The sequence below is a fragment of the Arachis ipaensis genome, chromosome B10 (genome assembly GCF_059453495.1).
Source record: "Arachis ipaensis isolate K30076 ecotype BB chromosome B10, ASM5945349v1, whole genome shotgun sequence".
Lineage (NCBI taxonomy): Eukaryota > Viridiplantae > Streptophyta > Magnoliopsida > Fabales > Fabaceae > Arachis > Arachis ipaensis.
This window is the reverse complement of record NC_142435.1, coordinates 10,009,950-10,073,976: the sequence shown is the minus strand read 5'-3', so window position 1 is coordinate 10,073,976 and position 64,027 is coordinate 10,009,950. Positions and strand designations below refer to the sequence as shown.

The following is a 64,027-nucleotide window of genomic DNA, read 5'->3' as shown; positions in this document are numbered from 1 at the left end:
CGGACTCCATTTCTCACTTTGGATGGATTTCAAATTTAATTTAATGCATTGGAAACATAAGAAAGAGAGAGGAGATTGATTTGATGGCTATTATGACTATGCACGCCTCTCAGCAAAGGGGAGTAGGAAACATGAGTGCACTTTTATTCTTTCTCTTTGCCACATTAATTATTTGATCAAAAACCATTAATATCTTATTCTCTCTCATCTCTTTCTTGCTTCTTCTTCGGTCCTTGTCCAAGAAACAATGGAAGCAATGTTCATCAACCAAGAAAAAGAAGAAGTTGCATGCATCAAGACCATCAAGCTAATGATGGCAAGAAAACATACTAAAATAAAAATGAGCTGTGGCTGAGATTTTCACCAAATGTGGTTAGATTTGGTGAAGTAATCTTGAGCTCTTCATGCTCAAAAATGGACGATGAAGATTCGGCCAGCAAGGGAGATTCTTGAAGCATGGCTTGTCTTTGATTATGCTCAACCACCACAGGAAGTAGCTAGAGTGGCGAAGTGATGGTTGAGGCAGAGATTGAAGCAGATGAAGTCATTTTCATCATGAAGCATCAAGGGCCAGAAATCCATCTTGGAGAGCAAGCCAAGGATGGAGAGCTCGGATTGATGAAGGGTGATGATCAAGAAAGGACTAGAGGTAATTGCATGTTGGGTTTTGCATGGTTATCTCTTCTCTCTGTATGTGGCCGAACCGGTTCTGTTTGTTGAAGGAGGAAGAAGTTAGTTTGGGTGTTGGCTTCAAGTGTGGAGGCTTCCCTCTTCTTTAAAAAAAGAGAACAGCCACTGTTTGGAGCAAGGAAAAAAATTTTGAGAGTGCAAGGCACAGTGTTCTCAGAGCTACCTGAGCTAACAGTTTTCTCTTCTCCTTCAATGTATTATGTTTAGTATTTTTCTGTTTAATTTTGTCATGTCTTGAGTCTCATGAAAAAAGGCAAACAGTGAGGTTTGTATGTAAAAGCCATAGAGCGGAAAAAGGCAGAGAGTGCAAAATTAAAAGAAAAAGCTATAGATGTCTTAGAGTTCCTTTGTTCATCTATGTTGTGTTTCATGATTCTGTGGGAATCCCCTTGTAAGTTGGGTTAGCACTTTACAGTTTGTAATCAAGTTGATTATAGTGAAATTTCATCATTGTTGTGATGGAGACTGGATGTAGGCTGCACTGCACTTAGCAGCTGAACCAGGATATATCTGGGTGTAATCTTTCTTCTCTCCTACTCCATTTCTATTTTCTACTGCACAGGAGCAAAAACTAAAAATATCTCATGCCAAGTGACGAGACAACAAAAAGTCTCGTGGCTAGGGACGAGATAAAAGAAAAAGTCTCGTGTCCAGAGACGAGCCAAAATAGAAAAGTTTCCTCTGAGTTCAGCAAGTGTTAGCAACCAAAAAAGGGGGCTAAGATTCAACCCCCCCTTCTCTTAGCCACTGAAACCATCAATTGGTATCAGAGCTTGGTCTCAAAGAGATCAAGCTTTGCAGCTTGGAGTAAAGATCCTTATGGCGGAAAACAGTGGCGCAAATGTGGTGTCCTATAATCTGACTGAAGGTCAATCAAGCAATAGACCCCCTCTTTTCAATGGGAAAAATTATACCTATTGGAAGAAGAGGATGAAGATATTTGTGCAAGCAGTGGATTACAGACTATGGAAAATTATCTTGGAAGGGCCTCAATATCCAACTGTTACAAGTGCCGAAGGAGTTGTTTCTCTCAAACCTGAAGTAAGCTGGACCGAGGAAGATAGGAAGAAGGTGGAGTTAAATGCCAAGGCAGTAAACCTACTCAATTGTGCTATCAGCTTCGAGGAGTACCGACGGGTATCAAGATGCACAACGGCAAAGGAAATCTGAGACAAATTGCAAATCACCCATGAAGGAACCACCATTGTAAAGAAGACTCGGACAGACATGTTGAATAGAGAGTATGAAATGTTTGCAATGAAGGAAGGAGAGTCCATTGATGAAATGTTCGAACGGTTCAATGCCATCATTGTTGGCTTAGATGCTCTGGGAATTACACACTCTGAATCTGTGCTAGTGAGAAGAGTGTTGAGATGTCTCACAAAAGAGTGGGAAACTAAAGCTTTAATTATTTCTGAGAGCAGTAGCTTAGATTCCATGACAGTTGATGATTTGAGAGGAAATCTTCTTGCTTTTGAAAACACCTATTTGAAAAAATATTCAAAAAAGAAAGGAATTGCTTTTTCTTCTATGACTAACCCTCTGGATGAAGAATCCAGTGATAACTCCTCTGAACATGAATTTGTGTTGTTTACAAAAAAATTCAGGAAAATGATAAAGCTTAAAGGCAAAGGCAGCAGCTCAAGGAGAGTGAAGAAAGACCTTAGCAAAGTAACTTGTTACAACTGCAAGAAAATGGGACATTTCAAATCTGATTGTCCCAAGTTAAAGAAGGAGGAGAAGCCGAAAAGAGGAAAGAAGAAAGGACTGATGGCCTCATTGGAAGACTTGGAGAATGACTCCGATGATGATGATGAAGAAACCGAGACCAAGTCACAAACATGTCTCATGGCAGACCACATAGATCAAGTAGTCTTTCATAACCCTAATACTGAAGATCTTCATCTTATGATAGACCACCTTTCTAAAAAAATAAGATGTTTTCTGCTGGAAAATCAAGAACTTGAACAACAAATTACCATTCTTAAGGCTGAAAATAGTTTTCTAAAAGAAAAAGTAAGAGAGGCCGAAACTGCTTGTGATCTTATTGAAGAAAATAAGCAGTTAAGAGCCCAAGTTAGAAGCTGTGAAAGTAACCATTCTGTTCTTGCATATGTAGATTGTTTTAAGCAAAATGAAGAGTTGCTTAAAGAGGTTAAAAGACTTAAGGAAGACTTAGCCAAGTTCACCCAAAGTTCCGAAAATCTGAATCACATCTTGGCTAGTCAAAAACCTCTTTATGATAAGGCTGGGTTGGGGTTCTATAAATCTGAAAAATCACATTTTGAAAATATTGCTTCATCTTCTAATGATACAAGATTTCAAGATCCCACTTACTTTAACAAAATAGCGACTCCAAGGTTTTGTAGACTATGCAATCGGAATGGACACCTTCCCATTCAATGCTTTTTTGGTGAAAGAATGGTCGGTGATAAGGTTTATAAAATTGTTTTTGATTACAATGGCTTAGGACATAGAAGATGGTTTAACGTAAAAGGATCCAAAAAGATTTGGATACCTAAGGTTACTTAAGCTTGTTTTTGTAGGTGTGCCTAGCATCCAAAAGGAATGAAAATATGTGGTATATGGATAGCGGATGCTCTAGGCATATGACCGGAAAGACAACCTTCTTCATAAAGCTTGATGAATATGATGGAGGGCTTGTCACTTTCGGTGATGATGCAAAAGGAAAAATTGTGGCTGTTGGGAAAGTGGGTAAAAATTTCTCATCTTGTATAAATGATGTTCTCCTTGTACATGGCTTGAAACATAATTTACTTAGTGTTAGTCAACTTTGTGATTTGGGTTTTGAAGTTATTTTTAAGAAGTTTGTTTGTTTAGTTGTTTGTGAGAAAACTGGGAATGTTCTTCTTGAAGCTAAAAGATGCAACAATGTGTATGGATTAACTCTTGAGGATTTAAAGGAACAAAATATAACATGCTTTACATCTTTTGAATCTGAAAAATGGCTTTGGCATAGAAAGTTGGGACATGCTAGCATGTATCAAATTTCTAAGCTAGTCAAAAGAAATTTGATTAGAGGAATTCCAAACATCAAGTTTGATAAGGATCTTACTTGTGACGCTTGTCAATTGGGCAAACAAGTAAAATCCTCTTTTAAATCAAAAGATGGAATCTCAACCAAAAGGCCATTGAAAATGTTACATATTGATCTTTTTGGTCCTACTAGAACTCAAAGTTTAGGAGGTAAACACTATGGTCTTGTGGTGGTAGATGATTACTCTAGATTTGGTTGGGTACTTTTCCTTGCTCATAAGAATGATGCCTTTCATGCTTTTTCCACCCTTTGTAAGAAAATTCAAAATGAAAAGGATTTGAAAATTGCCCATTTGAGAAGTGATCATGGAAGAGAATTTGAAAATCAAGATTTTGAAAAATTCTGTGATGACTTAGGGATTTCTCATAACTTTTCATGTCCTAGAACCCCCCAACAAAATGGGGTGGTTGAAAGAAGGAATAGAAGTCTTCAAGAAATGACTAGGGCTATGTTATGTGAGAGTGAAATTCCTAAATTCTTATGGGCCGAAGCTGTGAACACAGCATGTTATATTTTGAATAGAATAATCATTAGAAAAGGGTTAAAGAAAACACCTTATGAGCTATGGAAAGGAACCCCTCCAAATCTTAAGTATTTTCATGTTTTTGGATGCAAATGCTTTGTGCTAAAAAATAAGGAAAACCTTGGAAAATTTGATCCAAAATCATATGAAGGAATATTTGTTGGATATTCCACCACAAGCAAGGCCTATAGAGTTTATCTCAAGGAGCATAGGACAATAGAGGAATCCATACATGTTACTTTTTGTGATTCTAACTTAATTCCCAGTATTGTGAAGGATATTGATTCAGATTGTGAAGAGGCTGGAACAAATAAAGAAAATCCCAAATTTGTGCAAAATGAAGAATCTGTCAGCACAGTTTCGTCTCGTCAAATTGGAGGAGACACTTCTATTTTGTCTCCTGAGCTGGCACGAGCAAATGAAACAGAAAGACCACCAGAAGTTCATCAAAGCTCTACACCTGTTCGAAAGCCTAGAGAATGGAAGTCTATGAAGGGTTATCCTCATGACCTCATCATTGGTGATCCCTCTCATGGAGTAACAACAAGATCCTCCACCAAAAGGCAAACCGAACCTAGCAACTTCGCTCTCTTGTCACAAATGGAGCCCAACAATGTCAAACAAGCTCTTGAAGATCCATCATGGGTCAAGGCCATGCAAGAGGAGCTTGCTCAATTTGACAAGAATGAGGTTTGGACATTAGTACCTCATCCAGATGGTAAGAAGGTAACGGGTACTAAGTGGGTATTTAAAAATAAACTTGGTGAGGATGGACAAGTTGTTCGTAATAAGGCTAGATTAGTGGCCCAAGGTTACAATCAAGAAGAGGGTATAGATTTTGATGAGTCTTTTGCTCCGGTAGCTAGAATGGAAGCAATTCGGTTGCTTCTTGCCTATGCCGCCCATAAAGGTTTCAAAATGTTTCAAATGGATGTTAAATGTGCTTTCCTTAATGGCTTTATTGATAGAGAAGTGTATGTGGCACAACCCCCCGGTTTTGAACATAAAGAATTTCCAAATCATGTTTTCAAACTAACTAAGGCTCTTTATGGTCTTAGACAAGCTCCAAGAGCTTGGTATGAAAGGCTTACCGCCTTCTTGTTGGAAAATCAATTTTAAAGGGGTACCACCGACACTACTTTATTTATTAAAGCATCTAATGATGACATACTCCTTGTTCAAGTTTATGTTGATGACATTGTATTTGGATCGGCCAACATTTCCTTGTGTGAAGAGTTTGGAAAACTCATGACTAGTGAGTTTGAGATGAGTTTAATGGGAGAGCTTACATTCTTTCTTGGCCTCTAAATTAAACAAACTCCTAGTGGTACTTTTATTTACCAAGGAAAATATGCAAAATAACTTATTAAAAAGTTTGGCCTAGAAAATTCCAAAGCAATGGGTACACCAATGCATCCCAACACAAAACTTGAAAAGGATGATGATGGTCAAGATGTGGATGAAACAAGGTATAGGGGAATGATAGGTTCACTCATGTACCTTACCTCCTCTAGACCGGACATTGTCCAAAGTGTGGGTGTATGTTCAAGGTTCCAATCTCACCCAAAAGAATCCCATCTCACGGCTGTTAAGTGCATCATTAGATATATTAAGGGAACTTGTGATTATGGATTATGGTATCCTAAATCTGATGACTTTTGTGCAGTAGGGTTTTGTGATACAGATTATGCGGGAGATAGAGTGGATAGAAGAAGCACGTCCGGCATGTGTTGCTTCCTTGGAAGCTCACTCAACATGTGGTCAAGCAAGAAACAAGCCACAGTGGCTTTATCCACCGCTGAAGCAGAATACATTTCCGCATCTGCATGTTGCACTCAATTAATTTGATTAAAAACACAATTAGAAGATTACAAATTAAAAATCAATAGTATACCCTTATTTTGTGATAATATGAGTGCTATAAACATTTCAAAAAATCCTGTTTTGCACTCAAGAACAAAGCACATTGAGATAAAATATCACTTTATTAGGGAACATGTACAAAAGGGAACTATTGATATTCAATTTGTAAAATCTGAAGACCAAATTGCTGATATTTTTACAAAACCCCTCTGTGAAGACAGATTCTATAGCTTAAGAAAAAGTTTGGGAATGTTTGATTTAAGTTTCATTGAAAATTTGTGAATTTTTTAACTCTGACCAGTTTTGTCTCGTAGGTTTGGACGAGATAAAATACAAGGATGATGAAGGAGCTGTGGTCAAGGGGGAGGCAACGCAGAGTTCAAAATTTTATGGGCCCCACCAAAATTCCTTGACCCCACCTTAACAGTTTTGTTAGTTATCTCTCTATGCAAATAAGAATCTTCTTCCTTGTGTCATCATATCCTATTAGAAGTGGTTATTGTCAAATCAAATCCCTCTCTCCATCTAATCCCTTGATTTAAGGCAACAACTTTTCAGTTTTAGATTTCAAAAATTAAAAAGGGAAATAATTTTTTGGGTAATAACCTCTCCATAATGGTCATTAACCGCCCACTAATGGTCATTACTTCCACCAAATTCTCTTTCCAGTCCTCATTTAATGTGTCTCTCACCTTCCTTCTTCCCCACTCATTCGGTTACCTCACCAACCTTTCATATTCGGTTTTCTTCCATCACCATGAAAAAGAAAACCACGCCAAGAAAAAGTGAAAGGCTCCTATTCTCTCAAAAACAGTCTACTCCACAATCTCACACACACATTCACATCCATTCTACATCATCTTCATCACCCTCACCTCCTTCAAAGCGCACAGACACAATGAGAAGAAAGGTCATTGCCACAAAAACTTCCTCAAGGAAGAAGAAAAGTGTTCCCGTGGCAGAAGAAGAAGAGTCTCATACTTCTCCCATCCCTTCCTCTCCACAATCACCACCAAAGAGATCAACTCCTCATGCATCCGGGAAGAGTACTCAAAAGACTAAGGGTTTTGCTCTTCACGACACAACCGAACCTCTAAATTTGGAATCCCTGGAATTCAGAAACAAGTATGGCAAGACTCACTCCCACTTTGATCCTAGCAGATTCAACTCTTGTACTTCTTTTGAGTTTCACAATGAGGTTATGGAAAAACGTCATCTATGTACAACCTACCTTGTGAATCTCGACACTCTCACTAACAAGGGCATCAACATCTCCTCTCTGTTTGAACTCCTCAACTGGAAGCCCCTTCTTCTCATTCAGAAACCAGTCTATCCTGGCCTAGTCCGAGAGTTCTACGCCAATATGCGACTCATTGACGGCACTCTTCATTCCTATGTCAAAAGGGTTCAAATAGCCCTTGATTCTGAAACCATTGGAGCGGCCCTGGGCTTCAAGGATGAAGGACCACGAGCGTATATGGTAGACAAATGGGATACACAAGTCGGCGTTTCATACAAAGCAGTTCTTCAGCACATTTGCGAGAATCTTTCTGGCTTGCATGGAACGATTCCAACCCACAAAGCTCTAGGACCAGTCAACTCTTTGCTTCACCGAATCATCACCCATATTTTGACTCCCCAAAGTGGCTCACACAACCGAGTAATATTTTCTGACTGTCTCATATTATTTGCTTTGGTTACCTCTACTCCTATATCTTTTGGCTATATTATGATTAGGCATATGTGGGATTCTGTTAGAAGCACCAAAAAAGCTAATCTGCCTTATGGTATATTTTTAACAAGAATTTTTGAATACTTTAAAGTTGATCTGTTGAATGAGGCAGTGGAAAACAAAGTATCCTCAATTCGAGGAGGAGGAGCGACTAAGGGAACCAAAGGGGGCAAATTTGTGGCCTCGGATAGTGACAATGAGACTCAGCCAGAGTCTTCCAAAACAGTCAAATCCATCAAAGAAATTTTGGGTGAATTCTCAAACATGGCAGACATGATGATTCAATCTCACAAAGAGGCTCGCAAGCAAGCCTCTGAGAGCGAGAAAGCTTGGAAAAATTGCAAAGAAAGGGTCGGCCTGATGTTAGCAACTCTTAAGGAGGATCTGGGCGATAACAGTGAAGAAGGCGCTGAGGACTCTGCTTTTCATCTATCAGATGATTGATGACTGTTGTTTTATGTTATTTGATATTGGCATGATTAGGCTCAATCTTTCTTTTGTAATAGCATAACTTGATACTCACTGCTTCTTGACACTTTGACTTATTTGGCATCTTATGAGTATTTTGTTATATTGCCAATGCTTTCTTGCTACAGGTACATAATGCCCCTTTGATGACAAAAGGGGGAGAAAAGCTGAAAATTGAAATATGAAAAATAGGGGATGAAATTTTCTGTTGAAAATTCATGATCACCCTTGTTATATTTGGTGCTTGATGATAATATTAAAACTGCATTGTGTTTGCTGATATTGTTAAATAATGAGTTGACAATGCATCTGTTTTATGAAGAATGGTTGAAAATTAACCGTGATGAATGTATATGCATGATTAAAAATCTGTTTCATCTTGGTTAATATGCTTAATTTTTTGGCAATTCCTTTAAACTATGGAAAGCATAAAAACTGCCATGTTTTGACCATATGTGCTTCAAATATTTTTCTTACCATAATAATGCTCTGATATCTTGTTTAGAAAAATATTTGAATAAACTTTCTTGCTGATTGATGTGTGTAAAAGGTTTGAGCAGTAAATCAGTTTATGATATTAAATGAGTTTTGATTATCAATTTAAAACTGCTCATAAATCAAGCATTTAGCATCATATAATATGCTAAATAACATTGTTTTTAAAGCTTGATTAAAATGTTACAGGTAGTGCTTCCCTTGGTAAAACAAGCATACATCAAGGGGGAGCCATGTGACACTTAGAAAGGGGGAGAAATTCAAATTCAAAGGGAGTATTCTTTACTCAATCTTTAAATTTCTTTCCATTTCAATTTTAATAATGTTTGTCATCAAGGGAGAGAATGATAAGTTTAGAAAACTCTTATTTAATTTTGATGATGAACAAACATTATTGAAATATTTAATTACAAAATTATTAATTTGATCTTAATTCATATTTGCTTAATTAATAATTTTGTTATGCAGATTTTATGTTGGGCCGAAAAATGAATTTCTGGTTTAAGCCCAATAATCAGCCTTGCTACATGTTTTCTATTATGTGGCTGAATGGTTATATTAAAAGGCCAAGCTCAACGTTGCTGCAACCAAGCCCATATTTAATTTTGATGAAAGTTTCCTATGCTTGATCCGAAATCAAATTCATCAGGAAAGCAAATGTTACTAATTGGGCCAGATTAAATTCCAATGTTACAAAGCCCAATATTATTTTGGTGAATGTTTCCAAGCTTGGTCCGAAACCAAGTTTAAAGAAAAGCAAGTGTTACTACTTGCCTCCAACGGACTCCATTTCTCACTTTGGATGGATTTCAAATTTAATTTAATGCATTGGAAACATAAGAAAGAGAGAGGAGATTGATTTGATGGCTATTATGACTATACACGCCTCTCAGCAAAGGGGAGTAGGAAACATGAGTGCACTTTTATTCTTTCTCTTTGCCACATTAATTATTTGATAAAAAACTATTAAATATCTTATTCTCTCTCATCTCTTTCTTGCTTCTTCTTCGGTCCTTGTCCAGGAAACAATGGAAGCAATGTTCATCAACCAAGAAAAAGAAGAAGTTGCATGCATCAAGACCATCAAGCTAATGATGGCAAGAAAACATACTAAAATAAAAATGAGCTGTGGCTGAGATTTTCACCAAATGTGGTTAGATTTGGTAAAGTAATCTTGAGCTCTTCATGCTCAAAAATGGACGATGAAGATTCGGCCAGCAAGGGAGATTCTTGAAGCATGGCTTGTCTTTGATTCTGCTCAACCACCACAGGAAGTAGCTAGAGTGGCGAAGTGATGGTTGAGGCAGAGATTGAAGCAGATGAAGTCATTTTCATCATGAAGCATCAAGGGCCAAAAATTCATCTTGGAGAGCAAGCCAAGGATGGAGAGCTCGGATTGATGAAGGGTGATGATCAAGAAAGGACTAGAGATAATTGCATGTTGGGTTTTGCATGGTTATCTCTTCTCTCTCTATGTGGCCGAACCAGTTCTGTTTGTTGAAGGAGGAAGAAGTTGGTTTGGGTGTTGGCCTCAAGTGTGGAGGCTTCCCTCTTCTTTAAAAAGAGAGAACAGCCACTGTTTGGAGCAAGGAGAAAATTTTGAGAGTGTAAGGCACAGTGTTCTCAGAGCTACCTGAGCTAACAGTTTTCTCTTCTCCTTCAATGTATTATGTTTAGTATTTTTCTGTTTAATTTTGTCATGTCTTGAGTCTCATGGAAAAAGGCAAACAGTGAGGTTTGTATGTAAAATCCATAGAGCGGAAAAAGACAGAGAGTGCAAAATTAAAAGAAAAAGCCATAGATGTCTTAAAGTTCCTTTGTTCATCTATGTTGTATTTCATGATTCTGTGGGAATCCCCTTGTAAGTTGGGTTAGCACTTTACAGTTTGTAATCAAGTTGATTATAGTGAAATTCCATCATTGTTGTGATGGAGACTGGATGTAGGCTGCACTGCACTTAGCAGTTGAACCAGGATATATCTGGGTGTAATCTTTCTTCTCTCCTACTCCATTTCTGTTTTCTACTGCACAGGAGCAAAAACTAAAAATGTCTCGTGCCAAGTGACGAGACAAAAAAAAGTCTCGTGGCTAGGGACGAGATAAAAGAAAAAGTCTCGTGTCCAGAGACGAGCCAAAACAGAAAAGTCTCCTCTGAGTTCAGCAAGTGTTAGCAACCAAAAAAGGGGGCTAAGATTCAACCCCCCTTCTCTTAGCCACTGAAACCATCAATAACTCTTATAAAAGTTATCTCAATCAATTGATAAGAATTTATTTTATCTCTTCATAATTCCGTTATTACCATTATTATCCTACGAAACGCACCGATTTATGCTCGAAAAAGCGTGAAAATCCCATGACCGACCTAAGTGGTCGGCAAGATAAAACGACGAGGTACAAGTCAGTGTAAAGAGGTTATGAAAGACGATCATGATAACTCAGAAACGATATCACTAGCGACTCACACGTCGGATAGCCCGAGAAAAAGAAAAAATGCATCACAAAAATAACCTAAGTTATGAAAACAATTCGATAAGCAAAAAGTGAATGTGTAAGTTTGAATTAATGAAAAATAAAAGAGATACAAAAATCCCTTGAAGACAGGAGCGAAGGCTTCTCAAGTTTTTAAGAGTTGTTGACAATAAATAAAATTGTCTAAGACAAAACAGCCCACATGACGAAGAAATTTTTCGACAAAAAATCGAAGTGGTTTTTCGTAAAAACCTTATAAAGATAAAAGCAGAAAAATGTCTACAAGGGTGTAATCTAAATTATTTTGTTAAAAAGACTCTTCTCCAAAAAAGGGCCAATACAAATAACCTTTTTTGTTAATGACTGTAAAAAGGTCAAAGTGTCAAGAAACCACCACACCAACAAACATATAAAATTGTTCAAAGAGGGCCCACAAGCTGGGCCCTAATAGCTAAAATTACTTGGAAGGAAGGTCGGAGTCATCAATAGGAAGGGAGCTCGGATCTGCTGTGGGAGTAGGAGGGGTCGGAGCGGCCTCTTCGGTGACGGAAGTCGGAGCCTCAGAAGAACTCGGCAGGAATCCCTCCTGTTGCTCCTCGCGAGGAGGAGACTCAACAATCTATTGCCCATGAGTCTTCAGCTCAGAATCAGTCTCAGGGCGAGGAGGAGAGACAATCACCCCATCAATGACCACCTTATCAGGATGGAGAGGTGAAAGGTCCAAGTCGGGAGCAATAACTCCGACTTGTTCCTTAAACACCCTGAAAGCCTCTTCCAAGCTCTCGACGATTGAATCCTTCAGCTCCTGATAAGGCTTTTCGATTCAACTTCAGCTGCCTTTGAAGATCAATATTTTCATAAAAAAGCCTAACATAGTTTTGCTCCGCCTTCTCCTTTAAACCCACAGCCATGGCACACTGACCCATCAGCTTATTCTCCCTCTCCTGGAGTTGGGCCAGCTCCCCCTTCAATCAGGCATTCTCCCCCTGCAGCCTCTTCTCCTCCTATTGATATAGGACAATCCTCCCCTGAAGGTTCTCCACAGTCTTTTGAAAAGAGCTCAAGGGAGTTTTGTCCAGAATATCAAGAAGGGCAGTGCAAACTAATGCGTGAGCATCTTTCCTATCTTTTTCTAGTGAATTTGCATTTAATTTGTTAAGTTTTATCAAGAGTTTATTATCTTTCAGCCACTATGGATGCTACTTTGAGTCTTGTGCAATTTTGTTTATTTTAGGTAGCATTCGGATGAATTTGATGGAGTTTCTGCAGAGAAAGAGAAGAAACCAAGGAGCTGACCAGCGAGGAGCGACGCGTGCACATGCCTGATGCGTACAGGTGAAAAGCAAAGTTGCTCAGCGACGCGTGCGCTTACTTGACGCATACGCGTGACACGCGAAAAAAGACATCGACGCGTACGCGTGACAAGCGCGAAGTGCAGAGAACGCTTATTTGAAATTCTGATTTAAACTTTTATTTTAAAATAGGAAAATATATTATTTTAGTTTTAGAAGATAGATTTTAAATTTATTAGGATTAGATATAAAAAGGGAACATTAGTTAACTTTTCATTCCAGCTCAGCCTAAAGGACAACATTATTCCATTCCAATTTACAATCCTTATTTTTCTCTGAACCATGAGCAACTAAACCTCCATTGTTAAGGTTAGGAGCTCTGTCTATTTGTATGGATTGATTTTATTACTTTTTCTATTTTAATTCATGTATGAATTTATAATTTAAGAATTATTTTCGCTCTTTATCTTATGAATTTGGGTGGAACGGAAGTATGACCCTCTTTCTATTTGAGTTCTTGTATAACTTGGAAAAGCTCTTTACTTGATCAACAGCTTGAAAACATATTCTCCTAAATTTTAATTATCTGGATTTAACGGGATACGTGACATATAATCCTTTTATTTTTGGGTAATTAGAGTTTTTGTGGCATATAAACTGGAATTTGATCATCACCCTCTAATTGGAATTAATTGACCAAGGAATTGGCTGTTGATGAATTTTAGAAGAGACTAGAAAGGTCTAAGGAATTAGGGTCTAGTCACATATAGTTTGCCATAAATTAAATCCTACATGACTAAAATAGTTGGTAAGAAAAGTTAATCCGGAAAATTAGATAACTCTGAAACCTTAACTGCTTTCTCCATATTTTATCCCTAACCCATTTACTTTACTATTTTAATTTCTGCACGATTGTTTAATGCTCTTTGAATATTCAGCTACTATTTTTTGTTTGTCTAACTAAGCCAATCAATCAATCATTATTTCTTGGTCCATCAATTCTCGTGGGATCGACCCTCACTCACCTGAGGTATTACTTGGTACGACCCGGTGCACTTACCGGTTAGTCTTATTTTAAGTTTGGTGTTTCCTAGTTAGTCTTATTTTAATTTTTCTTATTTAAAATTTGCTTTCTTCTTTGCTTTCCTATTTACCACATGGTGCGTTTAATTCTTTTTGGTGTTTTGTGCTAAGAAAAATAATGGAGAGAGATCACATGGGTTACTACTCACACCTAAGGAGTGATTCATATTCTTATGAATGGGGAAACTACCCAAATTTTGGTTGGCAAAGTCAAAACCAAAGTGCTCCATGTTCCAACTATCAAGAACCACCATCTCCATATTCATACCAAGAACCACCACCTCTCTACCCATATCAAGAACCATCATCTTTCTACCCATATCAAGAGCCACTATCTCCCTATTCATACCAAGAACCATCATCTCTTTACTCTTATCAAGAATCATCATCTCCTTCTTATTCATATCAAGATCCACCATCTCCTCATTCATATCAAATACCATCAGATCTTGAGATTCTCATGAAAAAATTCCTACATGATATGAAGACGAGTGTCAAAAATGTAGAGAAACATGTGCAGTCGATTATCAAGTCCCAGGAAGAGGAACAAGCAAATTCCTTCCCAAGAGATATAACGCAAGATCCCATAGAAGAAAGTAAGGAAATCAATCAAAGGAGTTTATACTCCAATAAATTAGAGAACTTTCCACCCTCACACATGGAATAAGAGGAAGATGCAAAAACAAAGGAGGAAGATGCACAAACAAAGGAGGTTGTAAGGGATGAAAACAATGATGGGAATCTACACTCCACTGAAGTAGAGACTGGCATAGATAGTGAGTTTATTGAACCACCAATTCAAGAAGTTCTTGATGAAGGGTACACTCTAACAATCACACAACACCCAAATTTTGAAGTCAAAGAAGTGAAGGAAACCAAGGAAAGCACTGAAAAGGGGATTGTGACCAAGAAGCCGAAGAAAATATCCATGAAAAAGAGAAGGTCAGAAAAAAACAATCCAACTTCTACACCAACAAGCAAGGTGGATCAAGTTAATCACAATAAAAGAAGCTTGTTCGGAGGAAATTATATTAGGGGGCACTAATTTTTACCTCTCACCCCTTGGAGACATTTCTTTTAACCAATTGGAAGAAGAGGAAGAAGAGTCAACAATCAAGTGTCAAGCTAGTGACGTTAAAGAAGTGCTTGTCGGGAGACAACCCGATAATTTCGTATCCTTAGTTATTTTCGTAATAGTAGTTTTCTTACTTGCTTGATTTTTTTATTATTGAGTTTTTACTGTTTTTCTGATCATGCAGCTATTTTATAACAGGAACCGAACACTTTAGGTGACACACACACAAAAAAAAGAAAAAAAAATGAGCACACGATGCGCAGGCGTCGCTGACGCGTACGCGTCATGTGTGTGTGAGTGAAAAATAAAATTAGCCAGAGAGTTGAGCAGGAGTGGGGCTGGAACCATGCTGGGCGCATAAGTCGCATCACGCGTACGCGTCTCTGATGTGTGCGCGTCGTTTGCGCAAATGGCCACCCACGCGTGCGCGTCTCTGACGCGGACGCCTGACCCTGAAAATCGGCGTCAATGAGTATTTGGGCAGAAAGTTGTGATGGCTTGGGGCTGGAAGTGTGCTAGAGGCACAAATTTGATCACGCGTACACGTCCTTGACGCGTGCACGTCCTTTTCCCAAATGGCCATCCACGCGTGCGCGTGCATGACACGCACGCGTCATATGAAAATCTTGATTCCCATACCATGCGAGCAGAGAGTTGTGCATGCGTGCGGCCGCTTTCGCGCGATTCGCACAAAACCAAGTCCACGCGTACGCGTCCCTGACGCGTACGCATCATCTGAACTTAACGTGATACAAGCGTACGCATGCCTTACGCGTACGCGTCGCATGCGATGCCCAAATTAAACCCCTCAGCGCCTGAATTCAAATTATCTACCCCCAATCCTAATTCTCTCTCATTCTTTTATCCTTTTATTATTCTTTCATCTTACTATTTTTTAATCTTATTTTCAGTTCTTCTTTGCTTGAGGACAAGCAAACATTTAAGTTTGGTGTTATCGCTTCGCTGATATTTTTCTTAAAGCACAAAAGGGAGATGAATGCTCTTCATGGAGGAATGAGATGGCCACTAACATAACTGAGGTGGTTGAGTTCCTTTCATTCTATTTCTCTTCCATTCCTATTTTGTTGTTTTCTGTTTTCTGTTGTTTTGCCTGCATGATCATTAGTACTTTCAGTTATTAGAATTAGTTTTATTCTGTTATTTGTCTCATGTACCGCTCACTGAACTTAAACCTAAAAAGAAAAAGAAAAAGAAGTGACATATTGCATGAGAAATTGAGTTTATATTGAAGAGTAGTCTTATTCACTTACATGTGGTGGTATTTTCTGTAACTCTGAATGCATGACATGAACAGTGCATAATTAAATTTGAATCAAAGAATGTTGATGTACTAGGAACAGGGATTTAGAGAATTATTATGACTTCTCTGAAATACGTAAAAGTTTAATCCTTGAAGCAAAAAAAACAGCAAAAAAAAAAAGAAGCCAGGTCCAAGGCTCTGAGCATCAATGACTAGGGAGGTCAGACATGATTAAAAGCTCAAAGAGTTGTTTCCCTAGTTATATGCTTGTGGTGTTTCTGTGTTAAGTAATCCTTGAGACAAAATATTTAGAGTCGAGATCAATTGCAATCAACAAGAGTATGCCAAAGGCTTTGAGTACCACTGTTTGGGAGTAACTGAAAGAAAATTCAAAACTTCAAAAGAGTTCCCCAGTTAAGTACTTGTGGTGTTTCTGTGTCAAGTAAAACTTGAGACAAAACATTTAAAGTCACGGCTAGGCTCAAGGTGCAAAGCACCAAAGAAAAGAAAAAAAAATTGCTGTGTTCAAGGGTTAAATTGAGTTACAAAAGATCAGAGAATTCATAATATTATCCGGATTCTAATTCCGAATGACAGTAACATTCTTCTGATTCAAAGGAGAGTGAGATGCCAAAACTATTCAGGATTGCAGTTGTAAACCCACTATAATAAGAGACATGAGCTTAATCGAACTCTCATTCTCATGCAAATTCACATTCTAAGCCTATATTATTTTGGTTGCTTGAGGACAAGCAACAATTCAAGTTTGGTGTTGTGATACGTGAGCATCTTTCCTATCTTTTCCTAGTGAATTTGCATTTAATTTGTTAAGTTTTATCAAGATTTTATTATCTTTTAGCCACTATGGATGCTACTTTGAGTCTTGTGCAATTTTATTTATTTTAGGTAGCATTCGTATGAATTTGATGGTGTTTCTGCAGAGAAAGAAAAGAAACCAAGGAGCTGACCAGCGAGGAGCGATGCGTGCGTGTGCCTGACGCGTACGCGTGAAAAGCGAAGTTACTCAGCGACGCGTGCGCTTACTTGACGCGTACGCGTGACAAGCGCGAAGTGCAGAGAATGCTTATTTGAAATTCTGATTTAAACTTTTATTTTAAAATAGGAAAATATATTATTTTAGTTTTAGAAGATAGATTTTAAATTTATTAGGATTAGATATAAAAAGGGAACATTAGTTAACTTTTCATTCCAGCTCAGCCTAAAGGACAACATTATTCCATTCCAATTTACAATCCTTATTTTTCTCTTAACCATGAGCAACTAAACCTCCATTGTTAAGGTTAGGAGTTCTGTCATTTGTATAGATTGATTTTATTACTTTTTCTATTTTAATTCATGTATGGATTTATAATTTAAGAATTGTTTTCGCTCTTTATCTTATGAATTTGAGTGGAACGGAAGTATGACCCTCTTTCTATTTGATTTCTTGTATAACTTGGAAAAGCTCTTTACTTGAACAACAGCTTGAAAACATATTCTCCTAAATTTTAATTATCTGGATTTAACGGGATACGTGACATATAATCCTTTTATTTTTGGGTAATTAGAGTTTTTGTGGCATATAAACTGGAATTTGATCATCACCCTCTAATTGGAATTAATTGACCAAGGAATTGGCTGTTGATGAATTTTAGAGGAGACTAGAAAGGTCTAAGGAATTAGGGTCTAGTCACATATAATTTGCCATAAATTAAATCCTACATGATTAAAATAGTTGGTAAGAAAAGTTAATCCGGAAAATTAGATAACTCTGAAACTTTAACTGATTTCTCCATATTTTATCCCCAACCCATTTACTTTACTATTTTAATTTCTGCACGATTGTTTAATGCTCTTTGAATATTCAACCACTCTTTTCCGTTTGTCTAACTAAGCCAATCAATCAATCATTGTTTCTTGGTCCATCAATTCTCGTGGGATCGACCCTCACTCACCTGAGGTATTACTTGGTACGACCCGGTGCACTTGCCGGTTAGTTTGTGGTTATAAAATCCGTACCACAAACACCAGCAGTCTGAACTCCCCCCTGAACCAAAATTTGATGATGATTTCAAAGGGAAGCATCATCCATAGCGATTTGGCTATGAAGAAAGATGTGCTTCCGAACGAACTTCGAACCATCAAAGTTGGCCTTCCTAGAAGGGAAAGAACCAGTCTCTGAGGTCTTACGTTTCTTCTTTCAGGTTTGGAAGGTGGCCGAACTGAGGGGACAGGGGCAGGAGGTGGAAGAGAAGAAGCAGAAACAGGATTTACCAAAATCGGGCGAGAAGAGGACTCCGAGTTGTGAGGGGGAGCGCTAGAAGCTCCGACCTTAGCAGCGTCCGCTCGGGCACGAGCCTTCCTCTTAGCCTCCTGGACCTTTTGATAAGCAGCGCTAGACCCGCTTTTCACTATTTCTGAAAATATATAAAAGGGCAATCAACTTACAAATCGGAGGAAAACACATTACGAATCAGAACTTATTAAAAATAGCTAGAAAGAAGACCCAAACTACCTAGCTCGGACTGGATGAAACTCGGAGAGCTAAGAAGAAATTTTTTAGTGTCCAGATTCGGAGCTCTCCCCCAGGCCTCTCGAGAAAACCCAACAATGGCCTCCTCCACCTTATCCAAGCTATATTTTTCAATAGGGGAGGCCTCCGACCAGTACAGAGGAAATCAGGGATGGCTATTTTCATCTAAGAAAAAAGGATGGTGGCCCTCTACAGCTTGGACCTTGAGGAAAAAGTTTTTAAAGTTGTGGAAGGATTCGTCAAAAATGGAAAACACCTTCCGACCCTGAATAGCTCGGAAAGATACCCATTGCTGTGTGTTTTGCTTACTGAAAGGTTGGGTAAGGTGAAGAGATAGAAAAAGATTTTTAGAGAAGTCGAAAAATCAAGCTCTTGGCTGACAAGTTGGTAGATCCTCATGAAACCCCAAGAATTGGGATGAAGCTGGGTAGGGACAACTCGGCAATGGGACAAAACATCCATTTCAAAATCAAAAAAGGGAAAAGAAACCCCCAAACGGGTGAAAAGGCAGTCGTACATAAAGAAAAAGTGAGAGTCAGAATCAGCAACCCTCCCACAACAAACCCGGTCCGTAGGATCCGGGGCCCCTAATTCATACTTAGGCTCGTCAGCCTCAAAGCTACAAATCCTATGATGGGTGCAAAGCTCGGTGATGAAGTCAGTATCTACTAAAGGTCTCTCAATAAGCACAGAATCATCTACCCATTTTAAAAGGGTCTCAGGAATATGGGAAGACATTTTTTCGGCAATTAAGAAGTATGTATAAAAGCAATAAGACCTAAAAAGAAAAATAAACCATCAAAAAAATAGAGTTCCCAAAGACAAGGCAGTTTCTTCCGAAAGAAAATAAGAAAAAGAATCACCAGGCCGCAACAACGATTTCTAATAAACATGCAAAAATCCTAAAGCTACGCATTGCAAATAAAGGAGCGGTAAAAGCATGAAATTTTCCTCAAACACGCAAGGGCACCAGGCAGAAATACGGAAAGCACTACACAAATGGCAAAGAACTAACCTTTTTTTCATAAAATCAAAAGAGAAGCAGTTGCAACGACAGAAAGCAATGAACCACCCGAGAACAGAAGGCCAAAGGGAGTTTTTAGTGAAAAAGCGAAAGAGCAGGGAAAAACTTCGAAGAGAAGACGAAAAAAAATAAAGAAAGAAGAGGAAAAAGTATTTATAATAGACCAGGGGCATAACAGTAAAATAATGCAGTCATTAAAGTAATGTGCCGTTACCAATGTAACTGCCCCCATGTGTAAATGCAAAATTCCCAAACGGATGCGACGTTTGATTAGATGTGACGATTGGGACATTCAAAATCACGTCGGTTTCAAACGAAAAACCACGTCGATTTCCGACTTGAATGGACCCGAGTTCAATTTATACTCGAATCCAACTCACAGCTAAGAGATCGGACTCGAGTAGGGGCACTGTTCATACTCTTGCCCAATACTATGGTCCAGGTCCAAGTAAGCCAAAAAGGTCCAACCCAAAGGTTGGCCTTCACCACTTACCCGACCTCTATGAAAGAGGTCGGGCTCGACATAAGCTCCTCCTCAAAGAGGTCAGGCTCGACATGAGCTGGCAGATAACGCTTATTCAAGTAAGTAACTGCCCCCTAAAATCTCTCATCCACTTTCAGAAGCAATATCTCAACAACCCTAAGATAAAGGGACAGTTATCCACATTCAGAAGTGGAACTACTCCAACGGTACACTGACACACTCAGGTAAAACTAAGTTCCAATACTCTCAAAACCTGCTTACCCCCTTGCTAACTTAGGTATCGGAGTGTCTTTGCAGAAATCACCCCCCATTCTTCAAAACAGATAACTCAGACGGCGGCTTCCGAACGCGAATAAGTCGGAGACCACCTTCCATTGACATTTGGGCCGATCCTTCAAGGCCAATCCACCTATCTCAAGTTATCCACGTAACAGTATTATTATATTTTGTTGAGTAATAAACTAAAAAAAATTATAAAAATCTATTTATTCTCATTTTTCTATACAAAAAATATTTAAAAATATAATTATGAGAATTTGATAAAAATAATAAAAAATAAAAAATAAATTATATTTTTTGTTAATATCTTTTTTATTAAAAAATATAAAATATACTAATTCAATTGTTATATAATTTTGTATTTTTGTATTTTTATTTTAATATTCTGTGACTAAAAACAAACACAACATTAATGATCACATTAGAAAAATAACTCATTCTCAAATTTATTGTTTAAAAAATAAAAAAACATAATTGAATAATAAGAGAGAATTGGCAAAGGCGATAACAGCAAGAGTCATGAAAATGCTAAAAATAAGGGAACCAGCGTCAGAGTCTGGTAAAAGTAAAAAAACGGAAACACTGCACTCACGCCATGAAATTTCTAAACATAGATTTCAAGTTTCAACTCACACACCTCATCTTTCTCAGCCTCACACCCTTCATTTCAATTCAACAACTTTCCCTTTCCATTAAATTTTTCATTCTTCTCTCTTTCCCTTTCTCGCTCGCAAAAACTTCAATCATTTTCGTCTTCTCTAATCTCGTTCCTCGTGTGCGCCACGTGTTCTCAGATGACAGCAACTTGCTTAACCACACCACCGATCTGAGCGGAGCCAATGGAGGTCCAGAGGATCATGCTCTTGTTGCTCCTCTGCTGCAGAATTCTAAGCAATCGTGTAACTCTCGTGGGTGGAAACCACACCGCTGCCAGGTTCTGCACTCGCTAGAAACTACAAAGTTCCCACCTTTAATTTCTTAATTTGGGAATTTCAGAATTTCTTTCTTCCTTTCTTGTTTTCACAATCACATTCCTTTTTTCTGCGTCTGAATGGAGCTCGGTAAGGTGTGTAAGGGTAAGAGGAAAGGGAGCAGGATGGGGATGCATTTTCATGGTGGAACTATTGCTTTCAATCCCGATGCTGTTCTTGTCATTAGGATCCCAGAGGCTCAGGTTTTGCGCATTTTGTCACGATCCTTGTTTTTAGCTATTGTTATTGTGTCTTTGCCTTTCTTGGGAACCATTCTTACGGGATTCCCTTCTTCGAGTTCGAGTTCAAGCTCGTTGTTTTCTGTATCCGGTACCAGAACCTATTCTGGTTATCTCAATGCGGGGCTGCTGAATTCGGTTGTTCATGATTTGGCTGAAGAAGGTCTATTCAAGAAGGATGATAAGGCTCTGCTTTTGAGCTCTTTCCATGGCGGATTTGGATTTGGAGGTGTTGCTATCCTCAATAACAATGAGGTTGATGTGGTCATGGACTCTGATTTGGAAATGAAGAAAGGCTTGTTCCCTGATGAGTCCTATGACTTTGTGTTCACTTCTTCCGAAGACGCCGAGTTTGTCGATAGAATTCTGAAAGTTGGTGGCATTGTGGCTCTTCCATTGGCTGCTCAACCGTTGAATGCAGCTTTCAGAGAACAATCCAATTATAGAATTGTGTACCTTAGGAGATATGATTCCATCATTGTTGCATTGAGGAAGACCAGCTCGGCCACTATTAAGTTGGCTGATGATTCATCTTCTTCCAAAAAGAGGAAGCTTTGCAAATTTGGAAATGAAGAAAAGAAAATGGTGTTGGAAGGTCTTGAAGATGTGCTCCTTGAGCCACCTAGAGAGGTTGACACCAAATTGGAGTATAGAAAGAGTTTCAAGTACCTACCTAACTTGTCGGGTGATTCTCTTGAAGGCTATAGTAGAAGACTATTCATTGAAGTAGGCTTGGCTGAGGAAAACAAGGGTGTAATACAATGGTTTGAACATAACTACCCCAAGAAGAACACAGAATTCGAGACTCGTAGTATCAATGCTGATGATGCTTCTGCTTGGTTGTCTAAGCATGTGAAGGAGGAAGAGTATGTTGTGATGAAGGCAGAAGCAGAGGTGGTGGAGGAGATGATAAAGAAAAGGACAGTGTGCTTGGTGGATGAACTCTTCTTGGAGTGTAAGAATGAGTGGTGGCAGAAGGGGAAGAGAAAGAGTAGTCGAAGACGAAGAGCATATTGGGAGTGCTTAGCCTTGTATGGAAGGCTGAGAGATGAGGGTGTTGCAGTTCACCAATGGTGGGGTTGAATTTGAATTGAATTGAATGGAGAACCTAGTTATTAAGGTGCATAGTCTTTTGTGTTTCGCTGAATGGTCACCACTCTCCAGTGTTATATTATGATTTGATGATTGTCCTCTTTCTAGTTTCTTTCTGTATTTTGGAATTTGTCAATAAGGAATGCCAAGAATGGTGCATGTTGTACTCTGTCATTGTGATGTGATCGTACTATAAATAAAGAATAAAGGCTTGTTTTCCTTGATTCTTTTGTTGTTCTGTTCAATGGAGCTGTAGTAAGCTTGTGATGCCATTATATAATTGCCTTGGTTTAGCAGAAAGGCTAAGAAGATTATTTTTTTTTTTAATTTGATTAATATGCTAGTATACAATGCAGATCTCTAGTGATATATATGTCAAAATTTTCATTCCTAAAACGTTTAAAAAGTATTAGGATGAACTAGAAATTATTTATATATTTTTTTTAACAATGTCCAGCATTTTCACTTTGAGATTTTGTTGACAGCAGAAACTGCACCGGTGGCCAAAAAGTGGAATTGAGAAGAACTTATTTTGTTCTTGTCAAGCCAGAGAGGAATTCAAAACGATTCCAGGTTTATAGGGCAAAACTTTGAAGTTGTGTATGGTTCAAAAATAAGTTAAATTAGTATTTGGGGTCCCCTCAACATATATAACTTCAGGATTTGTTTCCCTCTAACTTTTGCAAAAAACGTTCCTTAAGAAATCAACAATCATCCATGCTAGACAAGATTTATTGATAGTATAGACCAGAGTGCCAGACCAAGGTATTTAAAACACAACACAAATATTTATTCATACAAAATAACATAGTAAAATGCAAGTAAATAATAATAATAATCACTTAGGAAAACCCCATCCACCACCACCAGGAGTTAAAATCTGAATGATGTCCCCTGCTTGTGCTTGAACTGTGTTCTTTCCACCAATATAAATCTTTCTATTATCTTTCCTGATAAGAAAATTGGCCCCACGAGCTCCATTTTTCCCACCTTTCAATCCTCTTGGTGCATGAACACGCCTCTCAGAGAGAATGCTCAATGTAACTGGACACTTGAACTCTATTTCTCTAACAATTCCATTACCTCCTTTGTGGTATCCATCTCCACCACTATTCTCTCTTATTCCAAATTTGTGCACAATCACAGCATACCTTTGCTCAAGAATCTCCACATCAGTGATTTGAGAGTTTGTCATGTGAACATGAACACCACTGGTTCCATCCCATGTTGGACCAGCCCCGGCACCGCCTCCAATTGTTTCATAGTAACCAAAAGTATCATCACCAAAAGTGAGGTTACTCATGCAGCCTTGTGAACACGCACATGCTTGAAATGCAGTTAGTATAACATCAGTTAGCCGCTGTGATGTTAGAACATTGCCAGAAACCACTGCAGCCTTGTCACTCGGAGAGAGGAATGATCCTGGTGGAATGTGAATCTTCACTGGTGCTAGACAACCTTGGTTGAGAGGAATATCGGCATCCACCAAGCAGCGGAGGCTATATATTACGGCTGCAGCTGCCACAGCTTTTGGAGCATTCCAGTTGCCATAAACTTCCTCACTTGTTCCACTAAAATCAAAAACTGCTTCTCCTTTATCAGAATCAATGGTAAGTTTCAAATGAATAACAGAACCATCATCCATGTAGTCCTCTTCTTCAACTGTCAGAATATTACTATTCTCACCACCAGGTATGGCTGTCTGAGACTTAATTCTAGGGACAATTGACTTGAGCATTTCCCTCACTGCCTCTTCTGCATTGAGTCTTACATAATTCATGTAATCTTGAACAGTCTCAAGACCATACTGCTCAATAAGCTCGCCAACAAGGTTTATTCCTCTTTGGTTTGCAGCTATCTGCGCTCTTAGATCGGATAAGTTGTCTTGAATCCTGCGAGTTCCAGGGATCTTATATGGCGCTTCATCAGCCGACGGGAACTGGAGTAGCTTAACAATTCCTTCTTCTTGGAAAATTCCTTTTTCCACAAGCTTGAATGCGAAGATTGTAGCACCTTCTTCCCATATAAACTTTGACAAAGGAGGCATGCTGCCAGGAGTGATGCCCCCAATTTCTGCATGATGCCCTCTATTCGCCACAAAGAACACAAGCTTCCCATTGTGGAAAATAGGTGTGATCACAGTCATGTCAGGGAGATGGCTACCTCCAGCACAGGGATGGTTGGTCAGCAACACGTCTCCTTCATTCAAATTTTCGCCCCAGTACTTTAGATGCCAACTAACTGTTGTGGACATAGCTCCGAGATGTGCAGGTATATGAGGAGCATTGGCAACTAGTCCTCCATCAGGTCCAAAAAGGGCACAAGAGAAATCCAATCTTTCCTTTATATTTGTTGATATGGAAGTTCTTTGCAGTGTTCTTCCCATCTGCTCAGCTATTCCCATGAATCTATGATTGAAAATTGAGAGTTGAACTACATCTGCAGCTTTCTCTGCCACTTTTGCAGTGCTTAGAGGGGCTTCAATTTCAATTTTGATGTTACCATATTTGGTAATTGTAGCTCTGCAGTTTGGTTCTACTATGACTGTACTATTTCCATTCATGATGATTGCAGGTCCTAGAATAACATGTCCATAGCCAAGATTTTCAAGTTTGTAGAGAGGTGAATCATGCCAGCTTCCAAAGTAAACCGGGTAATTACCTTCAATTTCAGGATTTCCAGAAGCAGGTGCCTGAGGCTGTGGCTTCAATATGTTAGTAACTCCTATCCCGCGGACTCTAACATCAGAGATGAGGATATTCCTGTTCTGTAGATCAAATCCATACTCGTGCCTGAACTGCTTCGAAAATTCTGCAGCATAGTCACTTGCATTTCCACCTTCAAATTCTTGTTTAACCATGATTGAGGTGTCTGTCCCTTCGTACCTCAAATTCAAATATGTTTGTGTCACTATGTTATCCTCCTTGAATCCTTGTTCTTTCAACTTCTGCTTTACCTCTTTTATCAGCAAGGATTCTCTTTGGGACACTTCAAGGAGAGAATCAGAACCATATACAGCAGAATATGGCTCTTGTACCTCTTCAACAACATCAGCTAGTCCCATTCCATATGCACTTAAGATCCCACAAAACTTGTGAATAAGTATCTCATTCATGCCCAGTGCCCTGGCAATGGCACAAGCATGCTGGGGTCCAGCACCACCGAAGCAAGCAAGAGCATGGTTCCTTGTCTCATGGCCTTTCATCTCAGTCAATTGCCGTATTGGACGACACATTGTTTCATTCGCAACGTCCACAAATCCTTGTGCAATCTCTTCAATAGTCATGTCTGTTGCATCTGGATCCTGGTTTCTTCTGTAGGAATTTACTTGTTTGGCAAGCTTCCGAAATTCCTCTCTAGTTGTATTGATGTCTAGAGGCTGATCCTCTTTTGGACCAAAAATGCAAGGAAAATGATCAGGGATAATATATCCTAAGATCAAATTGGCATCTGTAACTGCCAATTCTCCACCCTTCCTATAGCAAACAGGACCAGGTTGAGCACCAACGGATTCTGGCCCTACGCGAAAAGTACCAAACTGAAACTTCAACTTAGATCCACCACCAGCAGCGACAGTGTTTATGTCAAGTTGAGTTGCTTGTATTATAACTCCAGCAATCTGAGTTTCAAGAACCTGTTCATATTGTCCAGCGTAACGGCTCACATCAGTAGAAGTGCCTCCCATATCAAATCCAATCAAGGGCTTGCTTGTTTCAATCCCAAAAAGTGTTTGGGAGTAACCAACAACGCCACCCGCAGGGCCAGATAGAACTGCTTTGTGACCAGAGAATCGATTTTCTGGTGCTAGCCCTCCATCTGATTGCATAAACAGAACATTCACCTTCCCATGAGTCTCATCAAATTTAGTTATGAACCCTGACAAGTACTCTTTAATGACTGGACTCAAATAAGCATCCACAGTAGCTGTTAGGCCTCTAGGAACTGCTCGAACCATCGGACTCAAAGCCGATGACAAAGAAACATGTCTGAATCCGAGGCTCTCAGCCAGCTTACCAACAATCACTTCATGTTGAGGATAAGTGTAGGAATGCATAAACACAACAGCCAAACTGTTTATCCCTTTCTCCAACAAGCCTTTCAACAAAGGTTTCAGTTCTTCTTCCTTAGGCTGATTCACAACTCTAACAAGATCACCTGAAATTCCCTTAACTAAATTTGCAGAATAAGACTGCTTTGTGTATTCTTCCTCCTTCTCATGGATCAGCTCAATTCTTTCATCTATCTCTACCACCTCCTCATAAAGATTTGATGGTTTTGTGACAGTAAGGTCGAATATGTTAGGACGAGTCTGCTTGCCAATGTAAAGAAGGTCGCGAAAGCCACGAGTCACACACAGAGCAATTCTTTCTCCTTTTCTCTCTAAAAGTGCATTTGTTGCCACAGTTGTCCCCATCCGAATCCACTCTATCTTATCAGTAGGAATTTTCAAGTTTCGAGGAATTCTTTCCCCGGTGTATTCTTCAAGGATCCTCCTAATTCCTTCAACCGGAGCATCATCATAGTTGGCTGGATCAACTGAGAGAAGTTTTAGCACTTTGCCATTGGCTTGTCCAGGAATTTCAGCATAAATATCAGTGAAGGTGCCACCTCTGTCAATGCAGAACCTTATTTTTCCCTCATTGCAACTTCCCATTTCTTGTCACAAAGTTGCAAGAAAATAGTTCTGGTACAGAGCCTGAAAAACAAGATAAGAGATATCTATCTCACTATAACAATCCATAACTACAAGAACTAGCCAAAGTTGCAAAACTTGGAAAAACACAGTGGATCAATAAGAACTCAGAATTTTAATCACATGACAAACTCAGACAATATGTTAGTCAGCACTATATCAAATTCTAGGACCCAAACATACAAGAAAATGCAGTATAATGAGCAATGAATTAGTAATGAACTATTTTGTTAAGACAAAATACCTGAAAAGAATCACAGCAGGTGAAAAATCCAAATCCCCCTTGTAAGCTAGAAAATCATAAAGACTTCAAAAGGTCATCATCAAGCCACAATAGCTGAAAAGAGAATCACTTTGGATCAGTTTAGATTGTCTCTCTACTCAATCATGATAAAGTTTTTCTAGAGAAAAACAAAGGAGCTAATTTGGAAAAGAAACTAAACTAGAATGTTACTTAATACTGGATAAGGACAACAAACTGAGAGAGGAAAAGAAATAAGTCCTTACGTGAAATATAATAAAATAAGATAATACATGCAGACAAAGTGACACGTACATATATAATTATGATTAGTTTAAGACCCTTGGCCAAAATGATTTATTATGCTCCAATTATTGAACCAAAACAAAACATTGGTGTCCCACTCCAATCACAGTCACCACTCTCTATCTTATCCTTGAATGTCGTTTCTAGTTTCTACAATGTTTGCACTTCAGTAATAAAATAAAAAAATCAGATATGAGAGAGCAGTAAATACTAAATAAAATAAGATTATACTTTTAATTATTGAAAAACGTCACACAAAGTGGCTGTAGTTTAGTGGTAAGAATTCCACGTTGTGGCCGTGGAGACCTGGGCTCGAATCCCAGCAGCCACAGATTTTTGTTTTTAATCGTAACGTCTTGAAATGAAAACGACGGCGTTTAACAACTCGCCTTGTTTTTAATTGTTTCCTACCAAACTCCGATCCTAAATTTACAAAACAAAGCATCTCAACTGCACTGCTTCACCGTCACAAGAAGGTCAAAATTCTCATCTTTTCTATTTTAATTTCGTTATTCCTGTGTTTCGGTATTGAATTTTTCGTCGTTTATCCCTCAATTGAAGTGCTGATTTTTCCCCTTTAGAAAAAGCATCGCAGGAACGAGATTTCATTTTGGTTCGTTGTGATTGTCAACGATATGTGATTTTGAAATCTTTTTATTTTTATGTTTATTTTTCCCCCTTCTGTTTAGTTTCAGTCGCCTTACGCTTTGAATGCTCTGTTTGGATTTAACATCCAACGACCCATATTTATTTTCATACATGATTAAAAATTTAGCTGATGCATTGGATTGTATATTTAAAAGCAATGTGAATGTGAAAATGGTGTCATGGGTAGGTGATAGCTATAATAGTGAGGCAAGGTTTTTGAGATTTGAATTTGGTAGTGTTGGAATATTGGGGCAAACTTGTTAGTGTTATGACTTGTATATCATAGTTAAATGGAGTTGTAAGCTGTTTGAATCATATTTACAGAGAGTTCAATTATGTTAATTTTATCACTTTTGGTGTTTAGTTTCTTGGCCAATGGGGAATTATATTTGTTTGTGGATTTAATTCAATAATGATATTTGAGATTGTGTTAATCATCTGTATTTGATGATGTGCTTATCTCCTTTTAATGTTACTTGTGTACCTCAGGAAGACGAAGTTAGAGATGATTGATGATGAAGTCTTGGGATTCCTTGCCAACTTTCTTGGCATTTTCATTTTTGCTTTGGTTATAGCATATCACTTGGTCGTGGCCGACCCCAAATATGAAGCTAGCTAGAATACTTTGAATTTTCTGATGTGTTTGAGACAAAAGGTTTTGATTGATTTGGTTCTGTAAGGTCAGCTTATATGACTTAATATTGGTGAAACCAGAATTTTGTGGCTTATGCCAATTACATTTTTCAATATTTAAAAGCATGCTTGAATCTTATTGTGTCCCTCTGTTTACTGGTCGAGAAATTGCTCCATCATTCTTGGTCTATAGTGCATGGAATGGTAGTTGTTGTCTGATTAACCGATGAATATGCCAGCGTAAAGTGCTTATTAACTATGGAGTTGTTTAGATAACTAAGAGTCTGAATTATTGATTGACTGAATTTGTTTACCATAGTCCCCCCAAGTCTGAAGCTTGTAACAGCAGAGTATAAACATAAACTACTCAATAGTAATAGAGTTTTCCATACATATGAGACACATGCTCTATAAAAGAGGGAATCATATGATAGTATGATACACTACCTAAGAAGGCCATTAATGGGCATGGGGGCAAATAAACATAGTTAGAAGACTTGGAGTTTAACCTTTATTTTACTGCATATATTTGCTATGCAGCCTATATTATGCTACATTCTTTGCTGTGGAGCATACAGGTGCTGGATTATTCTGAAGGAAGTGTGGTAATTCGAGGCAACCTTTACTCTGGCCACTCTGTTTCTTGGTGGTGGTGGTGGGGGGGGGGGGGGGGCAAAAGGTAGAAAATCCAGGGCAGGAATGTTTACAAAGTCAGGCAATGTTGATGCCAAAATTTTCCCGCTTGCCTGGACATTGCCAATCCTCAAAAGTGACATGCCAATGAAGAAATCTAAGAGAACTAAATGGGAACAGGTCATTGCTGGAGTGTATGATTGTAGTAAATTAGTATGAAAAGGTGGACAGTGTCAAGGATTATTTTGAAAAGGTCAAGGGGATTTGCAGTTTAGTCAAGGTCTTAGTTCATAGAGTTATACCTAATCGAAATTGGTTTTAAATGGCATCAAATGTTGGTGACTGTGTTAATTGAGCCATCGATATGTCTGCTATAGATGCAGAAGTGACAAGATTCATGCCTCTTGATCAACCTCATGGTTCGTTATATTTCCCTTCTAGCTTATTTACCTTAATGGCTGTCAGTGACCAAAATTAGGCTAGCTAAAGAGACGGCCTTAATGATGAATCAGCAGTTTAGAGTACTAAAATGCATTGTAGCTAAAGAGATTAATATGTGGTGGATATTCATGTCTTCTTCTCAAGAATTAATCGTTGGATTTAACATCTATGGACTGTACCTTTCTCATTAGTTGAAAGCATAGATTTAAGCTCGAATTATCATGACACCTTTTGAATCCCATAAATTCCAACTTTGACTGGTCAATTTTGTTGCTGATTAATGGTGATATATAGTTTTCATTTGAAATGTACACTTCAATTTTTGGTAAAATATTAGTTATTTTGTTATCATTTGATGGGTCACGGCTCTAAATTCTAATACATATGATTATATGAATAAGTCATTGACGCAATAATAAATTACAAACAGCACTGAAGTTTAAAAGGAGAAGACATCATAATAGTATAATAAGTCACAATCTATAAATAATGTATGAAAAAGGTACAAGCAATACCAATAAATTCATGAACTGGAAAATAAATAGTACAATGTTCTCACACCAAACTACAAAGAAGAAATAATGATAACATCAATCATAAAACTCTCTCACACACACAAGCGAACGTATATGAAATCAAGCTAACATAATATCCATTGCATGCATAATAAACCACCAAGAGAAAGCTTTTAATTGCCAGAGGGTGAAGGTGGAGGGGAGAAGAAAGGAATGGAGGGCATAGTTGTTGGGATTGAGGGAAAGTTTGGAAGTGAAGTGGCCGGCAATGGGGGAAGGTTCATCTGTGGGACGGTTGGGATCTTAGGGATGCTTATGCTTGGAAGTGGAGGCAGGGTAGTTGATGGTTGTGGAAGAGTTGGAATAGTTGGCAATGGTGGAACATTATTGCCCTGAATTGAAGGCAATGTTGGAATTGTAGGCAATGGTGGCAATGCTGTTGGTTTTGGCAGATTGGGAATGTTTCCAGGCAAATTTGGAACACTTGTTTGCAAAAGATTGCGAGCTGCTAGGCTCATGCTCATGCTTGACATGGTGATCACAGCAACAAGCAATGCTGTCATCAAAGATCTTCTTGCTGATGATGCCATGGCTGATGAAATGAGAGAAGAGAAGAGAATATATGGTAAATTGATTTGCTTTGAGGTTGGATGAGAAGCCAAAATATGGTGCTTGTTCTTATATAGAACTAGCTAGAGTGTGTGATTTCAATTACTCAACTCAAAGTTTGGAGAACTAACTAGAGACTCTTGGTCTTGTTAGTTCACCTTCCTGTTTTGATTTGAATAAATCATTTTTATTTATCTTAGACTACTGATGAGGTGGAATGGTTGTTTCTTGTTTGGTTATTGTAACTTGTGTAAACTGATTATAATTTATGAACACAAATATTCAAATGTAGGAGTAGAATGGCCAACACTAGTTTTGTTATTTCTTGCCTAATTTACAAGAATATTACATTGTTTGTTGTGTGTTAGTAAAGTTGGTTGATCTAATGGAGTTCAGCATATAGCGTTTCATCACTTTCAAAGTTAGCTCAATTTGACCAACAAAAAAGGCATTTTATATTAATTTTTTTATTTCCTACAGAAATATGTTGATGCAGGGTTTGTACTTTGAAGTAGTTGGAAAATTTTCTTATGATAAATAGTAAAATAACTATTATAGTAAAATAACTTGATACTAATAAACTTAGTTTTTTAAAGTAAGCCGCTCCAATTTGATTAATTATTTTCATGTTCTCATTATTGAAAATAAATTGTAAACGATTTTGTTAGGGGGACAACAAAAATCAATAAAAAATAATTGGTCAATAAAAATTCTTATATCCAAAATTAAGATTGACTGCTTTTAAGTTAACTTTTTTATTACTTCTCAAGATTTATTTAATTATATAATAATCAAATCCAAATCGATAACTCTCGGAGTAATTGAGTATCTCAAATTTAAATGTAATTATTTATCCTTTTCAATTTGTTTTTTCAATGAGTATTTTAAAATATCATCGAAATTTTATTATACAATAAAGTTTTATATATATATAAATAAATCGATATCAATTCATCCACCATATTAAGAGTTAATTGTAATTACTTACGGTGTTAAAAGAAGGGTGTAAACATTTTATGATTTTAACCTTTTCACCATATTCATGCTGTTTATCAGGGATGCATAAATCCAACATGAATACAAGGTATATTTAATAAAATTATTAAATATAAATTAATTTTAACTCCTATTAGTACATTGAATTAAAAATAACATATAAAAATGTACTTGTATTTATTAAATTTTAATAACATATAAAAATTAATGATTTTTTAAATATTTTTTTTATAATAGGAGTACATTTTTATATACTTTAAATACTTTGTATAAAAATGTACTTGTATTTATCATACAAAAATAAAGTGTTGTGCCAATATAATAACATTATAACATTTTAAATTAATTTTTTTTCTAGGATTTTAGATTAAAAGCAGCACATGAAAAAGTATTATTGGTATTTTAAAGCTAACTTAATTAAGAAAGATAGAACTGTATTTTTTAGGATTTTATGTACATAATTAGGCTAATTTTTTTTAATATTGATCAAAGATGTGTGTTACACTATATTATTTGGTTTCAAGTAAGTTTTACTCTACTATATTTTTTTTTTTACTTTTCAAAAGATACAAATCTAAAAAATTTTATAAATTAATTTTTAAAAAAATATCATTGACGTTTTATAAAATTTTGTAGATTTGTGTCTTTTGAATTATAAAATTTTATAAAACGTCAATGATATTTTCTTTTAAATTAATTTATAAAATTTTTTAGATTTGTGTCTTTTGAAAAGTAAAAAAAACATATAGTAGAGTAAAACTTACTTGAAACCAAATAATATAGTGTAACACACATCTTTGATCAATATTAAAAAAAATTAGCCTAATTATGTACATAAAATCCTAAAAAATACAGTTCTATCTTTTTTAATTAAATTAGCTTTAAAATACCAATAATGCTTTTTCATGTGCTGCTTTTAATATAAAATCCTAGAAAAAAATTGATTTAAAATGTTATAATGTTATTATATTGGCACAACACTTTATTTTTGTATGATAAATACAAGTACATTTTTATACAAAGTATTTAAAGTATATAAAAATGTACTCCTATTATAAAAAAATATTTAAAAAGTCATTAATTTTTATATGTTATTAAAATTTAATAAATACAAGTACATTTTTATATGTTATTTTTAATTCAATGTACTAATAGGAGTTAAAATTAATTTATATTTAATAATTTTATACTAGAGTTAATTTACTATAATCTTATTTTATACTTCTTTTAGTATATATTTTTTATATTATATAGTATTTTTTCTGGTATCTTATTATACAATGTGTAATTAGCCATTTGATTCGAAATGTGAGTAATTCGAATCAATTTGATTCGAACTACCTTAGGCCACGTGCTCCAAGTAATTCGAGTTAATATAACTCGAACTATGCATGCAAAATTCGATACAATTTGATTCGAACTACGTTCGAATATTGCTTGGGAGTAATTCGATGTGATTCAATTCGAATTACGTGTAAATATAATTTGAATTTTATTGATTCGAATTATATAAAAGTCATATTTGGTGGAATGGTGTATCAGAATTCATTTTGGCTGAATTGCGTAAATTGTTTCCTCCCATGGCTTAATAACGTTTTTTATCCCTAAAATATGTTTCTTGATAATATATATATATATATATATATATGTTCAGTGAAATTAATAATAGATGTTATGTTTTTATATTTTAATTAATATTTTTATGTTATATAATACTTTTTTTTGTTTCATAATAATTTATTTTGGTGTAAATATAATATAATATTTTTAAAATTTAATTTTTAAGTGTAAGATTTTATTAGTTTGTTATATATAATTTGCAAAATAATGTATTAAACACGCTAACGAGTTATAACCCAAATGATACTGTCTCTCTATATTCATTTAGTAGTCGTGGATTCAAGTTTCACATCTAACTTTGAAAAAAAAAAAAAGAGTGTTAAACACAAGATGAATAATATTTATTATAAAGGATGATATATTCTAAACAATAGGTCTCCAAATACAATAATCCATATGTGCATACAACAGAAAAGACTCAAGAAAATTAAACAAATAAAGTGAAAGGTAAAAATGACATAAAATGACGAGTACAATAACTCATTAAGTAGTGAACAATGCAACTAATAAGAACATGAGAAGGTATATATAATATAGCCCTTATAATAATCATCATATTCATATTTTCAACTTTCAAGGGGTGGTGGTAGAAGGTGGTGGGGAGAAGAAGGGGAAAGTGATTGGAATAGTCGTTGGGATTGGGAAAGAAGGAATGTTGGGCAGTGTTGGCTTTGGAAGTGGAAGCTGTGGCAATGGTGGAAATGGTGGCAATGTTATTGGCTTTGGAAGTGTAGGCACACTTGTTGCTTGCATAAGATGCCGTGCTCCTACGCCACTCTTCATGCCTGAGAATGAAACAATAGCAACCAAAATTGCCATCATGAACCAACTCTGGTAAGAGCCCATTATTGCAGATCCTTTAATTGGATGCAAAATTTAACAAGCTTTCAATTTGGTTTTGATAGATATTATTATCATCAATTGGGACCTTTTTATAGATAAGGCTTTTTAATTAATTTGTGGGAAACATGTTTAGAGATTTGGTTTTGTTAGTTAACCTTCCTTGGACTTGGATAGTGTAGCGTTGCAAATTCTAAATTAGGACAACCAACCTCTTTTTGCTGCAAAAAAAAATACATGGAACGCCGTTGCCGGGGATCGAACCCGGGTCACCCGCGTGACAGGCGGGAATACTCACCACTATACTACAACGACTTTGGTGTTAAAATGACTATGAATTTATAATTAATTTCTAGTCCAGAACTAATGTTTTCTTCCTATTAGCAGCAAGTAGTAACAACTTGTAGAGGCCTGGTATTTTTATTATTTTTATTTTGTATATTTTTAAAAAAATAAAGATACATAAAAGAAAATGTATACATTGAAGTGATTTGCATCATGATTTTGTGGGGTTATAGTTGAATCTTGATAAGTTGACAAGGCATTATATACCTTGTACACGAAATGTATTGCTTCTGTAATATCTCAGCAAAGGCCGATTACTCAAATAATTGAACCATCAAACTCCATACGAGGTATAATGTCATATTTGGAGACGAATTTACTGAGAGAGAGGGTGCTCTATGTAACCACTAGAACTAGATAAGGTAAGTTTTGTCCCTTTATGGCCAACTAGTACAAAAAATATAGAGTAAATTATTGTTTTTGTCCTAACGTTTGGGGTAAATCTATTTGTGTCTCTAACGTTTAAATCGTCCTATTTGTATCCCTAACGTTTTTAAAAGTGATTCAATGTTATCCTGCCGTCAATTACACATCATGAGCGCTATAGTTTGAGTTTTAAAAATCTCTTCTTGAAGTTAGAATATAAATGTCTGGGATAGAATCAATGATCTACTCCAAAAAGTAGCTCATCAAATGTTGAAACTAATTCCTACAACATTTACATAATTCACTTTTCTATGGACATAATTGAATCTAAATACAAATAGTGGGTATAATATTAAAATCGAATACATCCAAGTGAGATCTAATTGAGAATCATTGAAAAATATAATCTAATTTATTAGTATAATTGATAGTAGGATAACATTGAATCACTTTTATAAACGTTAAGGATACAAGTAGGACGATTTAAACGTTAGGGACACAAATAGGACTTACCCCAAACGTTGGAGACAAAAACGATACTTTACTCAAAAATATATGTGGCTCTTGATTTCTAAAGGGTTAAAGTAGGTATAGGTCAAAAATTTTTTCATGCCCAACCTTTTATTGCATACAAAATCCTCCCTAAGCTTTAAAACCAAGTTTTAAAATTGTCCTTTTTACTTAAATCTTAAAATTTTGAATCTAATTACCTATAACAAAAAAAATTATAAAATAAAAAAAATAATAAGAAAAAGAGTGTTTTTGCTCCTACAAAAGGAAAAGAGAAGAATAGGAAGGGGGAAGGAAAGAAGAAAAAGAAGTTGTCCACGATCCACTTCTGTCTCTGCTTTCGCCGCCAGTTCCGTACGATTTTGGTCCCTAAGGTAAGAACAATTTAAAAACCAAGTTAAATAATTTGAATTGTCTTGTTTATATATGTCACAAAAGATTTCATGCCTTGAAATAATTGTTGAATTAATAAATTTAACGAAACTTATAATATTCACTCATGCAAATTGGCTTCCTAATTTTTTTTGAGATATAAAATATTCATCATCCAACTATATAAAAAGGTAATAAACTACTAAGTTGGGTTTGGTTTATTGGTACTTTAAACTTGAGTAACAATGGATGAGGATATAGATATGGAGTAAAGTAAACAATACCATGTAGTATCTAAGAATTCAATAACATGCTAAAAAATGAAGATAACTTGTTATTTAAGGACACACACAGTTACAAAAGGAATCCACAAGAGAGGCACGTAGAGTTACACACAAACAATATTATAAACAATACATAGATAGTACATGCAGTGGAAGAGTAGAAAGCAGAACCCAAATTTAGATGCAGGAAACTTAACCACTAAGTTACAAGTTCAAGAGCAAAGAATACAAGTTTTAGTTCTTTCATGGAGTAGTGGTTGGAATGGCCTTAGGAATTGCAGGAATAGGCACAGGCAGTGAAGGGAGACTAGGCAGTGAAGGAAGAAGAACAGCAGGCACAGGTGGAATTGGCAGTTCCGGAATTGGCACACCTGAAACTGGCACATCAAGCTTTGGGAGCGGAGGCAGCAGTGATGGCACCACCGGCAGAGGCGGCAGCTCCGGCAGAGGCGGCAGCTCGAGTTTCTTAGTGCCATGCACTTTGGGAGCATTACGTGCCTCTGCAATGTCAGTGATCATTAGTGAGAAAGAAAGGAGCAGAATTGGTAGAAGGAGTGATGAGAAAGTGAAAGAAGCCATGTTTCTAGTCTATTCAAATGGTTGTTATGGAATATATGCTTTTGTAGCAGTAATGTTTTTGTGAATTGGGATGTTATAGCATGGCCTTTATATAGACAGGTTGTGAAACTTGTGACCCATGTGGACAGCTTGCTACTCAGGATAAGTTGCTACTGTCACTAATTCAGCTGCTTAATAATGATAATGATATATGTCATAAGGGAATTTTTTCTTAGCACTAGATATTTCAGGTGGAGATATAAGAGATGGATTAACAGTCGTAAGAGAGAAGTAGCGCCTATTTTTGAAAAGATGGTAGAATCTCGTCTCAGATAGTTTGAAAATGTAAAAAAAAAGAACAAGAAAGCATCCAGTTAGGAAGGTAGGCAAAAGACAAAAGATAGAAAAAGACCTAAGAAAACCATATATGAAATGGTCAAAAGAAATCTATATGTAAACAGTCTCACTGTAGACATGATACATAATAGGATTCAATATCATCGTTTGAATTATGTAATCTGTTCTGCATAGGTTAAAGTTTTGTTGTTGTAGTTATTTCAGTCATTTATATCTATTGTTTTAGAAAATTTAAAACATTTAAGCACTTTCTTAATTTTAATGCACGATCTTAAAGGACTAATATTGTAGAATGGATATAGTATATATCAATTATGATTCAACATAAGTCTAATGAGATGCTGAATCTGCTGGAAAATTCAACTTGCAGTGATTCTAGGACTAATTTTCCTTGTGCATGGCTTCTTCTGATGCTAGATGTAGCAAATTCCTACTAATATTTTCCAAGGGTTCTAGTATTTGGTTATTGCAGGATATCAATAATTGATTAATGCAATCATTATATGATAAAATCATTCAACAAAACAATTCCAGTAGAGCTCTTAGCTGTCTGACACTGGTTTTTGTTTTTACTATTGGTGATGAGATGAAATATTGTCTTGTTTAAGGCCCAAATCCACAGAATCCGTCTGGTATGGAACAAACCACATGAACATGGTAAGGCTAGTTGTCCTGTTATGGGGACAAGTGTAAAACAATATGTGGTTTATGAAAAAAGTTATCTTGATAGACATTTTAAACCTTTGTAGAGCCACTTGTAAATCAGCCTATTAGCTTTTTCTCTGGCATACTGAGGATTATGTTCATCAACTACGTATATATTTTATGGAATTTCATTCATAATTGGTGAAACCAATAATCAAGGTGTAGTAGTAGTTCATATAAATGTCATTCCTGTTCATCTGCTTATTGCAACTTGAATGTCATATTAAATTATTTGAATACTTGGAAGAATGGAACCATGAAAGGAGAAATGTTATTTTTTGTAAGTAACTTTTACATAAAAACTATAGCCACATACTGCCATCCACCATCATGTGGATGAGGTATTTTTAAATAACATTGCACATTTTTTTTTTAACAACAAATATAAGCATATAACTTCTTAGGAATTTAGCTTCAACAGACAGCAATGTGTGAATAAGAAAAATTCCATCACTGCTTCACATGGCCAAGGCTGATAATGACTTTATTTAGAATGCACAGATAAACTTTCACGTGATTTGCAATGGTCCATGGGTCTCTTATAAGTTCTAACTACTTAAAATACAATATTTTATGAATTGTAATCAAATGCATAGCCTATGCTTTTAAATTGCTAATAATACAAACTCAAGACAATAAATAAGAATACATTCCACAGGGAAAATAGGTGTAAAATCTCAGCACCACAATACTTTGTGTTTAGCAGCAATTCTGCCATCTTCCTCCAGTTTGGTTCCCTGGTAATCCAATGTCCATTTCTCAAATGAACATTTAATGAAGTCATAATAGCCACCATGAACATAAAGTTTTCCATTGGCCACCTTTTCTTCTATCCATGGATAAGTTAGTAGGTTCACTAAGGAGTGATTAATTGATTCCTGTACAAAAATCACTTAAAACATTAAAATTTGAAGTCACTCAATATAATCAATTTGTAAATAGATTTAACATTTCATCAATCCTATATGTAATTGGGATCAAATGAAACATGAAAGGACAGTATTGGACACATTCAATTTGAAAAGCAAGAAGACAATATAAAATTATAAATAGAAACACTCATTCTGTGTTGTGAAATGCAGTTTCATTTTCATGGAGATAAAATCTGATAGGTGTCTCATTTCATGACATGCCTCCAAGTTAGCAACTCCCCAATACCCCCAATTTTCCATTTAAATTCGAAAGACAAAAGAATACATCAAAACTTGTATATTCAAAATCATATTAAGAAAGTTACAGATAAGGCCTCAAGATTATTTTTCTCTAAATACAATAGGCACTCCCTTCTCAGTGCAACATACTATTTTAGAACCATTCAAATTATTCAACATTTTGAAATCTCAACAGCCAAATGGGACAACAAAAAATATCACCTTTTCACAATGCCTGCACTTGTCATCAAAGCTGAGGGTGGAAGCTGCAGCCTCAGTTTTCTTTCTTGCATTCTTCCCAACAATAACCCAATTGTGTATAAAGCTAATAGAAAAATAAAGAATGTTGAACTTAGTAATGTATAGTACATTTTAATCAAAAGAAGTAATATATGAGAGCCAACAACTAAAATCAAGCAATCCAACCTTCCATTGGCATCGTCTTCCATACTCATAAGAGCTCGTATACCTCCACAGCAGCTGTGGCCAATGACTAAGATGTTTTCAACCTGCAATAATGAAAATTATTCTGCTCAACTCTTAATCTTTCCAATAAAAGTTGCAATTATCATAAGATCAAGATCAACCATTATTTTAATCAAAATGATTTTCAACTTTAGATACATGAATACTTGCCCAAACTAAAAAGTGAATAAGATTAGGAATTCCTAGAGTAGGGAACAAAATGATGCTTACTTGAAGAGTGTTTACAGCAAACTCTAATGCAGCATTTACTTCTGAGGGTCCACTCTGCACAAGGGAAAAGGAATTAGAGAGGCAAGTATGTTATCTCTTTTCATTCTTTCAACTATAAGTCTATAACAAAATGGTAAATGAACACACCCAAATATATTGAACAGAGTGTGATAGTAGATACCTCAAAGGTGGGAACCAAATTAGCAACATTGCGAATCACGAATGCTTCTCCTGGTTGAAATCCCAAAATATTCGAGGGGCAAACCCTGGAATCTGCACAGGCAATAACCATGAACTGTTCCGGAAATTGTTAGTCAAGAATACTTATGTTTAGCTAAGGCTTTAGTGTTGGGAGAGGAGAGAAATGCTGTAAAAGGAATAAGAAACAAACTCGGCAAAATGAAAGATAGACAAGGGAAGAACAATTACCTTTGGTGCTTGAGCCTTAGCAAGATTTTCAAACTGTTCAACATTTTCACTGACAGAAAACAGAAATCAACATTAAGTAAGTTTCTTCCTTTTGTTAGGCATCAGAAACGAACATGACTGAGTTAGAGTGTGGCCTTTTTCTGATACTTACATATATTTACTCTTAAAACTTAAAAATCTATTTTTCAGAATATCAAATATATCACATCTGTCTTCAGCTTTAGATAAGGTCTCTAGCTTGCTTTTATTAAGTTGTTGTGTAAATCCTGGAGACCCCATAGAAGCCTTTAAAGCAAAACCTTGACTTCTCCTGCAAACATTAGAGCAAGACGTATGAAATCACATGGAAAAAAGGAAGACAAAACAAAGTTTCATTGGCTTTCATGACAATAACATTGACTTAGTAAGTATGTTGTTCTTAGTTCAAATAAGTAGCTACAAAAACACAGCAAATCAGTCTAGTATAGATTTAACTACCATAACTGTGATTCCCAAATATCAAATATCAGCCTATAGAATAGTGTGATTAGATAAGTTATGAAACAAGAAAAGATTGAAATATTCAACCAACCAAAATGAAATGGCCAGAGATTAGAATACTAGTATAGATTTAGCTACCATGACTGCGATTGCCAATGATCAAATATCAGCCTATAGAATAGTGTGGTTAGATAATTTATGAAACAAGAAAAGATTGAAATATTCAAGTAACCAAAATGAAATGGCCAGAGATTAGAATACTTGTATGTTCAATGTTCAGGGGAGAGTCAAACCGCATAACCATATCCATACTTTTTTTTTCCTTTGAATCAATCAAGACCTAAATACTTCTATGATAAAACTTGGATGTAAATTCTTTTTCCTTTTTGGTTTAGAAGAAAACTAGAAATCCAAACAATAAAAAATGCTCAACCGAATGATCCTAAATGAGTCCTTCATTTCCTAACATGTTCTTCAAGTAATTATTTGTCATACTATATAACATGAAAATTTTCACAAGACTAGAAAATAAAGTAAGCAAATCTAACATAGGTAAAAACAGAGGTTAGTTAATGATCACTAACCTTAAAGCTGGCAAAATTCTCAAATGTGGCTGCTCAAAAATTTTCCCTGTTTTGCGAGCACCGCCAAAGATCTGCTACATCAGATTCACTGAACAATGATTAGCTGATTCACAAGTACAACAACAAAACTAATAGACATGTGCAAGAAAAGAGAATAGTACCGGTGACGTGGCAGGCTCAACACAGCAATTGGAAGAAGAAGAAGGAGGAGGAGCTGCCATTGAAGAAAGAGAGAACAAAAACAAATAGAAATATGAAAAATCAAAATAATTAGGAATGGGAAACTGAATAAAACAGTCACTGGTTGGAAGTTAGGACCGTACTTACTATTATTAAAAATGAGTAGGTAAAGTTGGTTACATGTTTTCTCCAACAAAGACGGAGAAACCAAGGTTCTTAAGTAACCATAACAAAATACTTTTTATTTTTATTTTTTTTGTATTATTTTAATTATATGCACAGTTGCCTGTGAAGTGTGCACCACCACTTCTCCATGATTCCTTCCAATGAAAAAGTTGTAAACTTTTTTTGACTTTCTTTATTCCCCCAAAACCCTCCTTTTTGTTCATTTGGCGTTTTCCGCTTTTGCATGCGCCAGTAAAACTATGGAAACTTCTGGATACTCAAATGGATTCAACTATAAAATATTTTAACTAAAATAGAAAATTCATGTTAAAAATACTTACAATTAAGTTTTTCAAAATATATATATAAAGAGTTTCAAAAATTTCTATTTAAAGTAATTTTAACAAGTACTAATTGCTACGGAAGATTCTATTTTATTTGGCGAAAATGTACACTACATAAAAGGAATTAAAACCTGGTGGCAGATCTGAGGCCAAATACGTGTAAAGGAAAAAAGGAAAGGCAGTAATAAAGCATTTTGTACACGCTTCATTTTGAAATATGCTATGGGATCTACAACTGTACTCTTTGAAATTAGCTATAATCATGGTGTTGTTGACCACCTTTAAATTTAAATTATTATTTGAATGTTTTTAATCAGAGCATCATTAATTCATTACATTATATTTGTTCTTTGATTCTTCCCCTTTTTTCGTTTTTTTCTCTAGCACAAAAAAATAGTCTAATTTCTTTTTCTAACAGAACCCAAATTCTTGAGGTTATAGTTTGCGTTAACAACTATACCAACATCATCGTTGTTACTGAAAACAAGTTTATGATTGTGTACAAAATGTACTATAAAAAGGAATGCTTGAATATGTTGTTAATCCCTAATTCCATATAAATATAAACCATTTCAAATTTTAATTCTTCTTTTTCACATAATCGAAAAAGTTGAATTTCATTAATGAAAAGTTTTGTTTGCGAAGAAGCTAAATTTCATTAATCAAAGTTTTGTACAAGAGAGTAATTTCAACAATATAACAATGCACTACAGATTAAAATTTATGAAGCAAGCATGCTCGTAGAATGGTCATGTTTTGTTAGAAATTATGTATAGACTCAATACCAAAAAGAAAACTATGGACTAAAAACATTGGACCACGCTCACCCAAAAACTAGTACCCTATCATACACCCGGGAAACATCTTAATGGGCCCAATTTAAGTAAAAAAATGTTCTCGATCCAATGGGCCCAATTTAAGTAAAAAATGTTCTCGATCCAAGAGCTCAATCCAAACTTGGCAGGTTAGGTTGAGTGAAAAAGAGAAGGTAGACCCACAGCAGGGAAGTCAAACCCAAAAAAGAAAATAAAAGCAACAGACAATGGTTAATTTTGTGGTTTAATTCCTCTATTAATCCATGTAATTTCACTAAATTTTTAGTCAGTTACTTATGCTTTGTTTCTTTTAATTAGATCTCTACATTTTTTTTAGTTTTATAATTAAATTTTTTTTAGTATAAAAAATATTAAAATTAACTGAATATTTCTTCAAACAAATTGAAAATATTCATACTTAAAAATCTAAATAAATCTTTAATCACATATACTTTGAAAAAAATATTCTATTAATTTTAACATTTTTGATACAAATAAGACCTAATTACAAAATTACAAACAATATAAAGACTCAATTAAAAAAAATAAAAACCTAATTAAAAAATTAATAAAACTATAACTATAAAAACTAATAAAATAATTAAATTAATTTTTATATTTTTTAAAATTATAAAAGAAACTAAAATCGAAGGGTCTAATTATTGTACCTAAGATTTTTTTTTTTTTTATTTTGTTCGAAACAGAAATTGGAAAGCCTGGTTTCTGTACCTTAAATTTTAAATAGTGCCAAAATTGAAATTAAAAATCAGAATTTTAAAAAACATCATTGTCAACCCAATTATAAAAATAGGTGGTGACATGTAGCAGCACATGACATTTGACATATGTAGAATTCTTCGCAATTTATCAGTATCACAACTTCACATGATCAAAAATCAAAACAGGAAAGACAATACACAGTAGCACTTGGCAGAGCTTAATATATAAACCAATATCATCTTCATCGAAACGTAGATACTATAAACAATTCTTATGAGGTTGTGAGAGGTACTAACCAAAACCAACCTGGTGGGATGTAAAAAATTAACCTGACAGAAAACCTATATGTACAGGACCAGATACTACAAAGATTTACAAGAGAGGTGTAATCAAGCCTATTTGTGAAGGAGAATACAATAACAGTCAAAAGGAGAATACAAGCAGCTAGCAGCCCCTTATGAAAGATGAAAGACTCCACCAGTATAAACACGTAAACATTAATATAACTCCACCAAACACATATCTTAATGGACCCATTGGCTAGCTAGAGAGAAAATAAAAAATTACAGACAAATTAGGATGAAATGAAAGAAGACTAAACACAAATCAATTTTCACGATGTGATTAACATGATAATCAAGTTTCGAGAGAGAACAACGAGTTTCTCTCTATGTTGTAGGATGGACAACTTGAAAGAATAAAGCTCAAACACCAAATGAAACACTTAGATACATTAAGGATTCGTGTTGCTCACAGCCATGGTTAGTACTTAGTATGCCAACATACCAGAAATTATTGTCATGTATAAAGCTTAAATTCAACTCCAAACTTTCATGGATATGTGAGGAGTGTGAGAATAAACTAAAATCCAATGAGCATTATATGCTTCCCAAAAAAACATGCAGAATCTACACAAAATTAAGTCATCCTCCTCAAACAGGTCAAAACAAAAATAAGGAGGTATTGCTGAAGTTATTATAAGACTAACATAACCAGAATTCACAAAAGTTCAGCATGAGTACCAACCATACCAAAAGTCTACAATAATAACTAAACAAAAAAAAAGTCACTGAAAGACTAATGACCCTTAACCTTATCATCTGCAACAGCATTGAGAATAGGCAAGCTGCTCAAGAACTCATCAAGCCCTTCAAAAAACCCAATCCCTTCAATGTTATCCTCCGCATTACCCGTCCCACCTGCATTCGCCCTATCGCGTACTCCATGGCCAGTCTCCTCCACATCATTACTAAACTCCACATTCAGATCCAACTTCCCCAAATTACCAGCACCCCTCCTCCTCAAACTTGCCAATGCAGCTTTCTTGCCAGATTCTAGCCTAGCTGCAATGGGCACTGCTGCAGAGCCAGCACCAACAGCCTCACCATTTTCCACACCAGCATTGCCAGCACGGTTACGAACCCCTCTCCTAGGCCTCTCCACTGGTGTGCTTGCATTGCCACCAGCAGTGGTGGCAGAACTCTTCCTATTCCTTCTTCTTCTTCTTCTTTTCCTCCCCACCTTCTTATTCGCATTAATATTCCTCCAATCATCATCATCAGAATCATCTTCCGTGGTATCGGAATGCTCGACAAACGCGGCGGCAGCCTCATCATCATAGTAAGCCCAAGGCCCTCTCAGATGTCTCCATCTGTCAGCACCTTTGAGAGGACAAGGAACCAAAGCAGAGAAAGGGTTCCATTGAGAAGCAGAACCACTTATATCCTTGAAATCACCAGAAAACCCTAGCGGCATAAAACCCCAACTGCAGAAGGACATGAACCCGTCTTTCCCGGTCAACTCCGGCGGCGACCTCACCGCCAACGCATGGAAAGGCCTCCGGCAGCTCTGGCACAGCAAGGTACACTCCTCGTACACCTTCGGATACTCAAACAAACCGTAACAGTAAGGGCACGCAGTCCAGAAAGCTCCGTTCAACTCGGTTTCAATCGACTCAGTAGCCCTAGCCGGCCGAGTTGGCTCAGTCAGCTGAGTCACATTGTCCTGACTCGGCCTCTCCTCCTCTTCCTCCTCCTCAACCACCACAACCCTGGGAGCTTCCGTCGATATAGCGTTCTTACTCAGTGAAAACAGTTGCTGCTGCTGTTGCTGTTGCCGTTGCAGTTGCAGTTTCGCCTGTTCTTGTTGTTGCCGTTTCCATTGCTCGTGCTCTTGTTGTTGCCGTTGAAGTTGCAGCGCTTGTTCTTGTTCTCGCCGTTTCTGTTGCTCTTGCTCTTGCTCTTGTTGTTGCCTTTGCCGTTCCTCCTTTTGTTGTTGCCTTTGCCGTTCCTCCTCTTGTTGTTGCCGTTGCCGTTCCTCCTCTTGTTGTTGCCTTCGCCGTTCCTCCTCTTGTTGTTGCCTTTGCCGTTCCTCCTCTTGTTGTTGTTGCTGCTGCTGCTGACGCTGTCGCTGCTGCTGATTCTGGTTGATGAGGTGGTTCTGATTCTGATTCGGATTCTGGTGGAGGAAGTGGTTCTGGTTCTGGTTCAAGTCGTGGCTTTGATTATGATTGTTTTGGTGGTTGTTGAGATTATGCCTCTGCTGCAAGATTGGAAAAGCTTGAGGGACGATAGGAACAGGGGCGGGTTGGGGCGGAGGAGGCGGAGGAGGAGGAGGAGGTTCGGTAAGGAGCCTGAGGTCGTTATCGAAGATTGCTTTCTTGGAAGGGTTTGAGAGTACGGACCATGCGTCGTTGACGAGGGAGAAGGCGTAGGCGGAGAACGCGAAAGGGTTGCGGTGTGGATCAAGAATGGCAGCGAGACGGCGGTACTGGGCGGCGATGTAGTCGAGATTATGTGAGTAGCGAATAACCTGGAGAATGCTGTACCAGTCAACGAGGTCGTTGATCCTGGCCTCGCCGGCCACGAGGGTGTCGATTACGGTGAGAAGTAGCTCCGTGACTTCAAAGCGTGGGTCACACTCGCGGGCCCTGATGGCAAATGACCGAGCTCCATGCAGGTCACGTGCACTCAGGAGCTTGTTGGCCGTGTACAGCCACCGCTCCGCTTCCGCCCTATTCCCCCCTTCCATTGATTTGATTTCTCTTTCTCCAAAACACTCTCACTCTCACTGTCTCACACTCAAAACGGCGCTGTTTTGTCTTTTTTTTTTTTTTGTTGCCGCTCCTGTTGTGTTTTGTGCTTTAAGCTTAAACTAAGCACTGGTAAATTATAATAGTGCTGAATGAGGAGTATATAGAAGGGGGAAGAAATGGAAATGAAAAAGAAAAAATAGAGTAGATTGACCATAAAGGATATGGAAAATGTGCGGCAGCATGGTGTAGGTGAGGGGTATTTTGGGAAGTTGAGGTAACAAACGAGTAAACAGGATCACATGGTGGTGGACTTACTCTTTGTTAGCTTATAATTACTAGGCTTGTGTTACTTTATTTGATATATAGTGTGGCAAGATTTCGGTAGAAAATTAGAAATTAAGAAGGGTAGATTAGATTAGATTCCCTTTGGCTTTTGGAAGTGACATTGACATTGGGAAGACTTGAGAAATGGATGACAACTTTTGTGGCGTTTTTTAAGAGATGAGAGGAGGTGTAAGTATGTGACGCATGTGCGGATTGGTTAAGAGATGATGAGAGACAAAAGTTTCATAAAAAGGGAATTAAGGTTGGTCTTTGTTCCCACATTTGACTTTTCAACTCTGCCTCATCAGTCAACAATTTCAACATATGCCCTTACCACCCTTCTTATCTCCTTTAACACCCTCATTTAATCCATTTTTGTACCATGAACCTAATTATGTACTATCTATTTCATAGAAATTCTTACTCTTATTAATTTACAAAACAAACATTATTTATTTACTTTTTGTTTTTTTTTATATTTCTTAAAAATAAAATAACATAAATCATTCCATAAAATAATTTTTTTAATTTATATAATATATAAGAATATTTTTATCTCAGTTCAATTTTTTTAAAATTTGATGAAAATAAACATTTATTATATTAAACTTTAAATTAAATGTTTTGTTATAGTCATGAATTATCTATAATTCTATGTACTCCACGTTATTGATTTTACAATTTTTATAAAATGAGATGTTTTATGAAGGTTTATTAATAATTATTTTAAGACACTCTTTAGATAGCATAAATTTATAAGTTGAATAAAATTTTTTTTTATTTTCAGTATATTAAAATAGTGAAAAGAAATATATATATATATATAATATGTTCGAGAATCAATCCTTTTTTTTTTGATAAAATAAAATAAAAATTACGTTAAATTTGTAATTGAATTAGCAACGGATACTATCTTTATTTTTTAACGTCTTAATTTGTTATTCAGTTGTCTTAAGATTTTTTTTAGTTAGAAGCTTTTTTTTTTCAACAAAAAAATAAATATTTTTTTATTTCTCCTCTTATTTCGCATTGATTGTTAGAATTTTGAAAATTTTTGAAAAGGAGTTTTGGCAGTTAAAATTTTGAAATTTCAAACGTTATTCCATGCTTAACAGTTTATTATATTTCACATGTCAATGCTCTGTTTTGTTTTTTACTAGGAAACACTATTTTTCTTTTAAAAATGCTCAAATATTTTAAAAAATTTGTTTATGTTTTATTAATATAAATATAAACTAACCGCATAACCCTTCAAATAAATTGATTTGTCTGATCTCACATTCATCTCTTTTTACTATTTTTTATATAAAAAAAAATATGTTTAAATTTTTTAAAAACTTCAATTTTTTGTTTGGGTAAATTTTTTATTTATGAACGTAGAAATAATTTTGTTACTAAAGCTACGTTTAAAAAAAAAGTAATAATTTTTAATTTCTGCGTTTTTTTTTACTGACTTTTAACCATCCATATTAGATATTTATTTACTTTTTACTAACTTTATTCTCTATGTATATTATTGTATTAGTTATAAAATTCTTATTATTTTTATTGATATGAATTCTTTTTTTTATTATTTATTATTTTTATTTTTTGTTAACGGTTTATTTGATATTATACATCTTTATAATTGTAATATTTTTATATTATTTTTGTTATTCTTTTTTTATAGTATGATTTATTAATCCTATTAGGTAAAGTAAATTAAACAAAAATTTAACTGTAAATAATAATAATAATAAAAAATTATAGCGTACTAAAAAAGAATATTAAAAATATACTGTATAAAAAATATCATTAAGAATTTTTAGATTTATTTCAATCACTACAAGATAAATATTTAATTTTTTATTATTTTTAGTACTCTCTTTTATAATTATAATTTTCGTATACTATGTTTTAGTGTAATTTTTTTATAATATAGATTATAATCCCATTAAAAAAGATAAATTAAATAAAAAGTTAATCATAGGTAATAATAAAATCATCAAAATTTAGATTTCAAAATAATATTAAGAATAAGATTATTGAGAGTACTAAAATAAGAATATATACGATGATAAAAAAATATTAAATTAATATTTTTTTTTTACCAAAGATAGGAGATTCAAACCCGCAACCTCTTAATTGAGTATGGGAAAACTATGCCATTTGAGTTATTACTCAATGGCTACTAAATTAATATTCTCACGTTCATACTTAAACAATATAACATATTTAATTAAATATTCTTTTATATACATATATATAAAATTTATATTTTTTTAGTTTTATTTAAAAATATATTATGTCTATTTTTATATGTTATTTTTATTTTAATAAGTAAATATTAATTTTATTATAAAATTAACAAAAAAAATATATTCAAATATCTAAATTAAAATGATAGAATAATATAAAAAAATTACTTAAGTTGATGTTTATTTTAGTAATTTTTTTATCTAAAGGTGGTTTTAAATAGTTTAATCCAAACAATATTTATTTTACTATAATATATTTTGATACAAAAATTATCAAACATAAATCACTCTAACAGAAACTTATTTTTTATCAAAATCAAGTTTGTAAAATCAATTTTATACAAACTTCCATTTATAAAATATAATCCATACACACACTTATTTGTCCACCACAAGTTGCCCACCAATTCCATTGTTACTTGTATTTAGGGCTTGTTTGGATATATTCTTAATTTTTTTTTTTTACTTATAAAATCTGGTGTAATTTTTAAAATCAAATTGCAGCTTTTAAAAAAAAACTTTTATAATTTTTAAAATCAAATTACAGCTTTTAAAAAAAAAGTATTTTAGTATTTATGAAAAAATTAAAAAAATAATTTTTTATAAAAAATTAAAATAAAAATTTATCACTCTTTTTTAAAACAAACACTTTTAAAATAAAAAAGACAAAATATAAAAAACTTATTTATTAGTTATTTATAATATAAGTATTTATTATTTAAATTATTTTAAAAAAAATTTAATTAAACGGTTTACTCAAACAAAATTTTGTATATAAATGACTTTTCTATTAATTATATTTTCCTGATTATTGTGTTTTTTTAGCTGTCATTATTATTGTTTTTCAACCAGCACTATTGTTTCTTATATCTCGCTGATCCAAATTCTCTCTTTCTTCTTTTTTTTTGTTTTTTATTTTCTGAATTCAAACACAATTCACTTGTTAATATTATTACAAAGTCATCATATGTTTTGGGTCATACATGCAAATTCTCTTTTTGGACGTTGCTCGTGGATTCATTTACGATGGCTTATAGAAACGCATCATACTTGTTGAAATAGCTCAACAAGTTTTGTCTTGTCTATCAAGTTTCCAAGACCCCTTTCCCTTTCTCTCTTAAAAATATAAGAAATTGTAACATATAATTCAAGCAAAAAATTTCTTTGAAGTTAGAAATTAATAAAATAATAAAATAAAATAAACCCATAGCACGTGAATTTTTCTATTTTCTATTCAAGAATAACTAGTGCTCATACTCTAACCCAATAAAAAGGTCCAGGTCCAAACGAAAGGCCCAATCCAAAGGATTGAGCCTCGCCCTACACCGACCTTCACCCTACGAAGTCTGTCCCTACCACGACTTGCTCTAAAGAAGTCGGGACGAAGATTAGCTGACAGATAAACACCCATTCAAATGAGTAACTGTCCCTAAAATCTCTCTACCCACTTCCTGGAGCCATATCTCAACCTCCCCAAGATAAAGGGACGGTTATCCCCCATAAATAACGGAACTACACCAACGGTGGTTATGGGTTCACCACTATAAATACACTGACACTTCTCAGGTATCTCAGAAGTCCCAATACTCTCTAGACCTGCTTACCCCTCTTTGCTGACTTAGGCATCGGAGTGTCTTTGCAGGTACCACCCCCCATTCACTCGTATTCACAAGTCGGACGGAGGCCCTGAAGACGCGAATCCGCCCGAAGACTTCCCTCCATAGACGATTGGGCCAACCCAGCGAGTCCAGCCCAATAATCTCCGGTTACCCATCGTAACATTGGCGCCGTTGCCGGGGACCCGAGAGATCGACCAGTAATGGCGGATGTATCCCCTGAAGATGGTCATGTGGTGCCGGATTCCGAACAAGAGAATCTGGATACCGGAAACAACGACGCAGATCTGACCCTCCACCAGGAAACCAATGACCAACACAGGGAAGGAACCTCCGGATTTAAAAATCCGAAGACAAATTCCTCGGAGGGGCATGAATCAGAAAAGGATGGACCACCCCACACAACTGAACTAATGGGGCTAGTCCATGTCCACCAAAGTCGCTTGGAACAACTGGAACAGGAACGGGAGCGACAAAGGGAGATAGAAAAGCACCTAAGAGAGGAGATGGATCGACGAAAAGAGTTAGAGAAAAAACTCTTAAAGTTAGAATCCTCCCTCAAAGGTCGGAACTCCCGTGACGATCGAGAAGAGTCGCCCTCGGGAGGGGAGGATCCTTTTTGTGAGGACATAATGAGGGCAAAAGTTCCAAGAAACTTTAAAAGCCCCGATATGGACCTCTATGACGGAACCACCGATCCGAAGCATCATTTAAGCAACTTTAAAAGTCGAATGTATCTGGCTGATGCTTCTGACGCGACGCGCTGCAAAGCTTTCCCGACCACCTTATCGAAAGCAGCGATGAAGTGGTTCGATAGCCTCCCTCCAAGGTCGGTCACCAGCTTCGAGGACCTCTCGAGGAAGTTTCTAATGAGGTTCTATATTCAGAAAGATAAAGTAAAGCATGCACCGGGCCTCCTGGGAATAAAGCAGGAGGTCGGAGAACCTCTACGGGACTACATGGAAAGATTCAACAAAGCATGCTTAGAGATTCAAGACCTGCCCATCGAGGCAGTCATTATGGGCTGGTAAATGGACTTAGAGAAGGTTCCTTCTCACAGTCCATATCAAAAAGGCACCCCACCTCTTTGAGTGATGTACAAGAAAGAGCTGAAAAGTACATCAACATGGAGGAAAATGCCAGGCTGAGAGAGTCGAGCTGGCGACCTGGACACCTTCCCTCAATAAAAGAGAGAGAAAGGGAGCCCAAGAAGAAAGAAGACATCGGTCCCGACAGACCCAGGAATATCACTTTTATACTCCTCTAAAGGTTTCTATAATAGACGTATACAGAGAAATTTGCAATACTGAAAGGCTGCCACCTCCCAGGCCCATTAAAAATAAAAAAGGGGGGAGTCGCAGCGACTACTGTGAGTACCATAAAATATATGGTCACTCAACAAATGACTGTTACGACCTTAAAAATGTGATAGAAAAGCTGGCCAGAGAAGGCCTACTTGACAGATATCTCATAGAAAGGTCGGACAATCATGGGAAGAGAAAGCGAGACGATGCGGATAGAAGAGACCCACCACCGCAGACTCCGGAGAGACATATACATATGATCTCAGGTGGGTTCGCGGGAGGGGGACTCACCAAGTCCTCTCGCAAAAGACACCTCAAGCGAGTCTACCAGGTCGGAAGCGAGTCACCCGACTTTCCTACCATCTCATTCACAAAGGAGGATGGGCAAGGAGTAATCCCTGGACACGATGATCCAGTGGTAATAATTATGATCCTAGCTAATGCCCATCTCCACAGAACCCTAGTAGATCAAGGAAGCTCGGCAGATATCCTTTTCAAGCCCGCGTTTGACAAATTGGGGCTGGATGAAAAGGAGTTAAGAGCCTACCCCGACACCTTGTACGGGCTAGGCGACACGCCAATAAAACCACTGGGATTTCTACCCCTCCACACTACCTTTGGAAAGGGGGAAAAGTCCAAAACTCTGAGCATAGACTTTATAGTCATCGACGTGGGGTCAGCATACAATGCCCTAATCGGTAGAACTACCCTGAATCGACTCGAAGCGGTGGTGTCTACCCCCATCTCTGCATGAAATTCCCGACACCTGCGGGAATAGTAACAGTGCGGGGAGACCAGAAGTTGGCAAGAAAGTGCTACAATGAAAGCCTGAACCTGAGGGGAAAAGGCAAAGAGGTTCACACCATAGAGCTCGGTGGTGCAAGGGCCAAAGAAGAGCTACGACCACAGCCAGAAGGAAAAACTAAAGAAATACAGGTCGGCAAAGAGGAAGGGAAGAATACCAACATAGGAGCCAACCTAGGGGAAACCCTGAAGCAAGGGTTGACTAAGCTCCTAAGAGACAATTCTGACCTCTTCGCCTGGAAAGCTTCCGACATGCCCGGGATAGACCCCGAGCTCATGTCCCACAAGCTCTCGGTACATCCGGGATCCCGACCTGTACAACAGAGAAGGCGCAAGCTCGGCCCGGAACGAGCCCTAGTGGTGGAAGAGCAAGTACAGGCACTCCTAGATGCCGGCTTCATTAGAGAAGTTAAATATCCAACATGGCTAGCAAATGTAGTGCTAGTCAAGAAGCAAAACGGCAAATGGAGGATGTGTGTTGACAACACCGACTTAAATAAGGCATGTCCCAAAGACCCTTATCCACTCCCGAGTATTGATACCCTAGTAGATTCTAGCTCGGGATATCAATACTTGTCGTTCATAGATGCCTACTCGGGATATAACCAAATCCCAATGTATGAGCCAGACCAAGAGAAAACATCATTCATCACGTCCAGAGCAAATTTTTGCTACGTGGTTATGGCATTTGGATTAAAAAATGCAGGGGTCACATACCAAAGGCTGATGAACAAAGTGTTTGCTTCCCACCTTGGAAGCTTAATGGAAGTCTATGTAGACGACATGCTGGTAAAAACCAAGGAAGAAGCCGACCTCTTGGCAGACCTCTCGCAAGTATTTGACACCATGAGGTTACACGGGATGAGGCTAAATCCCGTAAAGTGTACCTTCGCTGTGGAGGCCGGAAAATTCCTAGGATTTATGCTAACACAGAGAGGGATTGAAGTAAATCCCGATAAGTGTAAAGCTATCCTGGAAATGAAGAGCCCGACTTGCTTAAGAGAGGTTCAGCAACTAAATGGCCGACTTGCAGCCCTCTCCAGATTTTTGGCAGGATCGGCACTAAAATCCTTTCCACTGTTTTCGTTATTAAGAAAGGGATGCCAGTTCGAATGGACTCCAGAATGCGAAGGAGCGTTCCAGGAGTTCAAAAGGTTATTGACCCAACCACCAATACTAACCCAACCACCAATACTAACCCGACCTCTAGTCGGGGAGGACCTCGTCCTTTATTTGTCCGTGGCAGACAAAGCTGTCGCATCAGCCCTGATAAGGGAGGACGAGGTCGGACAGCATCCAGTTTACTTCATTAGCAAAGTTCTACAGGGCCCCGAGCTAAGGTACCACAAACTAGAAAAGTTTGCCTACTCCTTAGTAATAGCCTCACGAAGGCTACGGCCTTACTTTCAAGCACATACAATAAAAGTCCGGACGAACCAACCCATGAAGCAAATCCTCCAAAAGACGGATGTTGCAGGGAGGATGGTTCAATGGGCAATAGAGCTCTCCGAGTTCGACTTGAAGTATGAAACTCGGATAGCAATCAAAGCCCAATGCCTCACCGACTTCATAGCAGAATACGCGGGAGATCAAGAGGAAAAGCCAACTACATAGGAACTTTATGTAGATGGATCCTCAAACAAGACAGGAAGCGGTGCAGGCATAATACTGGCCGACGAAAGGGGAACTCAAATAGAGGTATCCCTCAAATTTGAATACTGGCCGACGAATGGATTTTTGATGGTTTAGAATTTCACAAATGAATTCTCGTTGCAAGTATAGTTCCTAAACCAAACAATAATCCTTTCATACAAAAGATTGTTTGTCACAAGTAACAAACCCCTAAAATTAATAACCGAAGTATTCAAACCTCGGGTCGTTCTCCCTAGGAATTGTAATGAAGTGTTTTGTTATTGGTTGTGAGTTATTTTTGGGGTTTTAATAAGAAACATGAAAGATAAATGGCAAGAAAGTAAACTAAAGCCTAAAAAGGTCTTGGCAAGGGTTGGTGGTCAAGGATCTCTATCCTAATCACTAACCACAATATGAGAATTGGCAAGGATTAATCTCATTAAATCATCCTCTAACTAGTAGTAAAGGAAAGTCAAATGAGCTATATCAATCCTAGTCCATAAGTCCTAACTCTCCACTAATTCAATTAGTGAGAACTAGAGTCAATGAATCCCAATCATCAATTACTTGGACATTAGTAACTCAAGAGTTCCTAAGTTACCTTTCCAAGCCAAGAACATAAAACTCTACTCTAAAATCCAACCAAGCATTTCATCAAACACTTGGAAGGCACAAAAGAAAAACATAGTAAATCAACAACAAGAATTAATTCTAACAACAATCAAATGTAAAGAATTAACAACAACAATTAAAGGAAACAAGACCTACATGAATTACCTCTTATTGAATTGGAAGAAAGTAGAAGGAACAATACTAGATCTACAATAAAATATAAGAACAATATAAAGGAAATTACAACAAAAGAATAGAAGAAGATGAATGTAGCAACAAAGAATTGAGAGGTAGAAGGAGATGAAAGCATGAATTAAAACCTAGATCTAAGATTATTGAACTAAACCTAATCCTAATTCTAGAGAGAAGTGAGAGCTTCTCTCTCTAGAAACTAACTCTCACTACTAAACTAAGCTAAAACTAAACTAATGATAACTAACATCTAAAGTATGAAAAGTCTCCTCATTCCCCCTTTAATCCTTGGCTTAAATAGCATCAGAAATGAGTTCTCCAACTTTTCATGCTTTCTTTCTTCATTCCCTTGATCCAATCTTTGCCTCCTAAACCTTAAATCACTTAACAAACATATCAAGGCATCTAATAGAATTAAGGTGAATTAAATTTAGCTATTTTGAGTCCTAAAAAGCATGTTTTCACATTCAAGCACAATTAAAGGAGAATATACAAAACCATGCTATTTCTTGAATAAATATGGGTAAAAGGTGATAAAATCCCCAAAAATCAATACAAGATAAACCGTCAAATTGGGGTTTGTCAACCTCCCCACACTTAAACCAAGCATGTCCTCATGCTTAAACCAAGAATGAAGTAAGGGTATGGCATTTATTCAATGGAAACTAACTAAATGCAATCTACCTATATGCAACTATCTAAATGAATGCAAGTGCTTGGTCAAAATAAATCAATTCCCAAGAAACATATATGCACAAGGGCTAAGGACTAGCAAGTCTAATCCACAATTGAATTGAGTTATTAAATATTTTTACAAACTTGCATGAAGAATGATGATCATAGGTGAAAACATGTAATTGAGCATCGAACCCTCACCGGATGTGTTTGCACTCTATTCGCTCAAGTGTTTAGGGTTGATTCACTCAATTCTCCTCTATTTCATGCTTTCCAAGATTTGTTTTTCTTCTAACAATCAACATTTATTTCATGCATGCATACAAGTATCATGAGGTCTTTTCATTGGTTGTAATGGGGCTAGGGTCAAGGTAGGATGCATATTTGGTCAAGTGAGCTTGAAATTTGAATCTTTGATAAGCTTAAACTTCCCACCTAACTTATGACATCCTATACAATTAAGTTCTAATTCTAGCTACCCATTCTTCACATTTTCACATGCTCATGCATTTTCTTTTTCATTTCACAACACTTATGCATTGATTTTATTGGACCTTGCCTTGGGGCATTTTGTCCCCTTTTTATTATTTTTTTCTTCTTTTTTTTTTCTATTTTTTTTTCTCTTTCCATATTATTTTTCTTTTCTTTTTCTTTTGTTTTTCTCATTTTTTTTTTCTATATACAAGAGCATCAATGCATAAGGTTTTACATTTGATCAATACATGAGTATGTACCCAATTCCCAATATTTTCAATAACAATACAAAATACCCTTTTATTCACCCAATGTCCCAAGGTTCCCACACTTGAATGATACTCACACACACTAGCCTAGGCTAATCAAAGATCCAAATTAAGGGACAATTATTGTTTTTCGCTTTAAGGCTTGTAATGTGCTAAAATAAGAATAAGTGGGTTAAGCGTAGGCTCAAATTTGGCTAACAAAGGAAGATAAAAGGTAAGGCTATTTGGGTAAGTGAGCTAATAAAATGATGGTCTCAATCATATAAATGCATGAATACACAAAATAATGGACATAAAGAATCAAACAAATCAAAGATTACAATCATAGAAAGAGAATAATGCACACAAGAAGGAAAAATAAGTGGTTGTAAGATGTAACCACACCGTTAGGCTCAAATCTCACAAGATTGTGTTCTTAGCTCAAAACATGATCCATAATATATATAATTCAAGCAAGTTCTATGAAAAGTTTTCACTCAAATCAATTGACATGCCCTATAGATAGAAATCTTGAAAAATTCTCATTATCTTGACTAAGCTTATTGTGTATACATATGCAAAAATAAGAAAATGCAAGTAAAAATCCTAAAATCCTAGAATGAAATGCAAAAGTATTGGAGTTAGAAATTTGTCACCCAAGATTGCCGATCGGTCGGACGACCTCCCCACACTTAAAAGTTTGCACCGTCCTCGGTGCACTCAAAGATGAGCAAGGGGGTACGGCGACTCTCCGGATTGCTATGTGTTCTTTATTCCGCTTCCATGGTTGCTTGTGGTGCATTCGTTATGAAAAAACAAAAATATAACACCATAAGATGAGAAGATATAAAAGCAAGGAAGCATACATTGTTGGAATGAGGTAAATCACTAGAATGAGGTGAGTGAATTAGTGTGACATTAAGAAATATTAGGTGTGTGAATTCTAAATTGCGCGGTTTAGAATACACATTAGCATAAAAGCTATGTCACAAAAGAAGCATGCACTTCACTTATCCTAGTGTGCTTGAGATGCTTTAAGTAAGCTTGTAAGGTAAGACAAGCATTAGAGAAGCATGAAAGCATTCAAGTCAAACATATGGATGGATATAATCATGAACACAATGCATTAAGGTAAATGCACAACATCATCCATCAAGAGGTTGCCTAATCGAGGGAAAAGGATCCAAATCACATGGTGGCTAGCTACAACATGCAATTCAAAAGAGTTATAAGCTCGAAGACAATTCTCATCACTTGGTATTTTTCAAAAGGTAAGCATGAAGAACTCAAAACCAAGTAACAAAATATAACCTCAATCATAGAATCCAACAAAGATTATCTAAAAACATTCATGCTAAAATAGCATTTAGTCATAAGGGATATAGCAATGTATAGTAAACAAAGTCAATACTCCAACACTTATGATGAAAAGAGAGAAAATAAAATGAAAACTAAACTAAAACTAACTAATCAACTAACTAACTAACTAACTAATTTGTTAACTAAAATAAATGGTTGTCAATGGTGTTTGGAAGTGTTGGATGAGGGGTAGGAGGAGGGAAGAAGAAAGGAAAAATGGAGAAATGGAAGGAGGAGAAGAAAAGAAATGGATGGAAGAAAGGGCATCCACGCGCACGCACGCATGGCGCGCGCGCGTCGTTGGCTTATTTCGAGAGTGGCGCGTAAGCGCGAGTTGGTTTGTGCGAAAGGCACAACGTTGGCGCGGCGCAGGCACAACTCTCTGGAAAATGTATGGAGGTTGGAACTTCTCAATCCACGCGTACGCACGCATGGCGCGCGCGCGTGGATGGTCGGAAATGCTGTAAGTGTGCGTATGCGCCATGTACGCGTACGCGTGGATGGTGCTCTGTTTTTCAAAAAAAAAAAAATTCTATGTTTTTGCACCAATCCAAGCATTCCAAACCTCCAAACAGCTATCAAAACACCATAAAACCTTATTTAACATACTTAAACTGCCAAACATACTCAACTAACTAAACAAAACATGAAATTAAGCTAATTCTACCAATATATACAAAAGAGAAAATGAAAGGATTTTACCATGGTGGGTTGTCTCCCACCTAGCACTTTTGTTTATTGTCCTTAAGTTGGACTTATGGGGAGCTCCTCTCAAGGTGGCTTGTGCTTGTATTCATCTTGGAACTCCCACCAATGCTTGGTTCTCCATTGTGCCCCAAGATTCTTCATGGATTGAGCCAAGTCTTGATGGAGTTCTTCACAAGCTTGGGGCTCCCAAAGTTGATCCTCTTCTTGTAATCCGGGATCCCACACTTTGTTTTCACACCCGTCTTGAGGTTGGTCATCATTATTAGTCCAACCGGGTGGTGAGTAAGGTGAATTCTCTATATAGTGGCCAACAATCCTCCTAGACCCATCTATTTGAGCACTATTCCAACCTTTATATCTCATGTTTGATGCATCAACCATAATGAGCCTTGATTTGCAACGCCAACCACAAAACCTTTTTCGTTTACGCTTCATCCCACAAAGGATCCTAAGTTGACCATCCGTTTCAAGCAAGCCATACTCAAGTGGGACAATAAAGCTAATAGAAATGAATTTTACCCACTCAAGTGGAGGAGTAGATGGCAACCTAGGCAAAGACAACTCCAAGAGTTTTGATAAAGCGTATTCAATTCCCATCCTCCTTTTTCTAAGGATTTCCACCTCTTCACAAGACTTCTCAATTATAATCCTTTGTTCAACAATTTTATATAAACCTTTTCTTCTACTCAAGTCATAAATGGGAGGGTAAGAAAAATTTACCTCCACATTGCTTTCCATCTTGTTGGGAGAAGGTTCTTCATGCTCAAAGGATTCTTCACCACTAAGGTTTAATGCTTGATCTTCATCACCAAGGGAACTCACTTCTTGCTCTATCCCATCCAAATCTTCATATGGAATATGTCTTGGAAGGTGTGCACTTTCCTTCCTAGCATCAATTTCAATCATCTTGGAGGGGTTTTCTTCAATTCTAGATTCCCATGGAGGCTCCGCATCTCCTAAGTCTTCAACCAATTCTTCCCTTTCTTCAATAATCATAGCTTCCTCCAATTGTTCCAATACAAAGCAACTTCCCTCATTCTCCACCAATCTCTCTTTTATGTTATGCTCTTCATTTGATTCCCCACATGTAGCCATGGGAGTTCCTTGAGAGTTCAAGCATTGGGATGCTAACCGGTTTACCACCTCATCCAAGGCGGCCGTGAATTGTTGCACATCCCTTTTCATTTCCTCTTGTCCTTGAACAAGAACATCAAGGATGTCATCCATTGGAGGTTGGGGTGGATGGAAGGGTTCATCAATTTGGGGGAAGGGTTCATAGTAGGAAGGTGGTTCTTCTTGGTAGAGTTGTGGTGGTTCTATGTTTTCCACTCTTTCCACTTGTTGCACAACACACTCCATGGTTGCTTGAAATTGATCCAGTGCTTCCTTGAGATGATCCCTTGACTCTTGTTCCTCTTGGATAATATGATTAGGATCATGTGGCTCTTGGATCAATAGATATGAGTATTCTTCCATGGGAGGTTGTGGTGAAAAGTAGTATTCATCTTGTGGTTGAAAATTTTCATATATTGGAGGTGGTTCATCTTGGTAATAATGTGGAGGGGTGGCTCTTGGAAGTGGTGATGTTGAGATGATGGTGGCTCTATATGTGGTTCATATGGCTCATACGGTTGTTGTAATGGTGGATATGGATGAGGGTCATATGAAGGTGGTTGGTGAAAAGTGGCTTTTGAGTATGGTTGAGGGTTATGATGAGGGTATGGCTCATAGGCATATGGTGGTGGTTCTTGAAAGTCACAAGGGAGTTCACCATAGCCATTAGATTGATATGCATCAAAGAATGGCTCTTCTTCATAGTGTATTGGTGGAGGTTGTTGCCATGAAGATTGATCATGTGCATGTGGCTCTTCCCACCTTTGGTTATCCCATTCTTGATACACATCTTCATTGTAGTCCCCATCACCTACAACATAGTTGTAATCACACTCATAGCCAAAATGAGAATTCATGGTGAAAAGATAAAATAAAAACAAAAGCTAATAGAAAACAAAAGAAACAAAATTCTACAACTAGCAAATAAAGCAAAAAGCAAGATATTCACACTATTCACATATGTACAATAACCAATAACATAAAACCATTGCAATTCTCCGGCAACGGCGCCATTTTGACGAATGAATTTTTGATGGTTTAGAATTTCACAAATGAATTCTCGTTGCAAGTATAGTTCCTAAACCAAACAATAATCCTTTCATACAAAAGATTGTTTGTCACAAGTAACAAACCCCTAAAATTAATAACCGAAGTATTCAAACCTCGGGTCGTTCTCCCTAGGAATTGTAATGAAGTGTTTTGTTATTGGTTGTGAGTTATTTTTGGGGTTTTAATAAGAAACATGAAAGATAAATGGCAAGAAAGTAAACTAAGGCCTAAAAAGGTCTTGGCAAGGGTTGGTGGTCAAGGATCTCTATCCTAATCACTAACCACAATATGAGAATTGGCAAGGATTAATCTCATTAAATCATCCTCTAACTAGTAGTAAAGGAAAGTCAAATGAGCTATATCAATCCTAGTCCATAAGTCCTAACTCTCCACTAATTCAATTAGTGAGAACTAGAGTCAATGAATCTCAATCATCAATTACTTGGACATTAGTAACTCAAGAGTTCCTAAGTTACCTTTCCAAGCCAAGAACATAAAACTCTACTCTAAAATCCAACCAAGCATTTCATCAAACACTTGGAAGGCACAAAAGAAAAACATAGTAAATCAACAACAAGAATTAATTCTAACAACAATCAAATGTAAAGAATTAACAACAACAATTAAAGGAAACAAGACCTACATGAATTACCTCTTATTGAATTGGAAGAAACTAGAAGGAACAATACTAGATCTACAACAAAATATAAGAACAATATAAAGGAAATTACAACAAAAGAATAGAAGAAGATGAATGTAGCAACAAAGAATTGAGAGGTAGAAGGAGATGAAAGCATGAATTAAAACCTAGATCTAAGATTATTGAACTAAACCTAATCCTAATTCTAGAGAGAAGTGAGAGCTTCTCTCTCTAGAAACTAACTCTCACTACTAAACTAAGCTAAAACTAAACTAATGATAACTAACATCTAAAGTATGAAAAGTCTCCTCATTCCCCCTTTAATCCTTGGCTTAAATAGCATCAGAAATGAGTTCTCCAACTTTTCATGCTTTCTTTCTTCATTCCCTTGATCCAATCTTTGCCTCCTAAACCTTAAATCACTTAACAAACATATCAAGGCATCTAATAGAATCAAGGTGAATTAAATTTAGCTATTTTGAGTCCTAAAAAGCATGTTTTCACATTCAAGCACAATTAAAGGAGAATATACAAAACCATGCTATTTCTTGAATAAATATGGGTAAAAGGTGATAAAATCCCCAAAAATCAATACAAGATAAACAGTCAAATTGGGGTTTGTCAGGTATCCCTCAAATTTGAATTCCCAGCTTCAAATAATCAGGCAGAATATGAAGCCCTGATTGCAGGATTGAAGCTGGCCGAAGAAGTCGGTGCAACAAAAGTGATGATATACAGTGACTCTCAGGTGGTGACTTCCCAGATAAATGGAGAGTATCAGGCCAAAGACCCAAACATGAAGAGATACTTGGAAAAAACTCTGGAGTATCTAGGGCGCTTTTCGGAGACTGAGGTTAGGCATATAACTCGGGATCTCAATAGTAGAGCAGATGCCCTCTCCAAGTTAGCAAGTACAAAACCAGGAGGGAATAATAGAAGCCTGATCTAGGAAACTCTCCAAGAACCCTCTGTGGTAAAAGTAGAGGACAAACGAGATGTCCTTGAGGTAACCGGGCTAAATCTCGGATGGATGAATCCTCTGGTCGAATACCTAAAATTCGACATCCTCCCCAAAGAGGAAAAAGAGGCCAAGAAAATCCGGAGGAAAGCACAATATTACACTTTGGTGAAAAATATACTTTATAAAAGAGGAATATCAACACCATTGTTGAAGTGCGTACCGACCTCAAGGACCACTAAAGTGCTAGAGGAAGTTCATAATGGGATCTGCAAAAACCATCTCGGAGCCAGGTCACTAGCCAGAAAAGTAATCCGAGCTGAATTCTACTGGCCAACCTTGCAGAAAGATGCCATAGAATTTGTGAAAAAATGTCAACCATGCCAGATGCATACAAATTTCCACGTGGCTCCCCCCGAGGAGCTCATCAGTATAACTTCTCCGTGGCCCTTCGCAAAATGGGGAATGGATTTGTTAGGTCCTTTTCCCCAGGCGCTAGGACAAGTCAAATACCTGATCGTGGGAATAGATTACTTCACAAAGTGGATAGAAGCAGAACCATTGGCCACCATCACAGCCCAAAGAAGTCGGAGGTTCCTCTACAAAAATATCATCACAAGGTATGGAATACCTTATTCCATTACTACAGATAACGGAACCCAGTTCACCGACTCTACCTTTAGAAGCCTAGTGGCCAGTATGAAAATCAAACACCAGTTCACCTCGGTGGAACATCCACAAGCAAATGGACAAGCCGAGACAGCCAACAAAGTCATACTGACAGGGCTAAAGAAAAGACTACAAGATGCAAAAGGAGCCTGGACAGAGGAGCTCCCCCAAGTGTTGTGGGCTTATCGGACGACACCCCAATCTGCCACTGGAGAAATACCCTTCCGACTTGTCTATGGTGTATAAGCTATGATACCAGTGGAAATCAGTGAGCAAAACCCAAGAGTGATTCTCCATGATGAAATTGGGAACATACAGGGGCACAAAGAGGAGCTTGAATTGCTCCCCGAAGTCCGAGAACAAGCCCGGATAAGAGAAGCAGCGCTGAAGCAAAGGATGACTACCAGGTACAACAAAAAAGTTATTCGAATAAGCTTCACCCTAAACGATCTGGTCTTGATCAGAAACGATATAGGAGTCAACAAATCGGGGGAAGGAAAACTCGCTGCCA

The 64,027-nt window shown here is 36.7% G+C and overlaps 6 protein-coding genes and 2 non-coding genes across 14 annotated transcripts; 3 read left to right on the top strand and 5 right to left on the bottom strand.

The window, feature by feature from the left end:
• The first annotated feature begins 20,924 nt into the window (after positions 1–20,924).
• Positions 20,925–22,855, top strand: LOC148579124 (uncharacterized). The gene has a single exon (XM_088505475.1). It carries the CDS (start codon positions 21,381–21,383, stop codon positions 22,620–22,622), a length of 1,242 nt encoding a protein of 413 aa, XP_088361601.1. The 5' UTR covers positions 20,925–21,380; the 3' UTR covers positions 22,623–22,855.
• Positions 22,856–23,327: 472 nt separating this feature from the next.
• Positions 23,328–27,811, bottom strand: LOC107622624 (5-oxoprolinase 1). Its single transcript, XM_016324590.3, has 2 exons — positions 27,569–27,811; positions 23,328–27,327 (listed from the first exon to the last, which is right to left on the bottom strand). Exon 2 carries the CDS (start codon positions 27,283–27,285, stop codon positions 23,470–23,472), a length of 3,816 nt encoding a protein of 1,271 aa, XP_016180076.1. The 5' UTR covers positions 27,286–27,327; positions 27,569–27,811; the 3' UTR covers positions 23,328–23,469.
• A 319-nt stretch (positions 27,812–28,130) lies between these two features.
• On the top strand, positions 28,131–28,202 carry TRNAH-GUG (transfer RNA histidin (anticodon GUG)). Its single transcript has one exon. It is a non-coding gene; the product is annotated as a tRNA-His (tRNA).
• A 52-nt stretch (positions 28,203–28,254) lies between these two features.
• Positions 28,255–29,298, top strand: LOC107621572 (dolichyl-diphosphooligosaccharide--protein glycosyltransferase subunit 4A). The gene is made up of 2 exons (XM_088505465.1): positions 28,255–28,347; positions 29,009–29,298. The coding sequence occupies exon 2, from the start codon at positions 29,025–29,027 to the stop codon at positions 29,136–29,138; it is 114 nt and encodes a 37-aa protein (XP_088361591.1). The 5' UTR covers positions 28,255–28,347; positions 29,009–29,024; the 3' UTR covers positions 29,139–29,298.
• A 1,321-nt stretch (positions 29,299–30,619) lies between these two features.
• LOC107620086 (uncharacterized) lies at positions 30,620–31,696 on the bottom strand. Its single transcript, XM_016322305.3, has one exon. It carries the CDS (start codon positions 31,329–31,331, stop codon positions 30,915–30,917), a length of 417 nt encoding a protein of 138 aa, XP_016177791.2. The 5' UTR covers positions 31,332–31,696; the 3' UTR covers positions 30,620–30,914.
• Positions 31,697–35,049: 3,353 nt separating this feature from the next.
• Positions 35,050–35,121, bottom strand: TRNAD-GUC (transfer RNA aspartic acid (anticodon GUC)). Its single transcript has one exon. It is a non-coding gene; the product is annotated as a tRNA-Asp (tRNA).
• A 3,645-nt stretch (positions 35,122–38,766) lies between these two features.
• Positions 38,767–42,049, bottom strand: LOC107624054 (beta carbonic anhydrase 5, chloroplastic). 7 transcript variants are annotated; one of them, XM_088505455.1, is made up of 10 exons: positions 41,971–42,049; positions 41,805–41,857; positions 41,644–41,714; positions 40,731–40,889; positions 40,580–40,628; positions 40,332–40,445; positions 40,151–40,204; positions 39,881–39,963; positions 39,677–39,779; positions 38,767–39,181 (listed from the first exon to the last, which is right to left on the bottom strand). In XM_088505455.1, the coding sequence occupies exons 4-10, from the start codon at positions 40,856–40,858 to the stop codon at positions 38,981–38,983; spliced, it is 732 nt and encodes a 243-aa protein (XP_088361581.1). In that variant the 5' UTR covers positions 40,859–40,889; positions 41,644–41,714; positions 41,805–41,857; positions 41,971–42,049; the 3' UTR covers positions 38,767–38,980. The 7 variants fall into 7 exon arrangements, with proteins under 7 accessions (XP_088361581.1, XP_020969919.1, XP_088361577.1 ...); XM_021114260.2 differs by having other exon boundaries at positions 41,644–41,731; positions 41,971–42,045; XM_088505451.1 differs by having other exon boundaries at positions 41,644–41,717; positions 41,971–42,040.
• Positions 42,050–44,724: 2,675 nt separating this feature from the next.
• On the bottom strand, positions 44,725–47,358 carry LOC107623843 (uncharacterized). The gene has a single exon (XM_016326233.3). The coding sequence runs from the start codon at positions 46,895–46,897 to the stop codon at positions 44,945–44,947; it is 1,953 nt and encodes a 650-aa protein (XP_016181719.1). The 5' UTR covers positions 46,898–47,358; the 3' UTR covers positions 44,725–44,944.
• Between the last annotated feature and the right edge of the window lie 16,669 nt (positions 47,359–64,027).

Excerpts from the sequence above, each read along its gene's own strand:
- LOC107620086 (XM_016322305.3), bottom strand. The coding sequence starts at position 31,331 with ATGGCATCATCAGCAAGAAGATCTTTGATGACAGCATTGCTTGTTGCT.
- LOC107622624 (XM_016324590.3), bottom strand. The coding sequence starts at position 27,285 with ATGGGAAGTTGCAATGAGGGAAAAATAAGGTTCTGCATTGACAGAGGT.
- LOC107624054 (XM_021114258.2), bottom strand. The coding sequence starts at position 41,864 with ATGGCAGCTCCTCCTCCTTCTTCTTCTTCCAATTGCTGTGTTGAGCCT. Across the intron at positions 40,890-41,643 it reads AGAATTTTGCCAGCTTTAAG|GAGAAGTCAAGGTTTTGCTT; the intron begins GTTAGTGATCAT and ends TAATGTTTGCAG. Across the intron at positions 40,629-40,730 it reads AGTTTTAAGAGTAAATATAT|TGAAAATGTTGAACAGTTTG; the intron begins GTAAGTATCAGA and ends GTTTTCTGTCAG.
- LOC107623843 (XM_016326233.3), bottom strand. The coding sequence starts at position 46,897 with ATGGAAGGGGGGAATAGGGCGGAAGCGGAGCGGTGGCTGTACACGGCC.
- LOC107621572 (XM_088505465.1), top strand. The coding sequence starts at position 29,025 with ATGATTGATGATGAAGTCTTGGGATTCCTTGCCAACTTTCTTGGCATT.
- LOC148579124 (XM_088505475.1), top strand. The coding sequence starts at position 21,381 with ATGGAGCTCGGTAAGGTGTGTAAGGGTAAGAGGAAAGGGAGCAGGATG.